This window comes from Nicotiana tabacum, chromosome 5 (genome assembly GCF_000715075.1).
Source record: "Nicotiana tabacum cultivar K326 chromosome 5, ASM71507v2, whole genome shotgun sequence".
NCBI classification, from domain to species: Eukaryota; Viridiplantae; Streptophyta; class Magnoliopsida; order Solanales; family Solanaceae; genus Nicotiana; species Nicotiana tabacum.
The window spans coordinates 113,597,293-113,669,381 of NC_134084.1; the positions used below are offsets into that span (position 1 = coordinate 113,597,293).

A 72,089-nucleotide genomic window follows, 5' to 3' on the forward strand; every position below is an offset into this window, starting at 1 on the left:
GCAAATAGCCGGATAGTCTGGCCGACAGAGAAACCTCTGAAAGAGCTTATGGGAATGCTCTGTAAATTCCATAATCCGATTGATCACCTGGGAGGAGAATGGAATCACTTTACCCCTTACCCGCACTTCGTAAACCGCATCCAAGTTGGCTTCAGGTTGCCAGTTAGCATAAAACTCTTTGACGAGGTTCACATTCACCGCATCACCCGGACAGAACAGACTGTCAAAACCCAAAGCCCGAATGTTGTTGTATATTTCACTATATTTGCGGGCCAACTTCCCATCGTCAATAGCAACCTCAGGGTCCGGGTTCACCGACGAGACAAATGTCTAAACCAGTGTCGAGCATGGGCGGGGACAACCCGTATACCATATTTGCACGCTGGTACCTCATCCGCATTAGGGTCAATGCACTCCTCTTTCTTCTCTACTGGGGCGGGAGGAGGTGCCCGTCTCCCACCACGACGGCTACTAGAAGCAACCTAAGAAGAACTAGTGTTAGAGCGTTTGCTCGGGCGGCAAGACATTATACCTGCACAAGACGAACAGTATTAGCCACAACACCAAAACCAAAACAAGATCAAACGGGGTAACTACCCCACACTTATGTTATTGATATGTTCACAAGTAAAATGTATATCAGGGACTCGGACTACCCCATTGGAAGTGCGCCACAAGCAATCAACAACCCGCCAACCACCAACATAATAGTACAACCACAAAACTATGGACTATACTAGCTTAAGATACAAAATTAAGAAGCTAATCTAGTAACTAAGAAGAGAAAGAAAAGAAGTTATACTAATGCACTGCTAACAAACTTTAGAAAGTACAATACAACACTACACAAGCACATAGCATGAATCGGACATTCCAATTATCCCCTAGCACCGCATTATCTCATAACAATTATCATCTACTAAGCTACAATGTCACCTTTTATGTCATTGAGACATTTAATCAAACACATGGTATTCACTAATGTTACCTCATAATTTCAACTTAATATTTCCAAGATTACTACACAAACATACCAATTAACCATCCTGCCACCACCATAATGTAACAAGGGCACAAAGTGCTCCAAATTTGCACAAATATTCCACATATTTACGGCCATAAAGGCACCTCCACCCAACTTCACCATCAAACTATTCTATAAGCACCAAGACATATAAAAACTCTTCCACAATTAGAAGCACAATGGAAACCCCACAAGTTAAGCACCAAGCATGACCAAAATAAGCAAAGAAATTAACAAAAGAATTTTTTTTAGCACAACTACACTACCTATAGTTTAGTTCAACATAAACGAATACTACTCAACTACACTAAATTACTCAAAGAAAAGAGATGAGAGTACAGGAACTTACCTTGAGGATGAATGGAAGGGATGAGAGGTGTGCGCGGGAAAGGAATTGAAGAAGAAAAAAGATTGGGGGAAGGTCTGTAGCGTTTGGTTTGGGTAAAGAAAGAGAAAAGATAAAAAGGGGTTGGGGTGGGGTTTATCAGAACGGGTTAGTAGTGAAAACTAATTTTTTTTTAAAATTATGTACTGCCGCGTCGCAGGGTACGACGCCCCATACAGTGCGGTAGTGTAAATTATTAGAGTCCATGCATTTTTGTTTCTCAGACCCGTTTGGCCTGGCGCGGCGCATGGCACAGTGCACCATGCGACGCGTTAGGCCATTTTTTACAGAGTTCGCTTTATTTTCGACATTTAGCTTACGGGTTGCACCCCGACTCTATTATGTACTTATTTTATGTCCAATTTATGCTTGTACCTGCCCAATCAAGTCTCACAACTCTTAAATTCTCATAATCCTAAACTACAATTATGGGTTAGTGAGGTTAAAAATTGGGTTGCCTCCCAACAAGCGCCTGATTTAATGTCGCGGCACGATGCAGGTAAGCGCATTTAAGGTGCGCTCAACATCGGAGGCTCGATCAAATGGGTCTCTGACACTCCTTTTGCCTCATCCATGCCCACATAATGTTTCAACTTGTTTCCATTCACTCTGAATGTGCGAGAGTCATTTTCTACAGCAATCTCTACGGCACCCGTGGGGTGAATTTCAACCATACGAAAAGGCCCTGACCATCGTGATTTCAATTTACCCAGAAACAACCTCAGACGTGAGTTGTATAGCAATATCGTATCTCTAGGTTTAAAATTCCGCTCAATAATATTCCTATCATGTATCATCTTCATTCTCTCCTTATATAATCTTGTGCTCTCAAAAGCGTGATATCTGGACTCGTCTAGCTCGTGTAACTTCGTTACTCTACTTGTTCCTGCAGCTTCACTATCAAGATTCAACCATCTAAACGCCTACCAAGCTTTATGCTCCAACTCTACTGGTAAATGACATGCCTTCCCAAACACCAACTTGTATGGCGACATGCCAATTGGAGTTTTGAAAGCGGTTCGATACGCCCAAAGTGCATCATCTAACTTCCTCGCCCAATCTATTCTCGTAGCATTCACAGTCTTAGTTAGCACACTCTTTATTTCTCTATTCGAGACTTCACTTGCCCTGTTTGTGGATGATATGGGGTGGCCACCTTGTGGCGTACATCATACTTCTCCAACAACTTTGCAAAGGCTCGATTACAAAAGTGAGTACCTCCGTCACTGATTATTGCCCTTGGGGTGCCTAATCGGGTGAATATGTTCTTTCTCAAAAACCCAGTTACCCCCTTTGCATCATTTGTAGGGAGTGCTGCAGCTTCCACCCATTGGACACATAGTCTACAACGACGAGTATGTACTTGTTGCCATATGAGCTGACGAACGGCCCCATGAAGTCGATCCCTCATACATCACACACTTCTACCTCCTGAATTGGGTTCATGAGCATCTCATGTCTACGGGAAATGTTCCCAGTTCATTGGCATTCATCACAAACCCTTTATCCACAGATGTGCATCTTTGAACAGTGTTGGTTAGTAGAACGCCGACTCCAAGACTTTCGCAGCTGTCCTCACTCCCCCGAAGTGACCACCATATGGTGAAGCATGACATGCTTGCAAAATAGAAGATTGGTCTATCTTGGGGATACATCTTCGGATCATGTTATCAATACAAATCCTGAATAGATAAGGCTCACCCCAATAGTACATGCGACAATCACGAAAGAACTTTTTCTTTTGAACAGAGGAAAGGTCATAAGGAACAATAATGCTCGCCAGGTGTTATATCCCATTTTAACACGAGTCAAACTAGAGTATAACATATTGGTAAATCTTGAGGTTTAATTAATTAAAAAGAGTCGCCACCTAATTATTTTAAAGGTGAATTAGAACACCTATTTACTAAATAATGGTTAAAGTTAACTCTGTTTTTAAGGTCCGCTTAACCTTATGATTATGGGTAAGGATTCTAGTTATCTCAAAAGGAAGGGGTAAGACACCTTTTAAGATCCATTAAAATGATTAACCGGCCAAACTTAGGTTAATTAAATTAGAAATAAGTATAAAAATATGAGTAGCGTTTTCAACATACAAGTACATGAGAAGCTAGATCATGACTAAGTAATTAGATGAGTAGGAAAACATTTACGAAAATTGTGTTAAGACTTGATTTATATTCAAATCTTTACCTGGAAAGCTTGACAGAAACTACCAAACTTTGGTTCGCTCTTAAGAAAAAATGAGTTTTCAAAACTGAACTTGGTTGGTTTTAAAAGCACTAGATGAGTTAAAAGAGAGATTGAAATATATTCCAAAGGAACGTTCAAGCATTCTCTTTAAAATCTTACACATTGTAAAAATAGAAACAAATCTTATATTAAGACGACCAAATGATGTGTGCTGGACGTTTTTATTGAGCTTATAAGATCGGTGGTTATACTAAATGGATAAAAAAGTTACTGAATATTACTAATTTTAAAGACTTTTAAAGATGCCACATTATATGTGATAAAATAAACTAGAGTAGAAAATTCTAAATGGTTAGGTGAAAAGACTTAATTAAAATCTACGTCAAAGATGGGTCCAAACAGGGATAAAATGCAAATTAATAGATCCGAGAGAGAATCAAATAGACAAATGCTAAAAGGAAAGTCGCGACCCCAAGCGAATTCCGCTTGTTTTTCTGCTATCCAATGCACTCTAAGGACGTGGAAACTCCATGCTCGGGTATGGGCGAGTCTTGCATTAAGACTCCAAATTTGCTCCAAGTGCATATGCAAAGAGAAAGAGAAATAAAGAATTAGATGTGAAGATTTAACTCTGAACCATATAAATAAAACACATAAGATAAGATTGGCTTCTCAGTTCTGCAACTTCTACCAGTAGTTTGCTACATACAACAACTTTAATATAAAGCAATATTTAACCATATAAACCAGTCAAGCAAACCAGACAAGTTTTCTAATTTTTTAAGGTTATCTCAGATTAGTAAATGTAAAATACTTTTACCTACTAGCAACGCCACTTAAACAGAATATGTGACACCTACTAGAATTTCATATAAGAGCTCGTGTTGGCTTCACTAAAGTATTTTAAGTCTGACAAGCATGATGGGGGCAAGAAACTTAACAGTATCTGGCTTCAAATGAGTTCTACAGTCACGATTTATAGATCTAAAACTTATATTTTCTACTACCCCGGATCGCAACCAAATTTCAGTAAAGTAATTCCTTTATACAGCACAAAGTAAGTAAGAACATTAGCTAATTTAAGTGTCGTAAAGTCCTATTATTATCTGAACACATGGTTCATGGAATAGAGAGTTCTTAACATAGTGCTAAAGTAAATTCTTAGTGCTAAATAGTATACTTCAATGTAAAAGAGTCAGACTCCTTATAAGCACGTTCCTGAAAGGAACTTAAAAGCCATATACCAAACATACACTTTGCAACAAAATGAAACTAAGCTTAACATGAAGCTACATAAGTTCCATCAATACATAGCTACGACACATTTATATTCTTTTACTCTTACAGACACACATTTATATTCTTTTAATTAGGATTCTATAGGCATGGTTTCTAAATGACAAAATTACATAAAGAATGTTTCAATCTTATAGACACGATTTCAATGATTTTTAAAAGAAAACTCAAAGGTTACAGCCCTTAAAACTGAAGAATTCTTCCATTTTCACTTACATGGGTTAATGACACACTAAATCTATAATCATATACTTTGAACCGATTTTAATTTCAACGAAATGTCTATTTTGGATATTTCAGGCAGATATTGAATATGACATAGAATTCATTCCTTTAAATATCTATTTAAAGACAGTTGATTCATATAGGCATGCTAGCTAATAAGAACCCTCAGGTCATGATTTTGTCAGGAGAACAATTCCATTTGTTTTAAAATCTAGGCCAAGTAACAGAATCTTTCAAGCAAAATATGTAGATAATTAACCTCAAATTTATTCATGTGAATACTTAACAACCTATGTGCTATTTTGTTTTAAAGTCTATTCCATTTAGCCAAAATACACAACTTCCACAAACAAAGGAGCTATAACTCATAATTCCATATAACATAAGCTCATAACGGGTTGTTTATACTTGAGCCATAATCAACAAGCCAATTGTGGCACATATTTCAAATAGAAACAAAATATACTTCTAATCAGAAAATAGACATAAAGGAAGAGTTTAACAGTTACTGACCTTTTTGCGGGCAGTGAACTAGGGTGCGCCGTTATCGGATTCTAACCTCGAACTTGCTGTACTCAGGTAGTTGTCATATACCGGAACGAACAGAAAACAAAAGCCTCTGTTATGGCTAAATGCCGACAGAATTAAAGAGATTAAAAGAAAGAGAGCTTGAGCTTTTTAAGAGTATTTCTTTTAGGGATAAAATCGAGTAACAACAGCCGGCTTTAAGGAGTTATCTACGGCGGCTAAAAATCTGAGCTTGAGGGTAAAGGGGGCGGCTCAACCTTCTTAAATGACCTGCAGATGCCACAATTTATAGGAGAAGATTCGGTTTCTTAGGGCTAAAGGGGTGGCTAACCACCATTTTTTTGTGAAAGTGGGCGGCTGAACCCCTCAAATTTTGGGGTGAAAGGGGGCGGCTCCGAGCTTTCAACTTTGGGGTGAAAGTGGGCGGCCAAGAGCTTCTTCGAAAATCTCTTCAAAGTTCAGTATTTATAGGCTGATTTATAGGGTTCTTGGTTTGGGCGGGATTTCGAAATTGAATGAAGGCTTTTGAACGTTTGAAATTTGAACGTTGATGTTGTAGAAAATTAATTAAGGTACAGAGCTTCTTGTTAAAAATGGCAATGGCATGTTCTGCCATGGCTGAGCAAGGATGGAATTTTGTGAAGAAGAGAAAATAGAGGAGAAGAAACCTCTCTTTCGGATGTTTAGGAGAGAGAATGGCAACAAAATTAAAACCCTAATTGTTTTAGGTGAAGTCATGAGTTTCAACCGTTAGATTAAGAGTTTAAACGGCTGGGGTTATGTTTGGCTTATTTATCAAAACGCATAGTTTTGATGGGATTCTAGAGTGTTCTACAGTTGGGCTAAAGTTAGAGGGGCTGAGTTTGGAGATGGTTTTCGGCCGAATTGGGCCTTCATTTTGGGGCTCGGTTCAGATGGGGTTGATTAGGCAAATCTTTGGGTTGCTGACTTGAATACTTGGGCTTATGAGTAGGCCAAAACAAAATGACGTTTTCCCATCTTCAAATTTAATTCTTTGAGCTTCTAATTTATTCCAAAATATCCTATTACTTACATTATATAATAAGATGTAAATATGCCTTAATAAAATTATTAGCATTTGTAGAAAAAATAGTAGATTAATTGTTAAGTAAACTTTATAATGTCATTAGAGCAAATATATATAAACGGTAGGACTACGAAAATATTACTATTTGGTTGAATAAAAGAAATGATATGCTTTTCGCAAAAGACAATAAAAGTTATAATTAGAATGTCAAATATAATAATAATAATAATAGTAATAATAATAAGGTCTATTTTGGGATAACAACGCTAAAGTAATTATTCTTAAATTGTTAGTAATATTAGAAGCTCAAAGAAATAGTTTGAAAGAAAAGAGAGACAAAATTGGATGTCAATACCAGGTAGTTTGCAATGTCTGCATACCATGACACTTCCTTGAGACTCGTGGCTAGTAGTTGTTCATTTGGAAAGGTTTCTAGAATCTCTTCTACCTCAACCTTCTTTTAGCTCCTTCTAGCCTGGATAAATGGTTAGCTACTTGGTTCTCCGTTCCCTTTCGGTCACGGATCTCCAAATCAAATTCTTGCAGTAGTAGCACCCATCGAATCAGGCGTGATTTTGACTCCTTCTTTTCATTGAGTACCTAAGAGCAGCATGGTCAGTATAAACAATTACCTTTGAGCCTATCAGGTAAGACCTGAACTTGTCAAATGCGAACACCACTGCCAACATCTCCTTCTCGGTCACAATGTAATTTAGCTGGGCTCCACTCAACGTTCTACTTGCGTAGTATATCGGGTGCATGATTTTATCTTTTCGCTGCCCAAGAACTGCTCCCACAGCATAGTCACTCGCATCACACATCAGTTCAAATGGTTACTCCCAATCGGGCGCAACAATGATAGGTGCTGTGACCAATCTCTTCTTTAATTCCTCAAACGCTACCCTGCAGTCATCAGAAAACACAAAAGGGTGATCTTTTTCAAGCAATTTACACAAGGGGTTAGCAATTTTGGAAAAATCTTTTATAAATCTCCTATGGAAACCGGCATGCTCAAGAAAACTTCTGATTGCATTGACGGAGGTGGGTGGTGGAAGCTTTTCTATCACATCAACCTGTGCACGATCCACCTCAATACCTTTACTTGACACTAGGTGCCCCAAGACTATACCTTCCTGTACCATGAAATGACATTTTTCCCAGTTGAGTACTAGATTAGTCTCGATACACCTTTTCAATACTCGCCTCATGTTCACAAGGCAATTATCGAATGAATTCCCCATCACTGAGAAGTCATCCATGAAAACCTTCATTATCTCCTCTACCATATTTGTGAAGATGACCATCATGCACCTTTGGAATGTGGCGGGTGCATTGCATAGGCCAAACGACATTCGCCAAAAAGCATAGATTCCATAAGGTCAGGTGAACGACGTTTTCTCTCTATCCTTTAGGGCAATGGAAATCTGATTATACCCCGAGTACCCATCCAGGAAGCAAAAGTGAGACCTCCTTGCCAATCTATCTAGCATCTGATCGATGAATGGCAGTGGGAAATTGTCCTCCCTGGTAGCCAAGTTCAACTTCCTATAATCCATACATATTCACCAACCTGTGACTGTTCGTGTAGAGATCAACTCATTCTTCTCATTTTTCACTACCGTCATACCTCCCTTTTTGGGTACACACTACACTGGGCTAACCCAGTTGCTGTCAGAGATGGAGAATATGATCCCAGCATCTAACCATTTAATCACTTCCTTTTTCACCACTTCTTTCATGTTGGGGTTCAGTCTTCTTTGATGTTCTTTAAGAGGTTTGTGCCCATCTTTCAGTAAAATCTTATGCATACAAAAGGCTGGGCTGATCCCCTTAATGTCTACAATGGTCCACCCAATTGCAGTCTTGCACTCAGTTAGTACCTGCAAAAGATGTTCTGCCTGCACATCTAACAAACTGGATGAGATAATAACAGGTAGAGTTGAGTTAGGTCCTAAGAATGCATACTTGAGATGAGAGGGCAGTAACTTCAGTTCCAACTTTGGTGGCTCTTCTATTGACGGCTTAGTTGGAGGAGTTTTTCTTTCCTCCAAGTGCAAAGGCTCAAATTCAAGCTCCCTTTTCCAAAAACCTTGGCCTTCAAGAGCCAGTATCCACTCTGCCAAGTCTTCACCATTAGCTTCGTCTAAGTTCATGAGACAAGCTGCTAAGGGGTCTTTAACGTTCAATGCTTCATCGTCCTCCTCCAACACTACATCTACCTCATCTATTAGAGAGCAATTGGAAAATTCACTGGGTCTGCGCATAGATTTCTGCACGTTGAATGTTATCTCTTCATCGTTTAATCTCATCTTGAGCTCTCAAGTTTCACAATCAATTAAAGCTCTCCAAATGTCCAAGAATGGTCTTCCCAAAATTATGGGAATTTTCTCGTCAACCCAACAGTCAAGGATGACAAAATCTGCTGGGAACACAAACTTCCCAACCTGCACCAATACATCATCTAGAATACCAGAGGGCCTTTTTACTGTTCGGTCAGCCAACTGTAATAGCATAGACGTGGGTCTAGCTCTTCCAATGCCTAGCCTTTTGTAGATAGCTAGGGGCATAAGGTTTATGCTTGCTCCCAGATCACACAGTGCCTTAGCAAAACCAAAGTTGCCTATCGTGCAAGGGATTGTGAAACTCCCTGGATCAAACAGCTTCTCGGCTATGGGTCTCGTCATAACAACACTGCAGGTTTGAGTCAGTGTAACCGTGGCCAAGTCTTAAAAGCCAAAATTTCGGGACATCAAGTCCTTCATCATCTTTGCATACCCAGGAATTTCCTTTAAAACATCAATCAATGGAATGTTTACCTGAATTTGCTTCAACATCTCCAAAAATTTCTTGTACTACTCATTGTTGATACCCAATTTTTTCCTAAGTATTTTTTACACTCAAAATACTTTCAAAATAACATATATGTGCATACATAAGCATGCCCAAGTATTTTGGTATTTTTCCCAAATTTTTTAAGGATTTTTCAAAACCAATTTATTGTCTATTTTAGCAGTGCAAAATCCAATAATTATTCCCAAAATTATATTTTGGTGAATAATTTATTTATTTCTCATATTTACACCAAAATATAATTAAGGTGATTTTTGCATATTTTTACAAATTTATCTGGTATTTTGAAGCTAATTTGCATATAATTGCAATTATAACCCATGTTTCGATTAATAGTATTTTTATAATTGCAAAATCAGTTCCAGTATTTTTGTATTACTAATGGTTTCAGTACTTTTAATTTTCTTTTAAAATCATTTCCATTATTTTTATAAAATTAAGAGGGAGAAATTGGCTATTTAATACCTAGCCTTTTATTATTGCAATTTTAGCCCCAATTGTAACCCACCCCATCAGTTTTTTAATTAACCCAATACCCAATCCAAATCCGCCCAGCCCAATCTCTGAATAACTCGGCCCAGCTTCGATTTAATCTGAGCCGTTGATCAAATGAGATCAACGGCCTAGGTTTCGTTTCCTTAATTAAGTTCTAACTATCCCCCGACCCCTCATTTCATCGAGACCGGTTTCTCTCTCTACTTGGTCTCTTCCTCTCCTTCTTATCTCTAGAACCTTTTGGTTCTTCTCCGATGGCCTTCACCATCTATCCGGCCACCTCCAGCCTCACCTCTTTCGACCACCAGCCGCCGTGAAACCTTATCTCGCTGATTCCCTCTATCCTGGAGACCCTAGGAGCCTCCACCATATGAGATGGTCACTGAAAGCTTTGCCTGGTTTGTCTTCGTCCTTTCTCCGATGAGTTTTGGTCCGATGGTGCTATGAACACCATTATTTCTCCTACTTCTCACTGGTTTCTTATGAAACCCTAATCTCTACCCAGACCTCTTAAATCTCTGTATTTTTAAATGATTTTAACTCACACCTTTATGTTTTACACTACTCTCTACTCGATCTTTACGATTGCTCAAGTTTTAAACGTTTTGTTCCCTTTTTTCAAACTAGGGTTTCTGAACCCCTTTTCGAAATCACTTTATCTTCTGATTTTGAGTACTATATGTTTGTGTTTATATTATTTGCTTGTTTGTGTGATCTTCTGGGTTATTTTCCGAGTTTTATGCTTTAATTTTGTTGTTAGGGTTTCAACCTTCTACAGTTTCTGCGATTTCTTGCTTAGGGTTCTCTGATTTTCGTGCCTATTGTGTTTAATAGGTCTAATTATTCATTGTTTACCAAATATTCTGCTGATTCTGTGCATCTCTTCGAATCCCTGATTTTGTATATGTTTTCCTTAGAAGTTTTTCACTGATTTTGAAATTTGTGAGATGCTTTCCTTACTTAGAACTAATTCCTTGTGATTTTAGTCTCATCCGTGATTCTTTGACTAATTTTATGAGTTAATTTATATTTTTACCATATTTATGCGCATAAACATACTTTCAAATATTCAGTATATATTTTCCTTACTTGAAATATTATGTATTTGGCCCTTATTACATGTTACATGCTTTACTACTCATATTATGGTAGATTTAGTAGTCTAAGTGATTCTTTCCTTATCTGATATAACTTGTACCCATTCGAATCATGACTCTCTAATTAAAAGGAGTTTGGTCCTGTGATTGATTCCAATTGGTATTGCTTCTATAATTGTGTACTTATTACCCTATTCTTTACTTGTTTTCAAATATATAAATACTGTACCCTTTGTTTAGCATAACATACGAACAACCACACTGTTCTGAACTCTCTCTTACACACACAAGCATACTCACTGTTCTCTCTTACTTTTCTACACATTCTCGCTCACTTCTCTTATTAACTACTGGTTACCTAGTCGGCTAAAAGCCAAGACTGAGTAACTTGTCACTCTACTATTTTATTGCTCTATACATTACTTCTTTCTTGGTCTTCACACTACCGCTTTACTTCCCTGCACACTACTGCTCTATTATCCCACTCTTGACTGGTATGTCTGCTATTTGATTTACAGCTTCCAAAACAACATGTTTTTACGTATATTGTACTTTCTCTTATTTTTTTATGCTTATACTTATGGTTTTGCTATTTTCATTGTAATTAGCGTGCCTCTTTGCTAGTTCATTGATGTGATTACCCTTTTCTTAATTCAGCATGCCTACTGCTTCCCTTACTTGTTTAATACAGTTCTTCCTTACCCCTAACCCCAGTACATTATTAGCATGTATTCACGACCCTTCCTAGCTACTAAATAATCATGAACCTCTTCCATGAGCACTTTGGGATGAAATGTGTTGTGACTATTTAAGTTCCGAAATGTTTCTCTGATGTCTACGTATGTGCAACTATGCTCTTACATGTGAACTACTTGTCCCCATTTCCCCTTCCCCCTGTTTGTGTTTGCTTCCCTAAACTATGTGTGATATTCTAGTTCTGAGATTGTCCTACTCACCTTCTTACAAAACTGTCACACTCTTCTATTGTTTTTCTTTCAAGAACTGATTCTATATAGATCATTTTTAAACTAATTTTTTCTCAACTCAATTTCCTTAAAACTATATCACGCACTCTCACTACTCTTAGAGATTAGGTTCTACCCCCTTCGTGTAAGCATTGCTTTGGGTACCTCTGAGTACTCATTGAACTTTGATGCACAAGGCTGGTAATTCCACACTGCACTTGTTCAACATTTTTTGGGTAAATGTTTGGGTGCTGGTATTGGCCAGGGACCCAATGGGGCCTTAGGGAGCTTTGCCGCACCCAGACCATGGCAAAAGTTGTAAAACTCGAAAGGAGTGAGGTTGGAAGATTGGGCCTGGCTGAAGGCTCCCTATAAAATAACTTCTTATTTTTTATTCTTTATTACTATAGTTCGGCTATCCTTGGTTTGTAATAATTTGTAAACGAATGATTGGGGTCGAATAGTGAATATGGGAGGGGTTATGCATGCTTAGTTCAAGTAATGGGTAGAAAACATGCTTATAGAACTTTATTTACCTACTTGTGCAATAGATATCATGTATAGGACATGCATCTCACATATTAGTAATCTTGCTTTAGGCTCTTTACTTTTAGTCTGTTATTATACTCATTTCGTAATCACGATTAGTTAATAACCAACAAGTAACTGTTATAAAATTACTGCTGCATTCTTATTAGCATTTAGAGACCATGTTTTAGGAGCTTCTATGTGCATTAGACATCCTGTTACTTAGGGTTTTTATTTTTTCTGAGTTGTAATTGTTGAACGCCTCACCAGTATGTTTAATCTAATAATACAAGTTTGGTTAACTGCGTCCTTTTAAAACTGGAATTAATATGCATGTTCTCCCCCTTTAAGGTAATTAGGCAACGCATACGACGCCTAGACAAACTTTAGGTCTAATAAGAATCGATTAATCATGTTTTACCGGTTTAAGACCAATCAACCTCTTATAATTTTGAACTCTGCTGCTTACATTCTTGGTGAAGTTCACTTTGTTTTTTTTTTAAAAAACTCCCGCTCTATCTAGAAACAAAATCTTGAAATTGTGCATCTATTTACTCTCATTGATTTTCTGATTCTTGTTCTATTATGTTTTCAAACTACTGGGTTACCATTCTCTGCCCAGAATCGTGCTATTTTGAATACTTGTCCAACACCTCGTTAAGCTACTGTCACTACTTGGTTTTCAAAAACCATGCTTTAACGATTTTTTTTTCTGTCGCTAAACTCAACTGCTGTTATCTATTCATGTTTTCTGAAAACTCCTATCTTTGAGACCTTAAATGTGTTTGAGACGTGCTGATTACATTTTTACTTGTGGAGGGATCTGTGAGCTTTTTATTTGCCATTGTGTTCCCTTTATGTGTAGTCCTACTTGTTATGTATGTCGCTTAACATTTTGTCCTTTAAACCTAAGGGTTCAGCCTAGTCCTTACCTTATAGGAATAGTGGTCCTAAATACCCTCTAGGACTTATAGGATGGGACGGGTAACAGCATGCAATAAGCTTTCGTGACCAAATCACGCGTTTTAAATAACCTTTACGGGATGGGAAGGGTAGAATATGAAGATGATGACCGATGCGCTAATATCTCATGTAGCCCCTCTTCTGAGGAGTGATTACTGGGTATTGCATTGATGTGATCCATATTGTTCACAAACCTAGGACCCCCTCCCCTTTGTTTTTTTTAGAACTTGTCTAAAATCATTTCTTCAAATTTCTGCCTTCTTTATTTTCAAACTTTCAACCTACTTGCAAAGCGTATGTGAGAAGACCTCCTTATTTGAGCCTTGATTGTGACTTGTAAAGTCACAATTGTAACATGGCCGGGACCATTGCATGTTGCTTGTGACTTTACAAGGCATCGACAGCATAGCGACTCTGCTGGGGAACTTCTTTAGGCTTTTACCATTGCATGTTGCTTGTGACTTTACCATCTCATTAATTGCTTTATTTACTTTTTTATTCTTTCACTACGAAACTGACTTGGCTCTTCATGTCTTTTCTTTCCTTTAACTGCTTTCCTTTACTACTTTATTTCAATACTATTGTAATTATTTCAATACTATTGTAATCATTTATCTTATGAACGTGGAAATACATGTCAATTTGTTTCATTCTTGTAAACTGCATCTTCAACATCATATTCCACTCGTGCCAAACAAATACCATAGCAACGCTTATAATGAGTGGTTGCGCTCTTCCAATATTATCACCCTTTAAATTTGGCAAAGGCGTATTTGCGGTAAAACCAGTCGATCATCGGTGCAGTCGACAGTTCCGTGCCTTTTCCTATTGAGTTGTCCGCTCAAGGGTACCTGTCTAATACCTCAATAGAAACCTTACTCTGTTCAATTGTACATGCATCATGGTCAAACCTAGCCGAGTCAGTTATGTTGTCCTCATAATGACTCATTAAGATAGCCTTATCCAAAGTCCATCGGGTTTCCCTGAAACCCAAACGGACACCTACATGTTATATGCATTTATTTGGAGAACTAAATGCTTGCTATGCTAATTATTGGTTTAAATAGTCGAGTCTGGCGGGGTAAGGGTCTAACACTCTGTTTTGCAGAAAATGAGGCACGAAGTCCCCAGATTTGGCATGGTAACCAACATTCATCCAAGGATGCTAAATTGGTGGAAAGACCTCCACTCCAGTGATCAGACACTCATCCGCAAATACTTAGGGAATCTGCCTTCTCTTCTAGAAATCCAGTCTGACAACAAAATCATAGAGGCTGCAACTTTGTTCTGGGATAGTGACAGGTCCGTGTTCCACTTCGGAGACCTTGAAATGACTCCTTTGCTCGAAGAAATATGAGGTTTAGCTGGTATTCCTTGGGAGACTCCGGGTTTGATTATGCCAGAGAATCGCAAGGGTAGGGGTTTCCTTAAGATGATGGGACTGAAGAAGAATCCAGACTTGACTTGTTTGAAAGACTCCTACATCCCATTCGACTATCTGTACGAGAAGTACGACCATAGCAAGTCATACCACACCTACTCAGACGAATTTTCCCTCACCTCACTGGGGCATATTCACAGAAGGGTCTTCGTATTCATGTTTTATTTCCTGGGGATGATAGTGTTCCCTATGAAGAAGGCTAGGATCCACACCAGACTGGCCATGGTAACCAAGACTCTGATGGAAGGAATTGGCGGACAGACTTTCAGTATAGTGCCCATGATCATTGCTGAGATATACCGAGCCCTGGACAACTGTCAGCGAAAGGCCAGTCATTTTGAGGGATGCAATTTATTACTTTAGCTTTGGATCATGGAGCACCTCCAGAAAGGGGAATACCGACAAGAGATCTTACGCAGAGACTGGGATGATCACATTGCCTTCCACCAGCCAATGCGTATGAATTATATGCCTAACATGTTCGCTAAGCTAGAGGACGCTGAAGGATGGGTGAAGTTATTTGAGAATCTAAAAGAAGACCAGGTACAATAGATGGTCGAGTGGTTACCTACGGAAGAATTCATTGTTCGATCCCGAGACGCACCATTTCTCATAATCATTGGTCTAAGAGGAACTTATCCCTACGTTCCCCTCCGGGCCATGAGGCAGGTTGGAAGAAAGCAAATCATACCAAGGGTCGACAAAATGAGTCACTTTAGGGCTGATTTCCAGGACGATGATAGCCCTCACAAATGCCAAGCTCAGTACTTGTGGCATTGCAAGCTCGTTTTGGGGAGAGAATCTATTGAGCCAGACAGGTATCACGCAGGTTGTGTGCCGCACTATTCAGGTTGGTTGGAAGATGATCACAATGGTTTGGGTCAGCCCGGGTTCATCCGGGTCATAAGGTCATCGCCGAGAAAGCTGAAGCGCAGGTTAAGTACAATCAACTGTGCAAGAGAATTCGAGAGTGTGAAAGTGAGCATCGGGAAATACAAGAAGCCCATCAGAAGTTGATCGAGGAATGGAAAGATATGGCTGTTAGCACCAACAAGCGACTAGGGTATTTGGAGCGGGGTCTAGTGGAGCTAGAAGGAAAGTTCATCAAGAGGATTGAAGACTGTCAAAATGCTGAAAGGAACGTAGGCGAACATTTGGCCTGAGCTTATCGTCTGCTAGGACTGCGCGAGCTAGTGAAGCTGTTCGAGGGAGACAAAGATGCCGAATCTGGGGAAGGTCCTTCTGGGACCAAGTAGTTAGGAGTCTTTTATTTTGCTTTAATGATGTAATAAGGCTAATGGCCACTAGTGACATTTTACTTTCCGTTATTTAGTGTCATTTTGGATTCGTCTTATTTTTATCAAAAAAATGAGGCATTTAGCATTATAAGTTCTCCAAATTAATTTGTCGCTAGGCCTACCTCGGGCACAACGAGGCACCCAAATTAGGACGCGATTTATATTCTTGAACAATGTGTTTAAATACTGCAACATTTTTCTTCATGATCCGCACTAACTTGTTACCTTGTTTTTTGTTTTTCTTTTATTTTTTATTCCCCTCCCCAAAGGTTAGTTCGTGCATTCTGGCACCATCATTATACTGTACAAGATCCAAGGGCCCTCCACCTCCTCCTCCTCTGAGTCCTATCCGGAACAAGAACAAAGGCAGGATGGGAGATTCAAGCGCCAGAAAGGAAATTGAAAGAATTGAGATTCCTCAGGATACCCCGGTTACTAAGGAAACTACTGCCCAACTTGAGCAGAAATTATTAAAGTTCCGAGAAGAACTGGATCAAGTTTGGAACTTGGCAAATTTATCATTCTCTCTCACCGCTCCTGATGTCAACTTTCCAAATGCTCAAAATCCCGCACCTCCATAGTACACCCCACAACCACAGATGCAACCCACTCATGTTCAACACTGCAACACATGCCACACTCCAAACAACACTCCACTACTCATTCCTGAACCACTGAACACCACAAACGACCACCTCCACAACACTCCCATCTACGTAGATACCGTACCCCACTACACTCAACCAATCTCAAGTGCACCTGAGTCTGATGACAAGGATTCTCTTATCAGAAACTTGGCTGCAGAACTCAAGAAGTTGACCAGCTGAGTCCAGGGCATGGAAGGAAACAAAGGTATAGAGGGGCTGAATTATGAGGACCTCTGCATTCAGCCAGATGTTGAACTTCCGGAGGGGTACAAACCTCCCAAGTTCGAAATGTTCGATAGCACGGGAGATCCTAGAGTCCATTTGAGGACGTATTGTGATAAGCTGGTCGGAGTCGGAAGGAATGAGAAAATCCATATGAAAATCTTCATGAGAAGTCTGAAGGGGGATGCTTTATCCTGGTACATCAGTCAGGACCACAAGAAATGGATAAGTTGGGTAGGTATGGCATCGGATTTCATGGATAAATTCTGATTCAATACAGAGAATGCACCCGATGTATTCTATACCCAAAATTTGAAGAAGAAGCCTACCGAGATATTCCGCGAGTATGCTACTCGTTGGAGATCAGAGGCTGCTAAGGTTAGGCCAACCTTAGAAGAGGAAAAAATGAACAGATTCTTCGTCCGGGCTCAGGATCCACAATATTACGAGAGGTTGATGCTGATTAAGGGCCAGAAATTCTCCGATATCATCAAGCTGGGAGAAAGAATTGAGGAAGGCATTAAGAATGGTATGGTTACTAATCTTGAAGCATTACAGGCCACCAACAAGGCTTTACAGTCTGGTGGCACATCCAAGAAGAAGGATGTGAGTGCTGTGATGGTCGCACAAGGAGCCAAATCACTGCTAAAATACCACACTTAGCCGTCACCTCCACTTACATATCAGCCTATCCCGAATTACCAAGCACCCGCACCCCTTACCAAAATCCACCACCCGTTTACCAATCATCTCCACCTCCCACATATCAACCCACTTCACCCAGATACTCTCAACCTACACCTGTTTACCAAGCTTATAATGCCCAACCCTCTCACTACCAATCACCTCCCACTCGCCGAAATTTCCCTAGACCCAGACCAAATTTTGACCGCAGACCTCCCAGACAATATACAACCATCGCTGAGCCAATTGACCAGCTGTATGAGAAAATTAAAGCTGCTGGTTACGTCTCCCCTATCCCTGCCATAACTTTAGAAAATCCTTCCCAGTGGGTCAACCCTAATAAGACCTGTGCGTACCACTCCGGCATGAAGGGACATACCATTGACGAGTGCCGCTCGTTGAAGGACAAGATTCAAACTCTGATCGACAATAAGGTTATCGTAGCAAAGGAGCCTGCTCCTAATGTCCGCAACAACCCTCTGCTTGACCACAACGGTGGAGACATTCACATGATCGAGATCGAAGATGACTGGGACCCCAAGGGGTCGATAGGATTGATTGCTGATGATGATGAGCCAACAAAATCGGCAGTCACACTTAACCCGATTGTTTTGCAGAATCAGCCCTCCAGGGGAGATGAAGTAAACATGTCTATACCTCTCGAATTTGAAGCACCTTCTTCTGCGAAGGTGGCCGGGCCAATTGAGGTTGAGTTTGGGGCTCCAAAAGCACCTGTACCCTTTGAAGTTGCTATGTTACCACCGAGGGTACCCATTCCTGTAGCAATGTCAGACATAACACCGTTCCACTCAAATGCCATACCATGGGATTACACAGCTGAAGCTAGGAGGAAAGGGAAGACCAAGACGAGAGAAGCAATTGCTACGCAGGGTATGACCAGAACAGGCAGGGTTTACACTCTAGAGCACCTAGCCGAGTCCAGTAAGCAAGCCTCTGGACGGACTATTGAAACTGGGCCCGATGATCTTTGGAGGAAAATACAAGATAAGGAGTATTCGGTCATTGAGCAGTTGAATAAAACACCAGTGCAGATCTCCATCCTAACTCTTCTACAGAGCTCTGACGCACACAAAAATGCCTTGATGAAGATATTGAGCGAAGCTTATATGCCCAGCAACATAACTGGAGGCGAAATGGCAAATATGGTAGGACCAATACTGGAAATCCACAAAATCACCTTCCACGAAGATGAGCTGCCACCGAAAGGATTGAGTCACAACAAGGCCCTGCACATCACCGTGCAATGCGAGGATTACTTTATCACTAGAGTCCTGATCGACAGAGGATCCAGCCTCAACATCTGTCCGCTGATCACTCTCAGAACATTGGGAAAGAGCCTGCACGAGATCAAAGATAGAGCCATCAATGTCAAAGCCTTCGATGGGTCCCAAAGGTCCATTATCGGAGAGATCAGCCTATGCTTGCAAATTGGGCCAACCTGGTTCGACATTGACTTTCAGGTGATAGATGTCCCAGCATCCTACAATTTGCAGTTGGGATGACCATGGATCCACACCGCTGGAGCTGTAGCATCGACCCTGCATCAGGCAGTGAAGTTCGAATAGAATCACCAAGAGGTGATTATTCATGGCGATGGTAGCAACCCCATATATAGTCGCCAAACCATCCCGATGATTAGAGGCAGAAGGAGAATAGGCGGAGAAGCATACCACCACATTGAAAGAGTCAACGCTGTAGACAAAGATAAATGGTGGGATAACAAGATTGAAAGTATCCTGAATTGGTGTGGATACGAACCTGAAAAGGGACTCGGCAAAAACCTCCAGGGAATCGCCAAACCCATCAAGCTAAAGAAACATGGTACTACATTTGGTTTGGGGTATGAGTACACTTGGGAGGAGTTCAATCACTGGTTTCCACCATGGCGCGGTCCCTACTACCCACTGGAGCATCGATACCTCACCTGGAGCAGACTTTCCAGCCGGCAGATACTATATATGGGTTGGAGGAAGATGAAGCATTGGCAGCCGTGAAGAATCTGTTCCTGGAGGATGATGATATGGACTGCTGTGTTATTTTCAAGGAGGAAGGGGAGGAAGGCCCTTCTATACGAGTTGTGAACCGAGGAGAGCGCCTCAGCAATTGGTCAATCAGAACCACCAGGGCCCGGAAAGTTTCGGGGTAGCAAGGCTAAACAAAAGCACCATGCATCACATTTTTACTTTTTACTAGCTGATTTTATTTCCGCATTGTCTTTAATTTTGAAAAGAGCTCTGATATTCAAAACAATTATGAATTCAATCAAAGCATTTCAATTTATTATATCTCTCTCTCTTATTATTTTTTCTATCATTCACTTTATTTTACACAACATTACTATTACTTGCCTTGACGATGAACCAACGATTATGACTTGCAACGAGACAACGCAACAAACAGGTATGGATTCAGAAGAGGATGATATACCAGAAGAGGTCGTCAGAGAGGTTGAGAATTTTGAGAATAGGCCTAAGTCTAACTTGGACGAAACTGAGGTCGTTAATCTGGGAGATATAGAGAATGTCAAAGAAACGCGCATCAGTGTTCACCTGTCACCATCAGAAAAGAAAGAGTACACGAAATTCCTAAAGGAATATGAAGACATATTCGCCTGGTCGTATGATGATATGACTAGTCTCAGTACATCCATTGTAGCTCACAAACTGCCAACAGATCCAACATGTCCGCCGGTAAAGCAGAAACTCAGGAAATTCAAACCCGACATGAGTTTGAAAATCAAAGAAGAGGCTACCAAGCAAGTCAACGCCAAGGTTCTCAGGGTAGTAGAGTATCCGACATGGTTAGCCAACATCGTGCCAGTGCCAAAAAAGGATGGGAAAGTTAGAGTTTGTGTTGACTATTGGGATCTTAATCGGGCGAGTCCCAAAGACGACTTCCCCTTGCCTAACATACACATTCTTATCGACAATTGCGCCAAGCATGAGTTGCAGTCTTTTGTTGATTGTTTCGCTGGGTATCATCAGATATGGATGGACGAGGAATATGCAGAGAAAACGGATTTCATCACGCCATGGGGAATGTACTGTTACAAAATGATGCCATTCGGTTTGAAGAATGCTGGTGCCACCTACATGAGAGCCATGACTACTATATTTCATGACATGATACACAAGGAGATCGAGGTATATGTGGACGACGTCATCATCAAATCCAAGAAAGCCAGGGATCATATGGAAGACCTAAGAAAGTTCTTCAATAGACTGAAGAGGTACAATCTGAAACTAAATCCCGCCAAGTGTGTATTCGGGGTTCCTGCTGGAAAATTATTGGGTTTCATCGTAAGTCGTCGAGGAATAGAATTGGATCCATCAAAGATCAAAGCTATCCAAGAATTGCCGCTGCCAAAGAACAAGAAGGACGTGATGAGTTTCCTGGGGAGGCTCAACTATATCAGCCGGTTCATAGCTCAGTCCACTATCATTTGTGAACCTATCTTCAAAATATTGAAAAAGGATGCTGCTACCAAGTGGACTGATGATTGTCAGAAAGCCTTCGACAGAATCAAGGAATACCTGTCAACGCCACCAGTCTTGGTTCTGCCTGAGCCTAGAAGACTCCTATTGCTTTACCTTGCGGTATTGGATGGAGCATTCGGTTGTGTTCTGGGACAACATGATGAAACAGGGAGAAAGGAGCAGGCCATCTACTATCTTAGTAAGAAGTTCACACCTACGAGGCCCGGTATTCTCTTTTAGAACGCCCTTGTTGTGCTCTGACTTGGGTCGCGCAGAAGTTGAGGCATTACTTCTGTGCTTACACTACTTATCTCATATCCAGAATGGACCCTCTGAAGTATATCTTCCAGAAACCCATGCCCACTGGCAAGCTCGCCAAGTGGCAAATCCTGCTAAGTGAATTCGACATTGTTTATGTTACCCAGAAAGTAATCAAAGGGCAAGCCTTGGCGGATCATCTCGCCGAGAATCCCGTGGACGGGGAATACGAGCCCCTAAAAACGTATTTTCCCGATGAAGAGGTATCTTTCATAGGAGAAGATTTGCATAATCCTATGATGGTTGGAGGTTGTTTTTCGAAGGAGCTGCAAATTTCAAAGGAGATGGCATAGGAGCAGTCCTAGTATCAGAAACTGGCCAGCACTACCCAATATCCGCCAAGCTCAGGTTTCCTTGCACCAATAATATGACCGAATATGAAGCCTGCATCTTGGGGCTCAAAATGACCATTGACATGCATGTTCAGGAGTTGCTAGTGATCGGGGATTCAGACTTTCTCATACATCAGGTTCGAGAAGAGTGGGCAACCAAGAACTCTAAGATACTTCCCTACTTGCATCACATACAGAAGTTGAGGAAAAGGTTTACAAAGACAGAATTTCAGCACGTCCCCAGAGTCCAGAACGAGTTTGCTGATGCATTAGCTACTTTATTGTCCATGATCCAACATCCAGATATAAATTTCATTAATCCCATACCAGTAAAGATTCATGATCAGCCAGCTTATTGCGCCCACGTTGAGGAAGAATCGGATGGAAAACCATAGTTCCATGACATCAAGTAGTACCTGACAATAGGGGAATATCTATAACTTGCCAGCGCTACTCAGAAGCGCACACTTCGTAGGTTATCCAGCAAATTCTTTCACAGTGGAGGAATCCTGTACAGGAGGACTCCCGATTTGGGTTTACTAAGGTGTGTCGAAGCAAAAGAAGCATCCAGGCTATTGGACGAAATGCATGCAGGGACCTGCGGGCCGCACATGAATGGTTTTGTCTTAGCAAAGAAGATACTCCGAGCAGGGTATTTTTGGATGACTATGGAAACAGACTGTATCTGGTATGTTCGCAAATGCCATCGCTGTCAGATACATGTAGATACGATAAAGGCGCCTCCAAACGAGCTTACTGCAACAAGCTCACCATGGCCATTCGCCGCTTGGGGAATGGATGCTATCGAACCTATCGAGCCTGCCGCATCAAATGGGCGCAGGTTCATCTTAGTGGCAATCGATTATTTTACCAAATGGGTCGAAGCAGCATCATACAAGGCGGTCACTAAGAAGGTTGTGGCAGATTTCGTCTGCGACCGCATTGTTTGTCGGTTCGGAATTCCGGAATCAATCATCACTGATAATGGTTCCAATATCAACAGCGACTTGATGAAAGCAATGTGTGAAACATTCAAGATCAAACACAAGAACTCTACAGCCTACAGGCCTCAAATGAATGGAGCTGTGGAGGCAGCCAACAAGAATATCAAGAAGATACTAAGGAAGATGGTCGAAAGGCACAAACAATGGAAGTTATCATTCGCCTTATTGGGATACCGCACCATAGTCCGCACATCGACCGGAGCAACTCCCTACATGCTGGTTTATGGTACAGAGGCGGTCATCCCCGATGAGCTAGAAATTTCCTCCTTAAGGATCATACAAGAAATAGAGTTGGATGATGCAGAATGGGTAAAAGGTCGCTACGAGCAGTTAGCCCTTATAGATGGGAAAAGGATGAATGCAGTTTGCCACGGTCAGTTGTATCAGAACAGAATGTCCAGAGCCTTCAACAAAAGAATTAAGCCAAGGAAGTTCACACTGGGGCAGCTGGTGTTGAAGAAAATATTCCCACATCAAAATGAAGCCAAGGGGAAGTTCTCTCCCAATTGGCAGGGTCCATACATGGTTCACCGAGGTCTAACTGAAGGAGCCCTTATTCTTGCGGAAATGGACGGAGAAGTCTGGCCGAAGCCAATCAATTCAGATACAGTGAAACGATACTATGTGTAACCACTTATGATTCCCTTTATGATGTAATTTGAAAATTCTATTTCCCCCCGCTATTGGAACTGGGGCAGAATTTTAAGGAGGACCCTCAAAATTCCGAAGATGATTTTTTTAGTCATTCAGCACAGCCGTCAGAAATTTCCGCTCAGCAAACTGGGGCAGAATTTTGAGGAGGACCCTCAAAATTCCGTAGCGAAAGAGGTTGCAATGTCTGGAACCACGTCGCAGTCATTGGTTCATCTAAAGAAAACTATTTTCAATTATATACTTACGTTATATTTACTAAATCATGCATAACTATTATCCGGATTGCTGTTGTTTAGCGACGCTACCCCAATGACACACAACGTCAAGAGCCCGGGGAAGACGAACTAACCTTTTCCCCTTATAGAACTCACAATTTTCTTTGGATGCAGGCACTCAATTTGCAATATCATTAGATATATTTATGCACTCACACTTTCCCAAGAATGCAACTTCTCAGAACCATCACGTGCCCGCAATTGCTATCCGTACACAATCTCCCCAATAGTCATATTGTCATAATAGGCTATCAGCTAAGAGATCTTACTACTAATCGCCCTTTTACATTCTTGCACTGCATAAGGCTACTTTTCTGCCTTCTGAGGTTAAGCTCTACCTCCATCATCATTTGTATAAGGCTACCTTTCTGCCTTCCGAGACTAAGCATTGTCTCCATCTTGCATTTTCTTGCATTGCATAAGGGTACCTTTCTGCCTTCCAAGACTAAGCATTGTCTCCATCTTGCATTTCCTTGCATTGCATAAGGCTACCTTATCTGCCTTTCGGGACTAAGCCCTATCTCCATCTGCATTTCGCATAAGGCTACTTTTCTACCTTCCGAGGTTAAGCTCTACCTCCATCATCATCTGCATAAGGCTACTTTTCTGCCTTTCGAGACTAAGCTCTGTCTCCATCTGCATTTTGCATAAGGCTACCTTTCTGCCTTCCGAGGTTAAGCTCTACCTCCATCTGCATTTCCTGCATTGCATAAGGCTACCTTTCTGCCTTCCGAGACTAAGCTCTGTCTCCATCCTGCATGGCTGAAATATCGCCACTTTATTTTCTTGCATCGGCTGAAAGATCGCCACCTTATCTCTCTCGCATGGCTGAAATATCGCCACCTTTTATTTACGTCTTGCATCGGCTGAAATATTGCCAAATCCTACATTTCATGGGCTGAAAGATCGCCACCTTCTGCATTTCATGGGCTGAAAGATTGCCAAATTGTCCAAAGGCATCATTGTTCGGAGGCACCATTTGCATAGCCCGAGAACGCCATGCCATGGCCTGAGGACCCCATTTTATCTTTTGCATATCATTATTCAAATGCATCATAGTTCGGAGGCATCATCTACATGGCCCGAGAACATCATTTCATGTCCTGCTAATTTTTATTTACGCTCTTCATAGCCTGGGACGTCATGGTCCAAGGACGTCATCCTAACCGTCCAAAGACAGCATTCATGGTCCAATAGGAATTTGCATCACGTTTAAATTTATGCACAATATACGCTCATATTGCTTACTTGCAGGTACACTAGCTGGCAACGGCCGTCTCAGCAGGAGCGATCCCGCTCCGATTCCCGCAGCCTATCAATTTTCAGAAACCTCTCTCAATCTAAACATCGCTTTCGTCTGTTTCAAATCTCCATCGACATATTCCGTCAATGGTTCCTGAACTACATATGGCCTGATTCCTGTAAGACCAGGGATATGTAGGCGAGTCAGAAACCAGAGGTCGGTCAGAACTCCTTTCAAATCACCACTTCCGGTCAAAATTGGCCATCTTATCTTTACCCGACAACTCTTTCTTCCTTTCCGGGTAAAGAGGGGCAACTGTTGATACCCAATTTTTCCCTAAGTATTTTTTACACTCAAAATACTTTCAAAATAATATATATGTGCATACATAAGCATGCCCAAGTATTTTGGTATTTTTCCCAAAATTTTTAAGGATTTTTCAAAATCAATTTATTGTCTATTTTAGCAGTGCAAAATCCAATAATTATTTCCAAAATTATCATTTTGGTGAATAATTTATTTATTTCTCATATTTACACCAAAATATAATTAAGGTGATTTTTGCATATTTTTACAAATTTATTTGGTATTTTTAAAGCCAATTTGCATATAATTGCAATTATAGCCCATGTTTCGATTAATAGTATTTTTATAATTGCAAAATCAGTTCCAGTATTTTTGTATTACTAATGATTTCAGTACTTTTAATTTTCTTTTAAAATCATTTCCATTATTTTTATAAAATTAAGAGTGAGAAATTGGCTATTTAATACCTAGCCTATTATTATTGCAATTTTAGCCCCAATTGTAACCCACCCAATCAGATTTTTAATTAATCCAATACCCAATCCAAATCCGCCCAGCCCAATCTCCGAATAACTCGGCCTAGCTTCGATTTAATCTGAGTCGTTGATCAAATGAGATCAACGACCCAGATTTCGTTTCCTTAATTAAGTTCTAACTACCCCCCGACCCCTCATTTCATCGAGACCGGTCTCTCTCTCTACTTGGTCTCTTCCTCTCTTCCTTCTCTCTAGAACCTTCTAGTTCTTCTCCGATGGCCTTCACCATCTATCCGGCCACCTCCAGCCTCACCTCTTTCGACCACCAACCGCCGTGAAACCTTATCTCGCTGATTCCCTCTATCCTGGAGACCCCAGGAGCCTCCACCATACGAGAGAGTCACTGAAAGCTTTGCCTGGTTTGTCTTCGGCCTTTCTCCGATGAGTTTTTGTCCGATGGTGCTATGAACACCATTATTTCTGAGTTTCACAACCAGGTTTCTCCTACTTCTCACTGGTTTCTTATGAAACCCTAATCTCTACCTAGACCTCTTAAATCTCTGTATTTTTAAACGATTTTAACTCACACCTTTATGTTTTACACTACTCTCCACTCGATCTGTACGATTGCTCAAGTTTTAAACGTTTTGTTCCCTTTTTTTCAAACTAGGGTTTCTGAACCCCTTTTCGAAATCACTTTATCTTCTGATTTTGAGTACTATATGTTTGTGTTTATATTATTTGCTTGTTTGTGTGATCTTCTGGGTTATTCTCCGAGTTCTATGCTTTAATTTTGTTGTTAGGGTTCCAACCTTCTACAGTTTCTGTGATTTCTTGCTTAGGGTTCTCTGATTTTCGTGCTTATTGTGTTTAATAGGTCTAATTATTCATTGTTTACCAAATATTCTGCTAATTCTGTGCATCTCTTCGAATCCCTGATTTTGTATATGTTTTCCTTAGAAGTTTTTCACTGATTTTGAATCACTTCCTTATTTGTGAGATGCTTTCCTTACTTAGAACTAATTCCTTGTGATTTTAGTCTCATCCGTGATTCTTTGACTAATTTTCAGAGTTAATTTATATTTTTACCATATTTATGCGCATAAACATACTTTCAAATATTCAGTATATATTTTCCTTACTTGAAATATTATGTATTTGGCCCTTATTACATGTTACATGCTTTACTACTCCTATTATGGTAGATTCAGTAGTCTAAGTGATTCTTTCCTTATCTGATATAACTTGTACCCATTCGAATCATGACTCCCTAATTAAAAGGAGTTTGGTCCTGTGATTGATTCCAATTGGTATTGCTTCTATAATTGTGTACTTGTTACCCTATTCTTTACTTGTTTTCAAAACTATAAATACTCTACCCTCTATTTAGCATAACCGATGAACAACCACACTGTTCTGAACTCTCTCTTACACACACAAGCATACTCACTGTTCTCTCTTACTTCCTACACATTTTCGCTCGCTTCTCTTATTGACTACTGGTTACCTAGTTGGCTAAAAGCCAAGACTGAGTAACTTGTTACTCTACTGTTTTATTGCTCTATACATTGATTCTCTCTTGGTCTGCACACTATCGCTCTACTTCCCTGCACACTACTGCTCTATTATCCCACTCTTGACTGGTATGTCTGCTATTTGATTTACAGCTTCCAAAACAACATGTTTTTACGCATATTGCACTTTCTCTTATTTCTTTTATGCTTCTACTTATGGTTCTACTGTTTTCATTGCAATTAGCGTGTCTCTTTGATAGTTCATTGATGTGATTACCCTTCCCTTAATTCAGCATGTCTACTTCTTCCCTTACTTGTTTAATACAGTTCTTCCTTACCCCCTAACCCCAGTACATTATTAGCATGTATTCACGACCTTTCCTAGCTACTAAATAATCATGAACCTCTTCCATGAGCACTTTGGGATGAAATGTGTTGTGACTGTTTAAGTTCCGAAATGTTTCTCTGATATCTACGTATGTGCAACTATGCTCTTACATGTGAACTACTTGTCCCCATTTCCCCTTTCCACTGTTTGTGTTTGCTTCCCTGAACTATGTGTGATATTCTAGTTCTGAGATTGTCCTACTCACCTTCTTACAAAACTGTCACACTCTTCTATTGTTTTTCTTTCAAGAACTGGTTCTATATGGATCATTTTTAAACTATTTTTTTCTCAACTCAATTTCCTTAAAACTATATCACGCACTCTCACTACTCTTAGAGATTAGGTTCTACCCCCTTCGTGTAAGCATTGCTTTGGGTACCTCTGAGTACTCACTGAACTTTGATGCACAAGGCTGGTAATTCCACACTACACTTGTTCAACATTTTTTGGGTAAATGTTTGGGTGCTGGTATTGGCCAAGGACCCAATGGGGCCTTAGGAAGCTTTGCCACACCCAGACCATGGCAAAGGCTGTGAAACTCGAAAGGAGTGAGGTTGGAAGATTGGGCCTGGCTGAAGGCTCCCTATAGAATAACTTCTTATTTTTTATTCTTTATTACTGTAATTCGGCTATCCTTGGTTTGTAATAATTTGTAAACGAATGATTGGGGTCGAATAGTGAATATGGGAGGGGTTATGCATGCTTAGTTCAAGTAATGGGTAGAAAACATACTTATAGGACTTTATTTACCTACTTGCGCAATAGATATCATGTATAGGACATGCATCTCACATATTAGTAATCCTGTTTTAGGCTCTTTACTTTCAGTCTGTTATTATACTCATTTCGTAATCACGATTAGTTAATAACCAACAAGTAACTGTTATAAAATTACTGCTGCATTCTCATTAGCATTTAGAGACCATGTTTTAGGAGCTTCTATGTGCATTAGACATCCTGTTACTTAGGGTTTTTATTTTTTCTGAGTTGCAATTGTTGAACGCCTCACCAGTATGTTTAATCTAATAATACAAGTTTGGTTAACTGCGTCCTTTTAAAACTAGAATTAATATGCATGTTCACCCCCTTTAAGGTAATTAGGCAACGCATACGACGCCTAGACAAACTTTAGGCCTAATAAGAATCGATTAATCATGTTTTACCGGTTTAAGACCAATCAGCCTCTTATTATTTTGAACTCTGCTGCTTCCATTCTTGTTGAAGTTCACTTTGTTTTTTTAAAAAAAACTCCTGCTCTATCTGGAAACAAAATCTTGAGATTGTGCTTCTATTTACTCTCACTGATTTTCTGATTCTTGTTTTATTATGTTTTCAAACTACTAGGTTACCATTCTCTGCCCAGAATCGTGCTATTTTGAATACTTGTCCAACACCTCGTTAAGCTACTATCACTACTTGATTTTCAAAAACCATGCTTTAACGATTTTTTTAATCTGTCGCTAAACTCAACTGCTGTTATCTATTCCTCTTTTCTGAAAACTCCTATCTTTGAGACCTTAAATGTGTTTGAGATGTGCTGATTACATGTTTACTTGTGGAGGGATCTGTGAGCTTTTTATTTGCCTTTGTGTTCCCTTTATGTATAGTCCTACTTGTTATGTATGTCGCTTAACATTTTGTCCTTTAAACCTAAGGGTTCAGCCTAGTCCTTACCTTGTAGGAATAATGGTCCTAAATACCCTCTAGGACTTATAGGATGGGACGGGTAATAGCACGCAATAAGTTTTCGTGTCCAAATCACGCGTTTTAAATAACCTTTACAGGACGGGAAGGGTAGAATATGGAGATGATGACCGATGCGCTAATATCTCATGTAGCCCCTCTTCTGAGGAGTGATTACTAAGTATTGCATTGATGTGATCCATATTGTTCACAAACCTAGGACCCCCTCCCTTTTTTTTAGAACTTGTCTAAAATCATTTCTTCAAATTTCTGCCTTCTTTATTTTCAAACTTTCAACCTACTTGCAAAACGTATGTGAGAAGACCTCCTTATTTGAGCCTTGATTGTTTACTTATAAAGTCACAGTTATAACATGGCCGGGACCACACTAGTGGATCTTGAGGGGTTCCTAACACCTTCCCCTCGAGATAATTTCTAGCCCTTACCCTAATCTCTGGTCTCTTCATCTTAAACTCTTCTAAAAAGTGTCCTAATGCACTATAATCATTAGGTGGCGACTCTTCAACTTCTAAACCCAATTCTCGAAAGGGAATAGAGTTGTCCTCCCAATGTCGTATACCCGATTTCGACCCATAGAAAAAGGGGGCGTCGACACTCATCTTTCTGATACTTGGCCAATCTCTGTGGGAATGATGCTGGAGGTCGCTTCTTCCCTGTGATTTGGTTTTTCTCTTGTTCAGTCACTACTTCTACTGTCGGTTCTGGTGCAGCCTCAGTCTCTTTCACAACCTTATCTTCTTTATTGGTGTTCTCTTGCGCATTCTGTACTGTCACCTCAGTTAAACCTGCTGAATTATCTATTTCAATGGGTACTGGCACCAGTGTCTCAGTCAGCCTGCTTTCGCAAGCAATTTCTTGCTCCAGATCTAAGTCCCTACCATTTCGGAGATTCATTGCCATCAGCTGCTTCGGGCCCTACTCTTTTGGATTGATTTGGGTGTCTGCAGGTAACGTCCCATGAGGGCGATATTTAGGTCCATAGAAATCTGTCCTAACTGGATCTCAATATTCTTAATCGTTGACTAATGTGAGTCTAATCTGTCAGCTAGTTTTCTAGTGGACCCAATCACTTGTTGCATTATACCCTCAAGTTTAGCAAACTCATCCTCATGTCTCACAATCTGTTGTTGTGGAGGTTGTTGATAAACCTGCTGCTGATTTTGCTGGTTGTACCCTTGTTGCTTTTGGTAAGGCATCATTTGCCCCTGTGGTCGCATAGCCTCCATGATTATTGTTGTTATTGTACTACTGCTGAGCTGGTCTGTATTGTTGATTATGCTGACCCCAATTCTGACCACCTAGTCTCGGTCCCCCATAGTTGTCCACATAATTCATGTTCTCCTAATATTGTTGATTCTCACCTTCAGCACTCCATGAGCAGACATATGGTTGGTTAATGCATAATGTACATAGACCCCATTGGTTGCATCAACTATATGTACATGCTGCTTCTGGCCTGATTCTTCAACCTTTTTGGTGAGGATGCTCATTTGTGTCATCAGAGTGGCCATATTTTCAGCTATGGAGTTAGCCGGATCTAGAGCCACTTAGTGAACCACATGAGTGATTGGAGCATTTCTTATTGTCCAACCTGAGTTTTGTGCCATCTTATCAAGTATGATCTTGCTCTCTCTGAACATTTTGCTAAAAAATGTTCCACCTGCTGAAACATCAACATTGACTTTCAAACTATCTGCCAAACCCATGTAAAATCTCTTCCCCAACATCTGCTCTGGAATACCATGATGTGGACACGTAACCAGCAGACCTTTGAATCTCTCCCACGTTTCATGTTGCGTCTCAATTGGTCTCTGTTTGAAGCTCAATATCTCATCAATTTGATGAGCAGTCTTGTTGGGTGGATGAAATTTGCTCAAATATTGCTTGACTAATTCCTCCCAAATAGTGATGGAGTTGATAGGGAGTGAATTAAGCCAAGTCTGGGCTGCTTCTGTCACTGAGAATGGAAACAACAACAGACGTATTGCTTCCGGTATGACATTGTACTGTCTCTGCGTGGCACAGATTGAGAGGAAGTTCGTTAGTTGCTGCTGAGGATCTTCAACGTATGACCCAGAGAATAGTCCTTTGTTCTGCAACAGATGTAGCATGTTATTTGTGATCTGGAATGAGTCTGCTTGTATCTGAGGGACTACAATAGCAGTTGCTAAGTTGTCAGTTGTGGGTTGTACCCAGTCATATAGTACTGCTTTTGGCACAAGAGGTGCCACACCCTGATCATTTGGGTCATTCACGTTGTCTCTGTTGTTTAGATTATCGTCTTCCATGTTTGGTTCAATTCTTTCAGTTGAGTTCTGTTGTTGTTTGCCATTCCTGTTTCACGGTTCAATGCCTTGAACACCTTATCAGGATCTGCTAATGCTTCGAACAATTCTCGAGTTCTTGAGGAGTTTCTAGGCATGCACCTGTAACAACCACGACTACAAATGTTAGAATTTCAATGATCAGTTTAAATTGAAGAAAATTGACTACACTAAAAATTTCGGAACTTCTTCTTAACTGCAATCAATAACACTGTTAACTCCCTGACAACGACGCCAAAATTTGATCACACCCAACTATGCCTTATAAAAAAGACAAAGCGGTCACTGCAAATATATTCCAGTTAACAAGTCCGGAGTCAAATCCCACAGAGAATTAACCTATCAGTCACAACTATTGGACTCATAGAAATTCACGTATTCAATCTTCGGAGATATTTAAGTAACAAATTGGATATTTACTAACTAAATATTACGAAATGAAAATGCAGTAATTAAGAACTAACTATGAACGGTTTGTAAACAAGAATTGGAAGGATCTAAGGTTCTGATTTCCCCTATTATCGGAATCCTTTCCGCTATGTTTGCTATAAATTTGCCTTAAGTTTTCTCTATCGATCATGAGCACTCTGACCGTCATAACTCTCTCCCGAGTAATTACAACAATATACTGGACATATTCTCCCGAATTACGCTAGCTAGATTTTAAGTACAACTCACTTAGATCGCACCCAAAGTTTCGTTATCCCTAATCCCACCTTTAAACCTTTCGTATTGATCCCTCATATACGTTAGGAGTGATGATGTTCAACAACTACCTAAATATGAACTCTCTCCCGAGTACTCCACACTAAATAGGAACAGTTAATTGAGGGCCTTCAATCAACATCAATAAGCATGTAGTTGAACAAATAGAGATAATACTATGGCTAATTTATATTAACATAACGAGAAAATCATCCTTCAATAGGTTTCATCAAAACCCTAGATTAGGAATTTAGCTACTTATACTCATAGTAACAATTTCCCAAATAATTTGCATAATTAAATTACAAAGTAAAGATGAAGGAATGAAGAATTCGATGCCAATCTCCTCCGGAAATTGCTCCAAACGTTTTCTCCCTTCTGAAATAGTCTCCCTAGGTCTAAGATGTGTCAAAAGTCTTCAAAATAACATTTTTATATGTATTTATACGAAGTAGGGTCGGGCCTAGACGAAACACCCTTTCCTGCGTGAAATAGGAATTGGCTCTGTAAAATTTGTACCCATGCGCCGCACCATGCGGTACGACAATGGAACTTATCAGCAGCTTCTCACTTTTCTTGTCGGGCAGCCTTTTACACTGCTGCGCCGCACCTTTCGGCGTCCCATGCGGCACGGCAGTGTAATTTCCTCAGAGTGAACTTATTTCGTCCTCTTTTAACATCCAGACTTAGTACACGACCTCCGAACACCATCCCGACTTAATGTATTGGGCTTTTACTCAGACTTCAAAGCTCCGGATTGATCGATTTAGCTCCAAATTAACTTTTGAGCTCAGGATCACTTCCTGCAAGGCATAAAACACGTACTAAGTGTAATTCACTATCATTTGAGCTCAAACACACGTAAAAATACAGTAATTGGAACGTAATACTACAGCTAAAACACGGATTTCTAGCCTAATATCACGTGGGTAACACAACCCTCATGATATGTTAATCTCTTAATTACCACAACATTTTCAAATAATCTATTCTTAAACTTCAGGTTAGATAAAATCTTATTTCCCCAACGTTTGCCAAGATACAATATATACGGCAAAAAAATTCTAAGGTCTTTTGTGCAAAGGGAAATCTAGAAAATCTTATAACCATTGCTTGACGGAAGCTGAAAAAAGGAAGAAGAGAGAGCTCAGATTCGTAGCTAAGGTTAACGAACGAACTACCATTTAATACATTCTTTTAAGAATAAACTTTTCATCTCATATTTAAAAGACATATGAAAAAGTTGTGGTCAGAGTATAATTCATTTGACTTTCAAAATTTTAATACCATCACATAAATTGGGACAGGACGGAAGGAGTAATTAATAATAATAATAATTTTCTCTAAAACAAGATGTAGAACGCATTCAAACAAGTTTTGAACATTATAAACGTTATAAACGAGAATTCTAACACCGTGTTTCTGTGATCATATTTATTCGTCTGTGTCCCAAAACAGTAGTATGAATTCGCATGTCAGTTTATTTTCCAAAATTAACGGAGTGTATAAAAAATAATAAACATATTATTGTAAAAAAATGAAAGTGTAACAGAATGTAATAATTTAACATGAAGAACGCTTCATGAGAAATAGTGTTAAAATTAATCAGATATACTCACATGTTAATTCACCATATTATGGAAGCCACTGTAGGATTAACAGTTTGTTTGGATAGTTGTTACGTGTTGCATCGTATCGTATTGTTACTTAAATACGATATTTATTTTAATTTTTTTATATTGTATTATACGATTGAAGGCATATAAATTTTATTAAAATTAAATTCATAAAATAATTTGAGTTATATTTTAAATTCAAGATATATTAGTCCAAATAAATACTACGGGCTAATACAATTGAATTAATTATATAAGTCCAATATATATGGATTAAATAAATAAGTCTTAATCCATTGGGCAAGCCCATTTAATTGGGCTAAAGTGATGAGCCCACTTCATTAGGCCCAAAATGTCATCTTCCTAGAAGCCCAGTTTGGTGCCACGTGTCAAATGACGTGGCGCGCCAAGTCAAACGGAAGAGTCAATAGGATCATGCCACGTGTTAAAATGACAAGGCATGCCAAGCCACACTAAAAGGCCAATGAAATCGTGCCACGTGTGCAAGTGACATGTTCTGGCCAATCAAATGCGGTCATGTCACACTTCAATTTGATTGGTCGGAAAGAGTTTGTTCTTATCACAACTCTTCCCTTCCACAACTATAAATAGGGGTCTTCATAACTCAAAAAAGACACCAGAAGTTATAACAAGAAGAAAGAGAGAGCTCGTGGATCAAACGCCGCAAATTTCTCTACAAGTTTCAAGTTTCAAGCAATCAAGTTCAAGTTCAAGAAATCAAGTTCAAGCTCAAGAACGAAGAACAAATCAAGTTCAAGCTCAAGAACGAAGAACAATTCAAGTATTCAAGATCAAGAACGAAGTCAAATCAAATACAAGGCGTTCAAGATCAAGGCTACTTGTTTGTGATAAAATTCGTGGCAACAATCAAAGTGTTCGCGACGGATAAATCAAATTACAATTCAAGATCAAGCTCAAAGACCCTTGAATTTATACTAGAAAAGTAGAATCAGAGGAATCATAGAGATTGTAATACTCAAATATTTGAAATAAAATACTACGATTGTTGCGATATTTTTCGGTCTTGATTTTATTTTCTTGAGGCAAATTTATTGTCTACAAATTCTGGCACACCCAGTGGGACAGTATCTACCTCTCATCTCAACTTTTCATTCACCAAATACCAAGAACATTGAAATGGCCTCAAAGAAAATCAACTCCGGTTCAACTTCCACCAAGGCTGCTAACTCCAGGTTCTATGCTGATGTGGAAAACATCCTCAATGTTACCTTTGGAAGCTTCAGACCAGTTACGAAGAGCAAAGCAACCTCATTAGGACAACAAGCACCCCAAGTGCTGTCCGCGTCAACCCCTGTTTTCGGACCTTCATCCTCAAAAGGAGCAAGATCTTCCACAAACGCATCTGAAGGAGGAAGCGATGTTGCTGAAAAGATCAAGAAAACTCTTGCTCTACTTGACCTCTCCGGATCCAAGCACTCTGCTATGAAGGAAGATGATGATGCTTCAAGTGATGGATCCTCCCCACTTACACCACATAGCGTAAACCGATCAAGGATCAATGCTACTCTCCGTCATCCACGACAATCATGCAAGCTATAATGACAAATACTTCATCCATAGAGGAGCAGTTGGCAAAGTTGACGGATGCAATTGTTGGCTTGACCAAATGCATGCAAAATCAAGAGGCTAGAATTGATAAGCTAACAGACAAGGTGGAAATCTTGATGGAAGAAGAATCCACCCATGCACCCGGAAAGCTCCCAGAAGTTCTAGAGAGTGACTCTCCTCCAAGACAAGCAACATCCACTAAGTCTATCCCTGTCTCTTCTGAAGGGATGATTCCAATCGATCAACTGACGGAGTTCATCGAAGGAACCATTAAGAACAAATATGAAGTTGCTTCCAAATCTTCCCTTACATGTGCAAAGCCGTACACTGCAAGGGTCGATATGTTGAAGATGCCTGCTGGCTATCAATCTCCGAAGTTTCAATAGTTTGATGGTAAATGTAACCCAAAGCAACATGTTGCGCACTTCGTGGAGATGTTCAACAATGCTGGGACTTATGGAGATTACCTCATCAAGCAGTTTGTTCACTCGTTAAAAGGAAATGCTTTTGACTGGTACACGGACCTCGAGGATGGATCTATCGACAACTGGGATCAACTAGAGCAAGAGTTACTCAATCGCTTGTATAGTACGAGACATACTGTGAGTATGATAGAACTTACAAATACTCATCAACGAAAGGGGGAACCAGTTATCGACTTTATCAATCGATGGAGGAATTCAAGCCTCAACTGCAAAGACAGGCTTAGTGAAGCTTCGGGCATAGAGATGTGCATCCAAGGCATGCATTGGGATTGTTCTACATCTTGAAAGGTATCAAGCCTGGCACATTTGAAGAACTTGCAACTCGTGCCCATGACATGGAACTGAGCATGGCCTCCGCTAGAAATGAAAGGCTGCCCATCTATGAACCTCGCAAAGCGAATGACAAGCAAGAAGTCAGGAAGTGGGGCAAGTTCGTACCCAAGTCTGAAAGCAAATAGGCTATGAATGTCAATACGTCACCTGTGAAGTTCACGACGAAGGAGAGCAAGAAGCAGAGTATGAAATCCACTTCGTTTCAAGATAAGCCAAGTGGGAAGCTGACTCTAAAAGAAATGCAAGAGAAAGAGTACCCATTCCTGGATTCTGATGTGCCAGCCATTTTTGAAGAACTCCTCGAGTCATCGAGCTTCCGGAGATGAAGCGACCAAATGAAGCTGGGAAAACAAATGACCCAAACTACTACAAATATCACCGACTTGTAAGCCACCCTCTAGAAAAGTGCTTTGTCTTCAAGGATAGAGTAATGGACTTGGCTTGCGAAAAGAAGATCGTGCTTGAAGATGAGAAAGCAAGCGCAAACCAAATCTCTATCACCTTTGGCTCATTCAGTCCGAATGAATTATGTGATTTTAAAGAAAGTAAAAATGAAGAATTACTGGAGAGCAACAAAGCTGAAGTCAACCAACCTGATAATCATGAAGGTTGGACGTTGGTGACTCGTCGTAGGCGCCACAAAAGGAGCCCACAAAAAGAATCAGTGGAACAACCAACAAGGAAGATGATGGTAAAAAGACCAATAAAAAAGAATCCAGTTAGGCATTTGAAGAAAGCAAAAGTGGAGATACACCACCCTCAAAAGCCACGAAATCCAGTGACCTTGGAGGAGTTTTTACCAAGTTGGTTCCGCACGAAGATTTCCCATGAGGGCATTGATGCCTCTTGTTGCCATGCTGACAAAGGGGAAGAAAAGAGTGATGACCTACCATTGGCACCATCTTCGGAAAATCTTATCGAGTCCACTCCTCAAGAAGTTAATGCTTGTGAGGAGAAGGTCACGTTCACAAATGACGATCTTTTGCTAGGTGACACTCCTCATAACTACCCATTGTACCTGGTTGGCTATATACGCGACGAAAGGGTAAATCAAATTTTGGTTGATGGAGGATCCTCAGTGAACCTTTTGCCAATCTATATTATGAAAGAACTTGGTATTCCCATGAACGAACTCTCAGAAAGTCGTGTGATGATCCAAGGATTCAACCAAGGGGGCAAAGAGCCATAGGCGCGATCAGGCTGGGAATCACTATTGAAGATATGCAATCAAGTGCATGGATGCATGTGATCGACGCGAAGACTTCATACAATGTTTTGCTTGGGAGGCCTTGGATACATGAGAATAAAGTTGTTCCATGTACCTACCATCAATGTTTGACATACTACGAGGGGGAAGTCGAGAAGACGGTAGTTGCTAATGATGATCCATTCACCGAGGATGAGTCACACTTCACAGATGCAAAGTTCTACTTGAAGAACTGCATTATGAAGGAGCTGAAAGTTGATGATGGTATGAAAAACAAGAACGATGAACCCATAACTAAAAGAGCTGAGGTGACTATTGGTAAAGCCAAAGCTGTTACTGAGGAGGTACCCACCAACGTGAATAAATCTCATAAAGGGGGTATTGCGTCATATGGAAAGAAAGTAAGTCCCGCGCTCCAATATGTCCCTAAAAGGAAGAAAGATGAGGGCGAATCATATAATCTCCAAACCAAGACGCTAAGGGAGTTTATTCTTCCGGTAAAACGAATTGAGGCAGTAAAGTTACCCTCAAAATCGCTTGCAGGGTTTGTAGCCCAAAATCGTTTGCAGAATGTGGCACTCCCTACAAAGCAAACAGATGAAGGTTTTGATCCTAACGCTTACAAGCTATTTGCAAAAGCTGGATACAATCCCAATGAGCCGTCAAAGTTAGGGAAGCTCCCATCAGAAGCTGCAACGAGGCAACCACGTGAAGGTCTGGGATACAAGCAACCATCACCAGTGCGCATCTCAATAAGAAGGGCGAGTAGCAATTATATCAATGTAGAAGATGAATCTGCCGCTTCTATCAGGCCTTCTGTCTTTGATCGGCTTGGGAAATCAACTGTGAGAACTTCTGTATTTGAGATATTGGGTCCATTAAAGAAGGGGAATAAGTTCCAGAGAAATCATCGAAATACAAGAACACCCGCTTCACCCAAAATTCAGGAGATCTCTAAGGATTTCCAAAGTTTGGTTCCTTCTAGAATGAGACGACAAACAAAACTGGTGGTTTCATGTGAATAAGTACTGAAGGTAAAGCCATATACTGTGGTCTACACTAAGGAACATGACGAAGATGAAGAAAGTGTAGGTTCTTCGTATCATGTCACTGTACAAGGCGAGAATGATGTTTCGTCTTTGATGGAAGATAATGCGGAATTGGAGGATGTTTCGCCGTGTAACATATCCTTCAATGATGGGGACCCTCAAGAAGATGAATATGCGAAAGATGCTCCACCTGAACTTGAAGAAGGAGTGAAGACGACAGTTGATGCCTTAAAAGAAGATAACTTTGGCACCGATGAGGAACCAAGACCCACCTACCTAAGTGCTTTACTAGATGCTGATGAAGAGAGCACTTATATTGAGTTACTCAAAAAATTCAGGGATTTCTTTGCTTGGAGTTACAAAGAGATGCCTGGCTTGGACCCGAAAGTAGCAGTCCATCACCTTGCAGTCAGAAATGGTGCTCGCCCTGTTAAACAAGCTTAAAGGCGTTTTAGGCCGGACTTGGTTCCTCTAATTGAAACTGAAGTTAACAAACTCATTGAAGCTAGATTTGTTCGGGAAGTTAAATACCCAACATGGGTTTCAAGTATTGTCCCTGTAAGGAAGAAGAATGGCCAGATTCGAGTATGTGTTGACTTCAGGTACCTCAATAATGCATGTCCCAAAGATGAATTCCTGCTTCCTATTCCAGAGCTGATGATCGATGCTACTACTGGTTACAAGGCAATGTCTTTCATGGACGGTTCGTCGGGCTATAACCAAATTCGCATGGCACCAAAAGATGAAGAGCTTACTGCGTTTCGCACCCCCAAGGGTATTTATTGCTACAAGGTAATGCCTTTTGGCTTGAAGAATGCTGGTGCAACTTACCAAAGGGCTATGCAGGATATTTTCGATGATCTTCTCCACAAGAATGTCGAATGTTATGTTGACGACTTGGTGGTGAAATCAAGAGAGAAGGGCAACCACATGAAAGACTTGAGGATGGTATTTGAATTGCTCCGGAGGTACCAACTTAGGATGAATCCGTCGAAATGTGCCTTTGGAGTTACTTCTGGAAAGTTCCTTGGTTTCATTGTCCGCCTTAGAGGGATCGAAATTGATCAAGCCAAAGTGGATGCCATTTTGAAAATGCCTGAGCCTCGAGATATCCATGAATTGAAAAGTCTGCAAAGAAAGCTAGCATACCTTAGAAGATTCATATCAAACCTGGTTGGGAGGTGCTAACCATTTAGTCACCTCATGAAGAAAGGCTTTCCTTTCAAGTGGGATCAAGCTTGTAGCAATGCCTTCGAAAGTATCAAAACCTACTTGATGAAGCCTCCAGTTTTAGCAGCTCCTATACCAGGAAAGCCATTGATACTATATATTGCGGCGCAGGAAAGGTCTGTTGGAGCACTGTTGGCCCAATAAAATAGTGAGGGGAAAGAAAACTCTTTTTACTACTTGAGCAAGATGATGAGTTGAACTATTTGCCAATTGAAAAGTTGTGTTTGACACTAGTCTTCTCAATTCAAAAGTTGAAGCACTACTTTCAAGCTCATGTCGTCCGTCTTGTTTCTAAAGCAAATACCATCAAGTTCGTGATGTCAAAACCTATTCTTAGTGATCGACTAGCGAGATGGTACCTCCAATTTCAACAATTCGAGATTTTGTACATCCCTCAAAAGGCTGTAAAAGGACAAGCATTGGTAGACTTCTTGACATATCATCCGATACCTGATGACTGGGAGCTAACTGATGAACTACCTGATAAGGACGCAATGGTCGTTGAAGTTCAACCTCCATGGAAGATGTACTTTGATGGTGCTGCGCATCATGGGGGAGCCGGGGCTGGCGTAGTATTTGTCACTCCTCAAGGTGAAGTCCTGCCCTACTCCTTCACCTTGACACAACTCTGTTCCAACAATGTTGCTGAATATCAAGCATTAATACTTGGGCTTGAAATGGCCATTGACATGAAGCAATTGAAATTGCAAGTCTTTGGTGACTCCCAGTTAGTGGTTAATAAGCTTTTGGGTGGTTACGAGGTCAAGAAGCTTGAACTACGCCCATATCATGGTTAGCAAAAATGTTGATGGGGTGGCTCAGCGATATGACTATTCAGTATGTACCAAGGAAAGAAAATAAGAAGGCTGATGCTTTAGCTGCTCTAGCTTCATCATTAGCCCTGGTTGACCAAGCGCAAGTTACCGTTTGCCAAAAATGGGTAGTACTACCGCCAAATGAGGTCGAAGATGAAGAAAATGAACTCAAGTATGTTGCTGTTTCTGAAGTTGAGAAAGAAGAATGGCGACAACCCATTATCGACTACTTATGCTATGGGATACTTCCAGAAAATCCGAGGAGAAGGACTGAAATCCGTCGTCGTGCACCTCGCTTCCTTTACTATAAGGATACTCTATACAGAAGGTCATTTGAGGGAGTACTCTTGCGATGCCTAGGAGAAGAAGAAGCTCTCCAAGCTTTGCAAGAGGCACATTCTGGGGTATGTGGGTCACACCAGTCCGGACCAAAGCTCCACTTTCATATAAAAAGGATGGGATATTATTGGCCAACGATGGTAAAAGATTGCTTGGACTACGCTCGAAGATGCAAGGCTTGTCAATTCCATGCGAATTTTATTCATCAACCTCCTGAAATATTGCACCCGACTGTTGCATCCTGGCCATTTGACGCTTGGGGATTGGATGTTGTTGGACCACTGCCAAAGTCCTCTGGTGGGCACCTATACATCTTAGTTACAACTGACTACTTCTCAAAATGGGCTGAAGTTGTTGCTCTTAAGGAAGTAAAAAAGGAAAATGTTGCAAGTTCCATCCGAGTAAACATTATTTATCACTTTGGCATTCCTCGTTACATAATAACGGATAATGGAAAGCCATTTGATAATAGGTTGATGAACATGATTTTTTATCTCTTTGGCTTCAAGCAACGTAACTCTTCAATGTACAATGCTGCCGCCAATGGTCTAGCTTAGGCATTTAACAAGACTCTATGCAACTTGTTAAAGAAAGTTGTCTCCAAATCCAAATGAGATTGGAATGACCGTATGGAAGAAGCTCTATGGGCCTATAGAACGACTCATCGCACGCCAACGCAGGCGACTCCTTATTCACTCGTTTATAGAGTCGAAACCGTCTTGCCACTTGAGCGTCAAATACCTTTGTTACGACTGGCCATTCAAAAAGGGATCACTGATGAAGAAAATGCTCGACTTCGATTAGCAGAGTTGGAAGCTCTTGATGAAAAGAGATTGGAAGCTCAACAGAGTCTTGAATGTTATCAAGCTCGATTTCCTCGCGCCTTCAATAAAAGAGTTCGTCCGAGATCCTTTCAAGTAGGAGATCAAGTCCTTGCTGTACGGAGACCCATAATTACTTCCCATAAACCTGTAGGGAAGTTCACTTCAAAATGGGATGGGCCATATGTCGTACAAGAAGCTTATTCAAGTGGGGCTTACAAGCTGGTTGATACAGATGGTATGAGAATCGGCCATATCAACGGCAAGTTTTTGAAGAAGTATTATCCATGAAGTTGCAAGTCATAATGCTCCTCGATGTACGAGCCTAAACTGCAAGTCATGACGCTCTTTGATGCACGAGCCTAAACTGGATGTTGCTACACTCCTGGCCGGCAAGAATATAAACTGTGTACGGCCCAAAAAAAAAAGTCCGCTAGGTTGAAAATCTCGAAAGAGGCGGGCTAGGCAAAATTTAGGACGTAAAAAAAATCTAACCAGTCCGAACTACGGTATGACTTGATCCTCTTCACCGAGGTACGTAGGCAGCTTAGAGTTTCATTCTAAGTTCAGTCGCATAAGTTCAAAAGATACATATTGCCCTAATTTTTGTTCGAGTGAAGTATGGAGGAATGCAAAATCAAGCTGCAATGCCATTCTCCTGTTGAACTTTGATCTCATTTGATTTAAAGGGGGCAACCCTCCTTGGTAAATTGATATCTTCAATGGGCCGATTTTAGAAGGATGTCAAGTATTTACATTGAAGTCCAGGGATTCTCTATGTCTTCAAGTTCGCCAAACCTTCAAGTTTGTTGGTCTCCAAGTCCGCCCTCTGCCTAAAAAAAAAGGGGAAAAAAAGCGAGACGTCAAAAGGAAACAAAAGTATAAGGAAATGATTGATTGGCGCAACGTTTCAAATTCAGTGAGATTTGAACCCCGAGATATTTGTGAGAATATGGCTATTAAATTTCGATTTATGGCAGGTAAGAAGTCTTCCGATCTCGAGGCTTCCATATCAAGATACAAAATATTTGGTGAAGTCGCGCAAATCTGAAATTATCGGTGTATCAGAATTTAGTGTTGAATTTGAAATATTATCTGAATGTATCCGTAAGGCATTAAATCTTGAATTTTGGATATGTTATATATTTGGAAGTTAAGTTTCCAGTAGATCAAACGGTTCATGATTTCGACGTTCCTACTTCAATATACAAAACTTTTGGCGAAGTCGCGCAAATCTGAAATTTTCAATATGGTGAAACCTAAAGTTGATTTCAAAATATTATCTGGGACGATTCTAAAGTTATTTGATTGAGAATTTTTGATCTGTTCCAGATTTTGAAGTTTAGTTTTCATGAAATCAAACGGTTCATAATTTCAATGTTCCTACACCAAGATATGATTTTTTTAGTGAGACTGCGCAAAACTGGAATTGATAGCGTGATGCAATGTAAAGTTGATTTCAAAATATTATCTGGGACGTTTCCGAAGTTGTTTGATTGAGAATTTTAGATATATTCTATATCTTGAAGTCTAGTTTTCTTGAAATCAAACGTGTTTGCAATTTCGATATTTCTACACCGAAATATGAATTTTTTGGTGAGACTGCACAAATCTGGAATTGATAGCGTGATGCAATATAAAGTTGATTTCAAAATATTATCTGGGATGATTCTGAAGTTGTTTGATTGAGAATTTTGGATATATTCTAAATCTTGAAGTCTAGTTTTTTTGAAATCAAACGGTTTGCAATTTCGATATTTTTACACCGAGATATGAATTTTTTGGTGAGACTGCACAAATCTGAAATTTTTAACATGGTGAAATCTAAAGTTGGTTTCAAAATATTATCTGGCGCGATTCTGAAGGTTTTTGATTCTGAGTATTGGATATATTTTAGATATTGAAGTCATCAAACGGTTCATTATTTGGACTCTCCCACGGCAAGATATGAATCATTTGTTACAAGCACGTAAAGCTGAAAATTATGCAACTAAGATAAAAGTCGAACAATGTAAAGCAAAAGAGAAGCTGAAATATTTAAGACCTCGAAGTCTCCAAGTTGAAGTCTTCAAGTATATTCAAGTTGAAGTCCCCAAGTTGAAACCTTCAACCACGTCGGTCTTCAAGTTGAAGTCTTCAAATCCGCTGATCTTCAAGTTAAAATATTTAGGCCCTCCAAGTCTCAAAGTTGAAGTCTTCGAGTTCGTCGGTCTTAAAGTTGAAATATTTACCCCCTCAAGTTGAAGTCTTCAAGTCTTTCGGTCTTCAAGTTTCAGTCTTCAAATTCACCAATCTTAAAGTTGAATTGTTTAAGCCCTCCGAATCTTCGAGTTGAAGTCTGCAAAGTCCGCCAAATCTTCAAGGTTTTCCAAGTGTTCAAGTCGATGTCGTCTTCGAGTTGAAGCTTTATAACTTTCCAATCTTAAGGTAGACATATAAGTCCCTTTGCACCTTAAGTTGGCCTTTTTACGGGTTTGTCCTTAAAAGAAACTATAACTTTCCAATCTTAAGGTGGACATATGAGTCCCTTTGCACCTTAAGTTGGCATCTTCGCGGGTTTGTCCTTAAAAGGAACCATAACATTACAATCTTAAGGTGGACATATGAGTCCCTTTGCACCTTAAATTGGCCTCGCCGATAGTCGAGCCACATTGAGAAGAATCTCTCCGGTAGTCGAGCCACATTGAGAGTAATCTCTCCAAGAATCGGGCCACTTTGAGAGTAATCTCTCCAAGAACCGGGCCATATTGAGAATAATCTCTCCAAGAATCGGGCCATTTTGAGAGTCATCTCTCCAAGAATTAGGCCAGGGCCACATTGAGAGTAATCTCTCCGAGAATCGGGCCATTTTGAGAGTCATCTCTCCAAGAATTGGGCCACATTGAGAGTAATCTCTCCAAGAATCGGGCCATTTTGAGAGTCATCTCTCCAAGAATTGGGCCACATTGAGAGTAATCTCTCCAAGAATCGGGCCATTTTGAGAGTAATCTCTCCGGTAGTTGGGTCATGAAAGTAATCCCTCCGATATTTGGGCAGGGATGAGTACCCATCCCCTCACACCCCAAGATTATCTTCTTCATGCGTGGATCATCTTATTGAAGAAGAACATATCTTTCTCGCTTGACCTACAAAAAAAAAGACAACAAAGAAAAAAGCAAAAAAAGAAGAAGAAATTACATTCGCATCAATGCTTTCGAGCCCTCAAAACTAGGCTCAATGGCTTTGCAAATATTGCAAATTGATACTAAACAAATACGAGCACAGGGGTTTATATAGATGGCAAAAGAGAACATTGGGAAGTCTGTTTGTCGATGTGGGATGTGTGATTATTAGTGTTGGAAAAGAACTAGGTATCCTATTCCCAATTCAATTGGAAAAGCTGAAGCGGTGAAGGTCTCTTACCTAAGTATGGTTGAGATGTGAAAATTCAATACTACTAATTAGTACCTATAATCAGCCCCAGAACATTTATTTGAAAGAAGTTTGAATCGGACACTTTGCTATAATTTAGCGCACATAAACTGAACATCATAATCTTGAAGAAGTTACGTTTAATTAGGATGGCTTACGTGGAAGGCTGAAGAAAATCCAATTAACTTTAACTTTAGCAATTGCTATTAGTTAATGTGACAACTCTGCTACTTCACGTGACTAATATGGAAAATTCTTACTATTTCCTTCCACCCAATTGGAGAGTGAAATCTCATCACTAGAAGGCAAAACTACATCAAGGGAATTAATAGACATGTGTAACTATGGTCCAATGCATTAACATGCAAATAAGTCGCATGGATATTTATTAATTTCATATAGCATTAATTTAATACTTCAAGCCTAGTCTTAAAAAGTTTAGACACCCCAACAAGTCTTGAAGTAGGGGGCATTTGTAGGCAGATAAATTTTATTAAAATTAAATTCATAAAATAATTTGGGTTATATTTTAAATTCAAGATATATTAGTCCAATAAATACTACGGGCTAATACAATTGAATTAATTATATAATTCCAATATATATGGATTAAATAAATAAGTCTTAATCCATTGGGCAAGCCCATTTAATTGGGCTAAAGTGATGAGCCCACTTCATTAGGCCCAAAATGTCATCTTCCTAGAAGCCCAGTTTGGTGCCACGTGTCAAATGACGTGGCACGCCAAGTCAAACGGAAGAGTCAATAGGATCATGCCACGTGTTAAAATGACAAGGCATGCCAAGTCACACTAAAAGGCCAATGAAATCGTGCCATGTGTGCAAGTGACATGTTCTGGCGAATCAAATGCGGTCATGTCACACTTCAATTTGATTGGTCGGAAAGAGTTTGTTCTTATCACAACTCTTCCCTTCCACAACTATAAATAGGGGTCTTCATAACTCAGAAAAGACACTAGAAGTTATAACAGGAAGCAAGAGAGAGCTCGTGGATCAAACGCCGCAAATTTCTCTACAAGTTTCAAGCTTCAAACAATCAAGTTCAAGTTCAAGAAATCAAGTTCAAGCTCAAGAACGAAGAACAAATTAAGTTCAAGCTCAAGAACGAAGAACAATTCAAGTATTCAAGATCAAGAATGAAGTCAAATAAAATACAAGACGTTCAAGATCAAGGCTACTTGTTTGTGATAAAATTCGTGGCAACAATCGAAGTGTTCACGACAGATAAATCAAATTACAATTCAAGATCAAGCTCAAAGGCCCTTGAATTTATACTAGAAAAGTAGAATCAGAGGAATCATAGAGATTGTAACACTCAAATATTTGAAATTAAATACTACGATTGTTGCGATATTTTTCGGTCTTGATTTTATTTTCTCGACTCAAATTTATTGTCTACAACGATAGGACAAGAGGGGTTGCTCTGATGGTAAGCAACCTCCACTTCCAACCAAGAGGTTGTGAGTTCGAGTCTCCCCAAGAGCAAGGTGAGAAGTTCTTGGAGGGAAGGATACCGAGGGTCTATTTGGAAACAACCTCTCTACTCCAGGGTAGGGGTAAGGTCTGCGTACACACTACCCTCCCTAGACCCCACTAAGTGGGATTATACTGGGTTGTTGTTGTTGTTGTTGTTGTTGTTGTTGTACCGTTAAAATCCGTTGTTACCTAATGATGAAAACCCCTTTTTACATAACAACCGATTTTGTGTGGTCGCATTGTTACTTTATTTTTTCATCTTGCCCTTACTATAATTCTATTTTACTCTTCATCCTACCTTTTTAATAAGGCTCATACTTTACTTTTTCTTTTTTTATATTGTATGTCCATTCTTTAAATTATTGGTGTGTGACATATAAAACGACGGAAAACGATAAAATCTATTCAAATATTGTACTAAAATAATACAGTACAATATAACACAATGCGATACATTAAGAAATGAGATGTAACAACCATCCAAACAAAGTCTTTTAAATCTGGTTAGAATCTTGTACGTTAGTTTTATACTTGGTTCTATAAGTGTCCCTTTTCAGAGGCGAATCTAGGATTTAAATTCTATAGGTTCAATTTTTAATGATTTTAGCATTGGACCGGTTATAGGTTCATATATTATTTTTGCAATTTTAATGAATTTTTACATATAAATTTTTACTTCGCATTAAAAGTTATGGGTTCAATTGAATCTGTAGGTAACACGCTACATCCACCCCAGCTTTTTCCCCATTAAGAATTAATCAGTTAAGTAATTAACTAGTAAGTTGGTTTTTATTTTTCTTTTACATTTGCTATGTGTTTCTCCTTAATCAAACAAAAATTGAACAATAGGGATGCACAATGGGAAAAACTAAGACAGGCTTTTCGTCCATTTATATAAATTTGATTTGGCCGATGCCTTAATGATGCGTGAAAGTATCAATTTACATTCTACAGTAAGTTTTATGTGACTTTTGAAACTTGAGTGACCATTTTTCGCCTTTTAGAAAGTCTGAGAGCCTAAGTTTCAATTCTAAACTCGTATGACTTAGCTATTGAATCATTTGTAGAATCCGAAACTGAAATGATGCCTTTTTGGACATAAAATACGTTTATACAGTTAAAAAAAAGTTACATTTCTACATAAAACACAGTATAATACTGCGTTTTACTTTAACGGCATTGTTTTTTTAAGGGAAACGCAGTATAATACTACGTTTAAGGAAAATGCAGTATTATACTTCGTTTCCCTATAAAATTGGGCCCACCAATAATAAGAGTTCTGAAGGACTGCAGAGAATATTTGTATTTTTAGTGTAAAACGTATTATAATACTACGTTTTACACTGAAACGTAGTATTATACTGCATTTTACATTGATTTTTGGACCCACCAATAAGTGTTCTGCGGATAACTGACATAACAATAATTCAAATACATAAAACGTGGTATTATACTGCGTTTTACATAAAAAAATTCTACACCCCAAGCTCAGACTTACCTTATTTAAAGGCGTTTGATTTTTATGAAAATCCATTCAAAACTTTCTTTCAAACTTCCGTTCATACTTCTCTCTTCTTCTTATCAAGCATTTTTTTATAATGTCTGAAGAGCCAAAAATAAGGGTTTCATTATATTGGGGGGGGGGGGGGTGAGGTTGTGTTGGAGAATAACTCTATGAGGTATAGCTCACCTCCACAGTGTCATGTTAAATTGCCACTTACAATGGAGTACGATAAATTAGTATCGTTGTTACGTAAAAAAATAAGTGTGAGGAAATACTCAGTGGACCTTAAAGTAACCGGTAGATTTCCGTATTCAGTGACTCCGCAGGGGTTTTCTTATTATTCTGAGTTTAACATCGAAGATGATGAAACTCTTAGAGATTTTTTGCGGATTCCGGATGAATACAGGGAATTTATTGTAATAAAATTATTGGAAATGTACGTCAAGGTTGAAGACGTTCCCAATAATGAGAGTGTGCATAGTAGGGATAACCCCCAGTCATCGGGTGGTTATTCTGGAGCAGTTCTTGCCGGACAGATTGCTGATGAAAGAGCTTGCCTTGATTTAAACTTGTCACCACCGGTGAATGAGCAACCACAAAATAATTTTTTGACTTTATATAATCCACAAGACGACTGGTAAACTTCAATTTTTCTACGCTTTAGCGATGTTTATTTTATGTTTTAATTGGATTTGTATTAACAATTTTATTTTTCATAGGGGGTAACGTACGGATATAAATTTTACAAGTTATGACCCCACCCCTAATTGGAATATGCGTAGTTCTGGAGTATTGGACCACGGTGGTCCATCCGGGAGTCATCACCAACAAGAAAATATTCATCATGGAACGTCAACACAGTACGACTTGTAAGTAAAGTGATATAGCTATATGTAAAGTATTTATCTAGTTGGGTAGTCTATCATTTTGTTCTTTTTATGCAGTGAAAACGAGCAACTTGATTTTTCTGACCTCACACAGTTGCCCATAGACGACGCTGACTCATGATTTGGCAGATGCACAGAGTCAGGAAGATGATAGTAATTATGACAACAATGCCGATGAGTCTGGAGATGACACACCTTTCCATGATGAGGATGATGACGAGGAGGAAGTGGATGCCGAACCTGAGCTGACGAGGGAGCATGCTCCTCCACCTCCTATTAGACCAAGAGTGTACGAGTCTCACATGCCCTTTCATGAGAGGAATAATCCCTACCTTGATAATTTGCCAAGTATGCCAGTCACGACCCAATTCCCGAACCCAGTCGTGATGGCGCCTCTCGTGAAGATAAGGCCAGTCAGACCAAAATGGAACACCTCTTTAAGTAGTTAATTATCATAAACAATAATAAACATAATATAATATCCATAGATTGCAAAAATTTAATGATAACAACAGTGGAAACCATCCCGACACAGCCCAAACCGGGTTGTCACAAGTCATGAGCAACTAAGAAATCCGGATACAAGTCTACTGAACACTAGTTCCGATACAATAGTTCTAAAAACATGAAAATGATAAGATAAGGGAGGCACGGGCTGCGAACACTAACAACTACCTCGTAGTATCTGAATCACTACATGAACTAGGAGAATCAGCACTCAGGAGCAGACTCTGCGATGCCTGAATCTGCACACATGGTGTAGGGAGTAATGTGAGTACTCCGACTCAGCGAGTAATGATTATAAATAATGGCTGAAAGTGTGAAAACACGTAAAGGCACAAAGCAATTCCATATCAAGTAGTAAAATCACTTAAAGCAATAAATCAGTGAAGAAATCAAATGATATTCCTTTTTAAAACAAGTAAAACAGGTAATTTAACAGGTAAATAACAAGTAGAAATCCACCCCTCAGGCACAATATCAATTGCTCAGAATAGTATCAGCCCCTCGGGCTCACTCTCAGTATAGTATCAGCCCCCCAGGCTCAGTATCAATCACTCAGAACAGTATCAGCCCCTCGGGCTCACTCTCAGATCATAATGGGTACCCGCGCTCACTGTGGGTGTGCAGACTGCGGAGTGGCCCCTTACGACCCAAGCACAATATCAAGCCACCTCGTGGCATCATCGCTCGGCACTCGGCCTCACATCACTCGGCACTCGGCCTCACATCACTCGGCACTCGGCCTCACATCACTTGGCATTTGGCCTCACATCACTCAACATATCCTCATATATGGCCCTCGGCCTCACTCAGTCCGAAAATCATCACAAGCCCCTCGGGCATTAGTAAAACAGTAGTTCTCAGCCCAAAGCATCATTTAGAAATATCATATAAGTTTTCAAATCTGAGTAAAAGTGGTTGAGTTTGTAAAACAGTAGACATCAACAGGACTGAGTTAAAATAATAAGTCAAAGCAGTGAGGAAATGGTGATAAAAATCCCCGAAGGGTTCAAATAGTTGGCACGAAGCCCAAATATGGCAATCAACCCAAATTATGATGATAACAAATGAATTTCAGTCAAATACGCGGTAAAATCATCAATCAGGACGGACCAAGTCACAATCCCCAGTAGTAAAAGACCCCACGCTCATCATCCAGCGCGTATCTTGCCTTAATATAGCACTACGATGTGCAATCCGAGGTTTCAAACCCTCAGGACATCATTTACAATTATTACTCACCTCGAACCGGCTAATTCTCTAGCTCGCAACGCCTTTGCCCCTCAAATTAACCTCCACGCGTGTCGAATCTATCCAAAATCAGAACGAATACGTCACAATATGCTAAGGGAACAAAGCCCAAACGGAAACATTCGAAAAATATCAAAAATCCCGAAATTAGCAAAACCCGAGACCCGGGTCCACGTCTTGGAATCAGGTTAAAATTTATATTTTCAGAATCCTCATACCCTCACGAGTATAACCATACCAAAATTATCCAATTCCGATACCATTTGGTCCTTCAAATCATCATTTTACATTTTTGAAAGGTTTCACAATTTTCTTCCCAAATTCCATCCCAAATCACGAATTAAATGATGAATTCAGTGATAGATTCATGTATTCTAGCCAAATCTGGGTTAAAATCACTTACCCCGATGAATTTCTTGAAAAACCTTCGAAAAATCGCCAAAATCCTAGCTCTCTAGGTCAAAATATTAAATAAAACCCAAAACCTCGTATTTATAGAGTACCCCTCAGATTTGAGCCTCCGCGGTCCGCACAAGCCAGTGCGGTCCGCGCAAAAACAACCGCGGCCGCACAGGCCTTCCTTTGCCGTGACAAGTTTTAGTATTTTGGCCATAACATTTTCTACAAATGTCCAAATTGCAATATCTTTACCTTTCTTGAATCATCTCGAAATTCCTTGTAGATCAAAAGATATGAGCTTCCGAAGTAGGACCAGCGAATCGTTCCCCACCGCGGCCGCACACCATTTTGTGCGGTTCGCATGACACCTACCGCGACCGCACTTCTTTTTGTGCAGTCTGCACAGCACATACTGCGGCCGCACTTCTTTTTGTGCGGACCGCGCGGGTGGTTTCCGAGGCCTGCAACCCTCCTAGACCTGCTACAGCTATGATTTTCGGCCTAAAACATCCCGGAACCTACCCGGGACCCTCGAAACTTCAAACTAATTGTACCAACACATCTCATGACATCGTTCAAACTTGTTCAACACTTCGGAACGCTTACAACAACATCAAATCACCAATTTAACATAGGATTCAAGCCTAAGAACTTCAAGAACTCTTAAATTATGCTTTCGCTCAAAAAGTCTATCAAATCTCGTCCGAATGAGCTGACATTTTGCACACACATCCCAAATGACACAATGAAGCTACTGTAACTCTCGGAATTCCATTCCGACCCTTATATCAAAATCTCGCCTATCAACCCGAAATTGGCAAAATATCAATTTCGCCAATTCAAGCCCAAATCTCCTCTACAACTCCAAACCCATTCCGATCACGCTCCGAAGTCACAAATCACCTCCCAAAGCTAACCGAACCATTGAAACTCACATCTGAGCCCTCTAACTCATAAGTCAACATCCGGTTGACTTTTCCAACTTAAGCCTTCTTAAAAGAGACTAAGTGTCTCATTTCTTACCAAAATCACACCAAACGCAAACCAATCAACTCGACCACATAAAATACGGATAACGAAGCATAAAAAAGCAGAAATGGGGGAAACGGAGCGGTAACTCATATGACGACTGACCGGGTCATCACAATGCCCGACGTGGATGCCCTCACAAGGGATGATGATGAATTTTGGTCAGCGATGTGGGATGAGTCTAGACCAGCGGTGCTTGCAAAGGGCATGTATTTCCCTGATAAAGCTCGCCTAATCAGGGCTGTAAAAATCTACAGCATAAGAGAGTGCCGTGAGATGACGGTTAGGGAGTCAACTACGGAGGTATACAAGGTTGTATGTCGTAGAGACTTTATGGGTTGTCACTGAATGTTGTGTGCCAGCAAGAAGAAATCAAGTTTGTGGAAAGTGGGTAAATTTATTAGCACCCACAGATGTGAAATGTACATATTCAATGAGAATCACTACAATCTGGATGTAGACTTGATTTCTCTTGTCTTGATTCCATATTTGGAAGTGTCCATTAGGTTCAAGATTAAAAAGTGTATTACAGCCGTCCACCAGGAGTATGGTTGTACTATAACTAAAAGAAAGGCATATCTCGATCGCAAACGTGCCTTTGAACTTATTTATGGCGACTAGGATAAGTCTTTTTCATCTCTGCCCAGGTACATGGCTGCACTACAACACTTTAACCCCGAGACTGTTATTGAATGGAGGCATGAGTGGAGTCCGGACAGACCCGAATATATTTTCAACTATGTGTTCTGGTCATTTAAACCAACAATTGATGGTTTTGTGCATTGTCATCCTGTAATTTCCATAGACGGTACTCATGTCTATGGAAATTATGATATTAAGCTTTTGATTGCAGTTGCAGTAGATGCCAACGGACAAATATTTCCACTAGCTTTTGCCATTTGTGCCAACGAAAGCGAAGAGACGTGGACACTTTTTTTGAACCACTTGAAGCAGCACGTTGTCAAACAATGTTCAGGTATTTGTCTAATATCTGATCGACATGGTGGTATTTTAAGTTCTGTACGGCACTTGGCTGAATGGCAAGAACCCTATGCATAACACTGTTACTGTGTGAGGCACCTGAAGGCCAATTTCCAAAAGAAATATCCTGACAAGGCCTTGCATGATTTAATGTGGATGGCTGCAACTGAGCACCAGTAGTGCAAATTCATGAGGCGTATGGAAGCGATCCGGCAGTTAGATCTAGGAGCCTATACTTGGCTGATGGGACATGAGCTTCACATGTGGATATTGCATACTGATGGCGGTAGACGGTGGGGAGCCTTGACTACAAATATGTTAGAGTCATTCAATGGCTTGTTGAAGTCTGCCCGTGGATTGCCTGTCACTGCCATCGTCCGCATGACATTCAAACAGAGTGCAGAGAGGTTTGTTGAAAGGCATGGAGCTGCATCGACATTGATGGACAGGGGTGTTCAATTCATGCCAATACCGATGAGAAGATTTGAAAGGTATAGGAGGCGAGCACATTGGCATTTATTTTTACAGTACGATCACGACCGGGGTGTTTTTGAAGTTAAGGCCGCTATCCGCGGACACCAGGGGAATAATCTACAGATGGTGAATGAAGCCAGCAGGTTGTGTTCATGTGGGAAATGGACCATCTACCACATGCCGTGCGCACATGACTTGAAGTGCTTTCAACAAGTTGGTTTAGGGGAACCAACTATATTGATAGGCAATACAGTGTTGCTGCATACGTAGACACGTATAGTTGGCAGTTGCAGCCATTAGGTACTGAGCATTATTGGCTGCCAGAACCTTTTAATATGGTGTGTATCAAGGACTATGTGTGCAAGCTGCAAGTGCAAAAGAGAACGCGTATACGAAACCAAATTGATGTTGGTGATACCATTTATGCGCATAAATATGGCATATGCTCGCAAACAGGACACGACCGTCGTAAATGTCCTTCGGGTGGTGTGCGTGGTGGTGGTAATCTAGCTCCTGGTGCAAGTTCGTCGAATGTACCCAACTATCAAGGAAACACCTAGTCTTTTGTTTTCGTATTGTTTTTTGTAATACGTGTCTGTACTTGTGTATGTTGCAATATCTATCAAATAAAATTATGTTCCACAATCTCGTTACATCTTATTTTTTAACATGACCTTTTGAATTGGGATGCTGATATGGTTGTTCAAATATTAAACTTATTGGTGTTAGTAAAGAAGACCAATCTAAAAATTAAAAAAAAAACTATAAAATCAAGACATCCTTTATTATCCTTCTTAAAATTAAATATGTAAAGCGTGGTATAATACTACGTTTGTGAGTTGCCTTGTCATTCTAAAATAGCTGAAAACTATGTGAAAAAGCTGTTTTGTTCCAGAAAAATTAAATATGTAAAGCGTGGTATAATACTACGTTTTGTGAGTTGTCTTGTCGTTATGAAAAAGCTGAAAACCATGTGAAAAAGCTGTTTTGTTCCAGAAAAATTAAAAATGTAAAGCGTGGTATAATACTATGTTTTGTAAGTTGTCTTGTCATTCTGAAAAAAGCTGAAACAACTGCGAAAAAGCTGTTTCGTTTCATAAAAAATTAAATATGTAAAGCGTGGTATAATATTACATTTTGTGTGTATGTAAAGCGTGGTATAATACTACGTTTTATGCGAAATCTTGCCTATAAATAACGGGCGTATTCTAGTTATTTTCTACACTTAACAATAACCAATAGTAAATATTTCCATAAAAACAAAGTTTCTCTTTAAGAAATGTCTCAACAACCCCTTTATGTCCCAAGGTGCGAGTGCAGAAAAAAAAATGCATGATGTACGATTGTTGGGAAGAAGCTGGACGCCCCTGCTGGGCGTGTATGAACAAGTTTTATAGGCAACCCGACGAGCCTACATGCAATTTTGAGGTATGGATTGATGAACCTTGTTAGCATGAATACTACAAAGGCCAGTTGTATTTTCTTCATAATTTGTATACATGGTACCGGGAAAGAGAGCGCCAATCCAAGCAAGAAGTTGAGGAGTTGAAGGCGAAACTCAAGGAGGTGGAAGAAGAAAAAAAAAGCTAGAAGATCAACTCAAGTGGTTGGAGCAGAGAATACTAGGCGGTCATGACTAAATAATGGCATGTACGTGTTGAGCGTGGTAGTGTATCTTTATGTTTCCCTTGTCAAGCGTTTTCATTAGTTGTACTATTTGTATTGTGTTAGGTTTGCTATGTTTGTGTTTGTATTGTACTGTTAAAATAAAATTGTTGTTCAAACGCAGTTAAAATAAAATTATTGTTAAAATAGAATTGTTGCCATTATTTACATAATGTAGTATTTACACAAAATACAAACAAAAGTAAATCAATAAGTCCCGCATCCTGTGTGCTTTAGTGCTGCCGCTGGCCTGAGTCGCATCTCCTGTCGCCCGGGTACACTATCAGGATCATCATCATCAAGTCGCCTCTTTATGTGAGGATGCGCAACAGCATCGACAATACAGCTGGCAGGATCGGTAGAAGGGGCCGTCGAGCCGTCAGCAACCTACAAAACAATTACTAAGCTTAGCATGTGAAAATGTATATTAGTATTGTACGTGTTAAATCAAAAACATTTTCTCACCATGGTCTCGTTGGCCTCCTGAGTATACACTTCCGTGGTGTCCTCATCATCGCATACAGTGGCCTCCGTGATGGGCTGCGACGAAGCCTTAATAAGAAATTTAAAAATTAATTTATGGCAAATAATTAAGGAAAAGAAAACCAATTGAAATTTTACAGTAATACAAACATACAGGCGCCTTTGGTAGATCCGCATCAACCGCCGGTGATGAGGCATAACTCAACCTGCGGCCGCTATCCACGTCTCGAGTCGGCTGATCCTTAGCTGTGGTCGATGGGCCTGAAAAGAACTGGTCTACATCTCCGTCGAATGTACCCGTGATCAACAATGTATCTAACGGGGTGACCTGCGATGTTGGTAGAGATAGCTAAAGGCTGTACGACGACATGCTGCTGGAAGGCTCATCTAGATGAGGGAAATAACCTGGATGATCATCTCCAAGATCCTCATCATGTGCCTCAATAGGTGGGTCGACAGGTGCCTCAACGCCCCCTTACTGGGGACCACCTCCTCGCCGTCCCCCGCGACCCCGTGGGGCACCCCTGCCTCGTGGGACAGCCCTACCTCGTGGGGCAACCCTGGCTCGTGCCCTATCCTTGCCTCGTGGGACAGGCCTACCCTGATGGTACTCCTCTGGCGCCGCATACTCAGCCTCGTGATCCAACCTCGCGCCATCTCTGGCTCGCTGCAGGGTCCGCAGAGCCAGCTCTTCCACCCGTCGGCCATACTCAACGACTGCAGCATTGTCGCCATGCTGCTGCATCTCCTGTCCCAACCGGTAGAACATGTGATGCCTAATAGCCTGCGCAACATTTATAATATTGATTAAATAACGCTATATCACAATTATAAGATATTAATAAGCCATAAAAACATACCAATGCCTCGTGCCTCCCGGCTTATGGTCTGTAACGATCGCCAAGTACATGAATGGGGTTCCCGATCATCAGCCGGGTGTGACGGTGGTACCATGACATATACAGCTCAATAGTCGCCTCATGGATCTGTGAAGGTGGTGGCGGAATCAAGTCCTTTCGCTGGTCCCAAATATGGACCTGCGCCTCTAACCATCCTACAAATTCATCGTCCACCCTGGTACGGTCATCCTGCTGATAATGTGTAGGCACCCATGCAGGCTCCCCCGGTATCCCCTAGGGACGGTAAAACTGGCGAAGTACACGCTCTGTGGCATGATGCTCCACCACATCGAAGTACATCATTGGGATGGAAGTGCTCCAAAACAGTCGGTCGACTGAGCAATAATCGGGCAGATGATCTAGCAACTCGTCGCTGTATGGCATCTAGATGAACTATGAAATAATAACATAAAAATGAGTATGCGCAACATAAGTGAATTTATAACAAGTAAGTTTAGGTACATATTTACCTGTCCGGCCACCAGCATATCTAACACATCCCTGACAAGGGGGAGATTATGATGAGCATCAGTTCCTCGGTAGTTCCCACGCTGGAGAACCCACCTCGTAGCTAGAGGGAGAAACGGAGGTGCTACACCCGGCTCTAGTGGTGGTAGAAGTGGCTGCAACGGTAGGATCTGCTGCCAGGCCCAAACCTAAGATAAAAGGTTGACGTAAAATTTAAGAGTCATTTTGACTATATAGAATTCGGAGTAATGAACAGAGTATTCAAAAATGTTGTTACCTGTAGAAGCGGCAGAAAACTACATATGTCCACCTGGGTGCCCATGCTCGTCTGGCACATACTCCTGTACAGGTATGCTAGAACAACAGCACCCCAGTAAACTCATCTAGCTGCTGCAGATGATGTAGAAAGCACATACTCACTAGATTTCCCGAAGTGTTCGGGAACAAGACACCCCCAAAAAGAAGGAACAACGCCAATCTCGTATACCGGTCAATATGGATATCCTCTGTCTCGCCGGTAATATCGGGGTGCAATACCTCCATATGCTCTCTGATAGCTGTCACAGAAATGCGACTGCCCCTTCTAAGTGCAGCCTCACCCTGTGGTCTGAAACCAGTATACTGCCCCAACAAATCTAAATACTGGGGACGCGTCATAGCTCTCATATACTGGTGTAGTGCAACGGCCAGTCCATCTATACGCAGCCCATACAAAACCTGAATATCCTGAAGCGTGATGATGGCCTCTCCAGTGGGCAGGTGAAAAGTGTTCGTCTCCGGTCGCCACCGCTCTATCAACGCCGTGATAAGAGACCAGTCGAGCTGCATCCGCCAAATCTCAAAAATCCTAAGGAAGCCCATAACACGCAGGCGATGGACTACGCATGCATAGAAAACTCTCCACCTCAAAAAGTCCCACAAGTCGTCCGGTCTCCGGGCGCGGAGAGTCTGATCCAATAGATGTCCCTCCCATACATAGGAGGACCTATGCTCGCCCTGTAACACTAATACCTGATCTGCGGCTGGTCCAGGATGCACAGGCGGCAAGTCCATGTCGTCTACTGTAATTCAAACAATATTAATTGTGTGTTTGTGTTATAATAAATTAAATAATTAATTTTATAATTGGACAGAGTAATTATCTATGGGTTCCAAGCTCGATATTTGACGCCCAGTAGCACCAAGCTATCCTTAATTATTATGTGTGTCAATTTTAATAAGTTTAAAATTTTGTTAGTGTAATAAATTAAATAATTAATTTTATAATTGGACAGAGTAATTATCTATGATTTCCAAGCTCAATATTTGAGGCCCATTAGTACCAAGCTATCCTTACTTATTATGTGTGTCAATTTCAAGATTTTTAGAATTTTGTTAGTTTTATAAATAAAATAATTAATTTTATAATTGGACAGAGTAATTATCTATGAGTTCCAGGCTCGATATTTGAGACCCAGTAGCACCAAGCTATCCTTAATTATTATGTGTGTCAATTTTAACATTTTTAGAATTTTATGTGTTATAATAAATTAAATAATTAATTTTATAATTAGACAGAGTAATTATCTATGGGTTCCAGGCTCGATATTTGAGGCCCAGTAGCACCAAGCTATCCTTAATTATTTTGTGTATCAATTTCAATAAGTTTAAAATTTTATTAGTTTAATAAATTAAATAATTAATTTTATAATTGGACAGAGTAATTATCTATGAGTTCCAGACTCGATAGTTGAGGCCCAGTAGCACCAAGCTATCCTTAATTATTATGTGTGTTAGTTTTAATAAGCTTAAAATTTTGTTAGTTTAATAAATTAAATAATTAATTATTTAATTGGACAGTGTAGTTATCTATGGGTCCAGACTCGATATTTGAGTTAATTTGACAACATATATTAATTTGTTAGTTTTGTAAGTTTATTTTATAAATTAAATAATTAATTTTGTAAAATGTAATTGGATATAGTTTGTAGTTAGTACATACTTAAACTACAGAGACTCTACGCTAAAAGGCTCTATATTTTACTATGCTATAAGGCTCTATATTTTACTACGCTAAAAAGCTCTATATTTTACTACGCTAAAAGGCCACTATTCTTTAAGCAAATAAATAATTTAAACTAAATAAAAACAACAAACATATGAACATAACATTCACAAAATTACATATAAAACAGTAAAAGATATTTGTGAACAATTTCATTAACAATAAAAATTATTTATCAAGTTTTAACTATTTTTTATCCCAAGGCTAATAATTCAATCCGGAAAAAAATAACATGCAAATTTAATCGCAAACATAACACAAATCAACATGGAAACACATTCAACAAAACAAATATGCATATGCTCTACGAGTTTCGACATAAACTAAATCGAAATACCTCGATTTAAGTTTTTTGAAATATCGGAAATTCAAAATTTTGACCCCGAAAGAAGGAATCCAAAGCTTGGGTTATATGCGGGACCTACGCTCTTCACTTTTTGGGTGACGGGTGGGGCCCAAGAATTTTTTTTAATTTTAATCGCAGGGGGGGGACCAGCAGTGGTGGGGTGCGTTTTTTTAAAAAATGGAACGAGACAGATCGTGGGGAAGAAGAAGGAGGGGTTATATTTTATTATAGGGAAATACAGTATAATACTGTGTTTTCCTTAAACGCAGTATTATATTGCGTTTCCCTTAAAAAAACAATTTTTTAATAAAACACAGTATAATACTGTGTTTTACTTTAACAGTTAATTTTCTGTTAAAGTAAACGCAGTATTATACTGCGTCTTATGCAAAAATATAACTTTTTTTAACTGTATAAACGTATTTTAAGTACAAAAATACGTCATTTCAGTTTCGGACTCATCATTTGTATGCATTCGTTCAATATTCAATCGATTTATCATAGTTAATCTTTACCCGAACTTAAAACTAATTATGTTTAGTGAATTCATGTTCGATGAGTTTTAAAATACTGCTACATGAAAATGACAATGACACAATTATTAGAAGCATAGATATAAATATCTTATGTTGGTATTAATATTTCCAAGGTATTTTGCAATTTTTTTCTTTAAAACGTAAAACTCTTCAATTGGAGCACTCTAGTATGCTTGATCCTCAATTTCACAACAGGAAAGACAAGGAAAAGATGGAATAGAGATAGTGAAAATTAAATTCACACTATGAAATACGTTCCCTCATATTACTAAACTAAAAAACTTAGTAGAAAATTTTAGGTATTTTTTCCGAATATCTCTCTATATTTTTCTTAAAAGAGAATGTGGAAGGTTAAAAAAGGAGTTAGGTGTGAATTGTTAAATCTTATGTATAGATTGCTGTCACGTCGAAGAAAAGGAATTTGGGAGAAAAGGTGGGAAAAGGGCTTGCATTAATAAGCTTTAACAGATAACTTTATGAAATGATAGTAACTGATAGTGTAAAAAAATTTATTAAATCAATATATATATTCTAAATTTAGAGCTTTTGTTCTATATGCACTTACAACGTAAGAAGAATTTTACATCATCGAATTAAATTGACAAACAAGATTTGTATAACATATTAAAATATTGTAAGAATTTTTTCACTGTCAATATATAAAAATTATGCTCATTTTTAGTTTCTTCAGTAGTTAGTTGATATCTAAAAGGGTGAGGTAGCCGTTATCATTAGACATGACTTGTAAGTCGACATTCTGAATAGCTATAAAGTGTGAAGGGATCAAATATTCAAAGCAAAATATGATGTTAAAAAAGAAAAAAAAGGAACACCCGGCACAAAAAAAGGAATTTTACCTAGCTATACTATAATAGAAACCTATTTACTACTTTTATTTAGATTCCTTATTAATTACTTTATATACCTATATTTATTAGTTTTATATAAAATCTTAAAAAAAGAGGAAATGAGGTTACACAAAATATCCTACATTTAAGATACCCAAAATCAATACTTACCTAAAATCCGTTCACCGTAAGAAACCCACCCCAAAATCACCATGTCACGATCCGGATTTTCCACCCTCGGGAGTCGTGATGACGCCTACTCGTAGAAATTAGGCAAACCACTAAACATAGAAATTTCTAGCTCTTTCATTTTTAACCCTTTTTAACAATCTGAATTAACAGGTATCCAACATTTAGATATTACCGATAAATGAAATCAAGCGGAAGACTTAATCTAATATAATAACCAAGACCAGTACGATAATGACAACACACATCTCTGCCCGAAATTCGGTGTCACAATATCACGGACGGACTAAGATTACTACAACAAATGTCTGAAAGAAATACAATCTGTCTCGAAATCTAATGAAAACAAAGTACATAATAAAGTAGAAGAGAACGCCGGGCCTGCGGACGCCTGCAGGACTACCTCGGGATCTCTGGCTGGATTGAAGGCAAGCTCCCCGAGTGCTACTGTCCAAAAGATGCTTCGGAATAGAGTGTAGCACTAGCACAACCGACCCCATGTGCTGGTAAGTGCCTGGCCTAACCCCGGCGAGGTAGTGACAAGGCTAGGACCAGACTCCAGATAAACATATGCAGTTATATAATATACATTGGAAAATGAACATGAATAAACAATTAACATGGGAGGGGGTACATGCTACGGGGGAAATATCGAATCCAACAGAAACTTAAGAGAAATATGAGAGAACAATTCAAGATTTACAACAAAACTATAATAACACTGTTGCGGCGCGCAACCCAATCCCTATCATTTAACATTGTTGCGGCGTGCAATCCAATCCATTTATATCACTGTTGCGGCGTGCAACCCGATCCAATATAGCATTGTTGCGGCATGCAACCCGATCCAACATAACATTATTGCGGTGTGCAACCCGTTCCATATATAGTATTGTTGCGCCGTGCAACCCAATCCATACATTTATATACCTTTAGCAACAACCATACCAAGAGTCCGGGCAAAGGATTAACAATAAACTACAATATCCCGGCAAGGGATTCGACAGTAAAAGTAAATATGTCCCGGCAAGGGAGAAACAGCTATAACCAATATTAACACAACTTCTACTCATCTCAGCTAATACCAATACTCAATCATAAGTAATTTCCATGAAAACAAACTTAATCCTTGCTCAATATCGAGAATCATCAATTAAAGCATCCGTAGTACTATTTAAGAACACAAAATAAATTGCAATGTAAGACTCACAGTCATGCTTGACATCAACATATAGATACTCGTCACCATGCCTATACGTCGTACTCAACAAGAAGCAAATAGCAAATAGGACACAATTCCTAATCTCTGAAGCTAAGGTTAGACCAAACACTTACCTCGAACTTCCACGGCCAACTCAAGCCTCAAACACCGCATTTCCTCTTGAATTTGACTCCAAATCAATTGTATATAGACATAATCGACTTAATAACATCAATAAACACTAAACAATCCAATTCCAATGCTTAATTATCTTTCCCATCATTCTTCCCAAAAAGTCAAAAATTGACCCCGGGCTCGCTTGGTCAAAATACGAGGTTCGGACCAAAATCCGATCACCCATTCACCCACGAGCCCGAATATATATATTTTGTTTTGAAATTCGACCCCAAAACGAGGTTAAATTTCCAAATAATCAAAAAGCCCTAACTCTACCCAAATCCCTAATTTTCTACCCTTAATCTCATGTTTTAGGCCTAAAAATCTAGTGAACGTTGATAAAAATGGAAGAAAACGAGCTTATGATTACATATCTATGAAGCTATGGTAAAGTTTCTCTTCAAAAATCGCCCAAGAGGTGTGGAAAAGATGAAGTTTATGAAAAATGGTGAAATTCCCGTAATACATTCTGTTTGGAACTTAAATTAACTGGGCGAATTTGCTCTATGCATTCGCGACAGGCTCATCGCGTTCGCGATGAGCTAGGCCTGAGATACCTTCGCGTTTGCAGAAATGGGCTTGCGTTCGCTGAGAACTAACTCCTCGAGCCTTCGCGTTTGCGTCCAGGTGGTCGCGTTCGCGTAGGTATAATACCCCTGCCCCTGCCCAGGCTCATAAGCCTTCGCGTTCGCGATACCAAACCCGCGTTCGCGAAGGGAAAACCCCCCAAGGCTTCGCGTTCGCGACTTGGGTCTCGCGTTTGCGTAGAAGGAAATTTCCTTCAGCAAGAATAACTCATCGTGTTCATGAGGGTCCTCCCGCGAACGCGAAGAAGAAAATACCAGCACACCAGAAACTGAAAAAACGTGCAACTTTTATGAGTTCAAAAATTTTCCGAAGCACACCCGAGCCCTCGGACTCCAAACCAAACATACATACTAACTCAAAAATATCATATGAACTTATCCGTGCGATCAAATCGCCAAATTAACCCCTTAAACAATGAATTAAACCTCAAAATCAATAAAATATTTCAAAACTTCTTAAAGCATCAAATTTTGCATTTAAGGTCCGAATCACGTCAAACGGATTCCGTTTCTTACCAAACTTCACATAATTATCTTAAATCACATATAAGACCTGTACCGGGCGCCGGAACCAAAATACGGGCCCGATACCAATATGTTCTAATCAAAATTCATTTCCAAATCCTTTAAACAATTTCAGAAAACACTTTTTTTTAAAAATTCATTTCTCGAGCTTGGGACCTCGGAATTCAATTCCGGGCATACGCCCAAGTCCCATATTTTCCTACGGACCCTCCGGGACCGTCAAATAATAAGTCTGGGTCAGTTTACCCAAAACGTTGACCGAAGTCAAATTAATTCATTTTATAGTCAAAATTTATCATTTTCACAAATTTTCACATATAAGCTTTCCAGCTACGCGCCCGGACTGCGCATGCAAATCGAAGTGATGCTAAAAGAGGTTTTTAAAGCCTCGGAACACAGAATTTCATTTTAAAACAGGTGATGACCTAAGAGGTCATCACATTCTCCACCTCTAAAACAACCGTTTGTCCTCGAACAGACAGAAGAAGGAAGTACCTGAGTCGGGGAAAAGATGGGGATAACGGCTCCGCATATCAAATTCGGACTCCCAGGTCGATGCCTCAGGAGGCTGACCTCTCCACTGAACATGAACAGAAGGAAAATTCTTTGATCTCAACTGAAGAATTTGCCGGTCTAGAATAGCTACCGGCTCCTCCTCATAAGACAAGTCTTTGTCCAACTGAACAATGCTGAAATCTAACATGTGGGATGGATCGCCATGATATTTCCGAAGCATGGACACATGAAACACTGGATGCACGACTGATAAGCTCGGCGGCAACGCAAGTGTATAAGCCACATCTCCCACTTGATCAAGAATCTCAAGCGGGCCAATGAACCTAGGGCTAAGCTTGCGCTTCTTCCCAATTCTCATCATGCCCTTCATAGGTGACACTCGAAGCAATACCCACTCACCGACCATGAATGCCAAATCACGAACCTTGCGGTCGGCGTAACTCTTTTGCCTGGACTGAGCTGTACAAAGCCTATCCTGAATGATCTTGACCTTGTCCAAGGCATCCTACCGTATAAAGCCTCATAAGGAGCCATCTGAATACTCGACTGGTAGCTGTTGTTGTAGGCAAACTCTGCTAAAGGCAAAAACTGATCCCACGAGCCTCGAAAGTCAGTGACACAAGCTCGGAGCATATCCTCCAAAATCTGAATAGTCCGTTCGGACTGCCCATCCATCTGAGGATGAAATGTTATGCTCAACTCAACCTGCGTGCCCAACTCTAGCTGAACTGCCCTTCAGAAATGTGAGGTAAACTGCGTACCTCGGTCCGAAATAATAGACTCGGGCACACCATGAAGACGAACAATCTCCCGAATATAGATCTCAGCTAACCTCTCGGAAGAATAGGAGACTGCCACAGGAATGAAATGTGCTAACTTGGTCAGCCTATCAACAATAACCCATACTGCATCGAACTTCCTTTGAGTTCGTGGGAGTCCAACAACGAAGTCCATAGTGATCCGCTCCCACTTCCACTCAGGAATCTCAATCTTCTAGAACAAACCACCAGGCATCTGATGCTCATACTTAACCTGCTGACAATTCAAACACCGAGCCACATATGCAACGATATCCTTCTTCATTCGCCGCCACCAAATAATGCTGCCACAAATCCTAATACATCTTCGTGGTGCCCGGATGAATAGAGTACCGAGATTTGTAGGCCTCCTCTAAAATCAGTTCTCGGAGTCCATCCACATTAGGCACACAAACTCGACCCTGCAATCTCAAGACTCCATCATCACCTAAGGTAACCTGCTTGGCACCTCCGTGTTGCACCGTGTCTCTAAGGACACACAAATGGGGATCATCATACTGCCGATCACGGATACGCTCCAATAAAGAAGAACGAGCGACTGCACAAGCTAACACATGGCTGGGCTTAGAAACATCCAACCTCACAAACTAATTGGCCAAAGTCTGAATATCCAAAGCAAGCGGTCTCTCACTGACCAAAATATAAGCAAGTCTGCCCATACTGGATGACTTCCTATTCAAAGCATCGGCCACCACATTGGCCTTTCCCTGATGAGATAAGATGGTGATATCATAGTTTTTCAACAACTACAACCACCTCCTCTGCCTCAAATTCAACTCCTTTTGCTTGAACAAATACTAAAGACTCTTGTGATCCGTGAACACCTCACATGCCACACCATACAGATAATGCCTCCAAATCTTCAATGCGTGAACAATGGCTGCCAACTCCAAATCATGAACCGGGTAATTATTATCATGAATCTTCAACTGCCGCGAAGCATAGGCAATGACCTTGCCATCTTGCATCAACACTGCACCAAGTCCAATATGAGATGCATCACAATAAACTGTATAAGGCCCTGGACCTGTGGGCAAAACCAACACCGGTGCCGTAGTCAGAGTTTTCTTGAGCTTCTAAAAGCTTGCCTTACACTCGTCCAACCATATGAACTGGGCACCCTTCTGGGTCAACCTGGTCATTGGGGCTGCGATAGATGAAAACCCCTCCACGAACCGACGATAGTATCCTACCAACCCTAAGAAACTCCGAATCTCTGTAGCTGATACTGGTCTAGGCCAGTTCTTGACCGCCTCAATCTTCTTCGGATCAACCTGAATACCCTCTACTGATACAACATGACCCAAGAATGCAACTGAACTCAACCAGAACTCACACTTCGAGAACTTAGCGTATGACTGACTATCCCTCAAGGTCTGAAGAACCACTCTAAGATGCTGCTCGTGCTCCTCCCAGCTGCGGGAATATATCAAAATATCATCAATGAAGACTATCACGAACGAATCTAAATAAGGCCTGAACACTCGGTTCATCAAATCCAGAAAACCTGCTGGGGCATTTGTCAACCCGAATGACATCACCAAGAACTCATAATGCCCGTACCGAGTGCGGAAAGTTGTCTTAGGGACATCGGATGTCCTAATCCTCAACTGATGGTAGCCAGATCTCAAGTCAATCTTTGAAAATACCTTGGCACCCTGAAACTGATCAAACAAATCATCAATCCTCGGCAATGGATACTTATTCTTGATTGTAACCTTGTTCAGCTGCCGGTGATTCATACACATCCTCATCGATCTGTACTTCTTCTAAACAAACAACACTGGCGCACCCCAAGGTGAAACACTCGACCTAATGAAACCCTTCTCAAGCAAGTCTTGCAACTGCTCCTTCAACTCTTTCAACTCAGGTGGGGCCATACGATACGGCGAGATAGAAATGGGCTGAGTGCCCGGAGCCAAATCAATGCAAAAATCAATATCCCTGTCGGGTGGCATACCCAGCAGGTCTGAAGGGAAAACCTCAGGAAACTCACGACCAACAGGCACAGAATCAATAGAAGGAACCTCAACACTAGAATCATGAATATATGCCAAATAGGCCAAACACCCCTTTTCGACCATACGCCGAGCCTTCACATAAGAGATAACACTACGGGTAGAATGACCAGGAGTCCCTCTCCACTCTAAATGAGGTACACCCGACAGAGCTAAGATCACAGTCTTGGCATGACAGTCCAAGATAGCGTGGTAAGGTGATAACCAGTCCATCCCCAATATAACATCGAAATCAACCATGTCCAGAAGCAACAAATCTACACGAGTCTCAAGACCCCCAATCACAACTATACAAGAGCGATGGACTCGATCCACCACAATAGAATCACCCACCGGTGTAGACACATAAACATGATCACTCAAAGAATCACTAGGCATAACCAAATATGGTGCAAAATAGGATGACACATACGAGTACGTAGACCCTAGATCAAATAACACTGAAGCATATCTATCACAAACCAGAACCATACCCGTAATAACTACATCTGAAGCCTCATCCTCGGGCCTGGCTGGGAGAGCATAACATCGGGGTTGGGTCCCATCGCCCTAAACTACATCTCTGGGACGGCCTGCTGCTGGCTGGCCTCCACCTCTAGCGGTTTGAGCTCCATCTCTAGCACCTCTACCTCCACCTCTAGCACCTCTACCCCCACCTCTAGTTGGCTGGGCGGCCTGTGGAATACCTGGTGCCTGAACCATAGCACGGGAACCCTGCTGCTGCGACTGAGTACCCACCAACCTCGGACAAGCCCTCCTGTATGACCATACTCACCACACTAAAAATTCTACCTGAGTGCTGCAGCTGAGGAAACTGAGACTGACCCTGGCGACCTGAATGACCACCCCGAAAACTTTGGAATGGTAGTGCATTGATAGAAGCTGGTGGTCAACTGTAGGGCTGCTGATCAGGATACTGCATGTGAAAACCACGACCACCTGAAGCACCATGAGAAACCTGAAACGCTGACTGAAAGGGCCTAGGAGGATGGCCTCTACCATACAAATCCCTGCCTCCAGACGAGGCACCGCTAAATCTGCCTGAATAACGGGGCCTCTTGTCTGATCCATGACCACCTCCCTACGATAAAACCATCTCCACTCTCCTGGCCATATTGGTCGCCTCTTGGAAAGTAATCTCACTCCCAGTCTCTCTAGCCATCTGAAGATGAATTGGCTGAATAAGTCCATCAATAAACCTCCTCACACACTCTCTCTCTCTCGGTGGGGAGTATGACGAGAGCATTGTAAGGCCCCATGAAAACTTGTACTCAAAACCGGGTAGCTCGTGGTGCCAAGTCCCGAATATATGTTAGGAATGTGTAAAATTAAGCGAGCCGTGGTTCAGACCCTTTTGGTGCTGATCTATGTTATAAAAAGTTAAGAAATACTGTTTTCCAGGAAATGCAATTCTGCGGTCTAGAATGCGGTCACATAACAGATATGCGGACTGCATAATTGCCGCAAAGTGAGTCAGTGTGTTGGTCGAATTGGAGGTTAAATATGCGGTCTAATATGCGATCGCATAAAGGATATGCGGACCGCATAGTCGTCGCATATTTCCCTTGGGATTTTGTGAGGGGCAATTCTGCGGTGCACTATGAGACCGCATAATGGGTATGCGGACCGCATTTTTACCACATACCCAGGCAGTGTGTTCAGATTTTGGGAGCACTTTTGCGGTCCATTCTGTGGACCGCATTTCCACTCTGCGATCGCAAAGTGCGATCGCATACCTAACTCGGGCTCTTATTTTTCTAAATTTTAAATCCGACCCATTCTTCAATAAAACACCCCAACCCCTTATTTTAACATATTTTTTGAACAAAATTAGAGAGAGGTGAGAGCATTTTAGAGAGAGAAGAAGGAACCCAACATTTAAATCATCCAAATCTTGCATCAATCCTCAAGAATCAAAGAACTCAATCATAAGTTCTTCATCTAAGATGTAAGGTTCTATACCCTAGACTTTAATTTCGAGTTTGGAGTATAAGATGGGTTATTGAGGTATGATTCTTGGGTGTATTAGTATTATGTATAAATGCATGTACAACTTAGGTTTATGGGAAGATTATTGAACATAAATAAGTAAAAATTGGGTTAGGGAATGAAGGAAATTTTGTAAAAGAGATTAGAAATCAAGATGCTCAACTACTATTTGATAAAATGCTCAAATGAGCTAGAATTATAAATATCTTTCTAATTTGTGTTCAATTTTGTTATGTCTCGAAGTAGATGGGCATGGCTAGAATTTCCGGAACGTTGTAGTAAATTAAGAAAAAGCTCTTTGAGGTATGTATGGATAACTTTAACTCTTGTAGAATCCCCTTATTATGACGAGCATACAATATGTGTACCTTTTATGAAAATATGTGAATTGATTGACTTAGTTGATTTCCATACCACCAAGTTATATGTGATTGTGAGAAGTGATTTGATGTGCCTATATTATTATGTGCAAAGTTTGTAAATGCTTGAGGATGTCGACATAGAAGTATGTGTTAACGGATGAAAGAATCTTAATGTGTCCAAACGTGGGAATGTGTATAGTGGCGTAAATAAATGGCAACAAACCAAATGTGTGTGTGTATGAATATGGTTATGTGGTAAGAGCTATGTAACAAATGATAGAAAAGAAATCGTAATTGATGCAATTGAAACAACGGTGGTAATATCATCTGTGACTTGTTGTGGGCAATTATCGTTGTGACTTGAATTGTATACGGGTTATTGTATATGAGGGAATTGGTATTGATGTTTATGAAAATTCTTGTGAATTGTTGTTGTTGTGAAATGATATTCTGGATGGCCTGAAGCCATGTGATTGAACTGTGAACTACTGTTGTTGTGTGAATTGTAATTGTCTGGTGGGATCAGGTTTCGCGCCGCAACACGAAGTTATAAGGTGTGGGTTGTGGTGATAAGGGTGGCCGAGGTAATAAGGGTGGCCGAGGTAATAAGGGTGGAAAAGTGATCGAAATCACTATTGAAATAAAAATATGTGAAAGTTGTGAAATCATTGATGTGATGAAATAATGTTGAAAGGGGAAAAGGGGAGATTGTGGAGTTTGTTTGGCTTTGGTTGTTCCTTTGATCATGTGCATTTGATTGTTGATTCTATTACTATTTGTTATCTATGTATTTCTTGATTTTACTTGGGGTAAAGTTTGTTCATACATACTAGTACAATTCAAATTACTGACGTTCCTTTTGCCGGGGGCGCTACATTCGTATTATGATTGTAGGTGGTTCTATAACAGGTACTCCAGCCCACCGACAGTAGCACTCCTTCACCTCCTGTCAGTTGAATTGGTGAGCCCCTTTCCTCTCGGGGCCCTGCGTGGCTCATGCCGCTTATCCCCCTCGAAAATTATATTTTGGTATTTGCGTAAGGTATAGTCGGAGCCTTGTTACCGGCAAGTATTGTAACACTCTTCTGTATCTCTAAAAGCTCCGTAGACAGGAAATGTGGGTTATGTACTTATGTATTTTGGGCACTATAACTTGTAAACCACGCTAAGTAACTATGTATGTTATGTAAATCTCGTAAGAATGTGTTTAAAAATATAAATGGCTATTTCACTTGGTTAATGGGTAATGGAAACACAGGGTATCACGTGGAATAGGAAAGGCACCCAGGTCCGCTTGGCTGGGGGCTACCCGGTCGAGTGCCAGTCGCGCCCCTCAGTTTTTGGGGCATGACCTTTCGGCACCACACCATTTCCCTTCCACTCAATAACCGGCTCATTAGGGAACTCATCAAGCCTCATGACTCTCGTTCGGCAGTCAAGTTTAGCAAAGCACGAATAAAGCCAGTCCATTCCCATAATCACATTAAAATCCACCATTTCAAGCTCAATAAGATCGGTCGTGGTAGCACGACCACATACCATGACAACACAATTACTATAAACTCGTGTGGCTGTAATAGAATCACCAACCGGAGTCGATACAAAGAACGACTCATGAAGCTATTCGGGTTCTACCCCAAAACTTGAAGCAATGAATGGGGTGACATAAGACAAAGAGGACCCCAGATCAATAAGAGCATAAAAATCAATGGCCTGAATAGACAAGATACCTGTAGCAACATCTGGGGAGGCCTTTGCACTCTGGCGACCACTCAAGGCGTAAAACCGGCTGGGTACACCTCTACCACGAGCTCCACCCCTAACTACACTGCGCCCTGCTGGGGCTAGAGGACGCACGGATGATGTGGCAGCTGAAGAACCAGATGACTGAGCCAATCCCCTATCCATGCCCTGACTGGGCGCACGACAGTCCCGCTGGATATGACCTCTCACCCTGAATCTATAACACACCGGAATATCCAAATAACAAGTCTCGGAATGGAACCTCCCACACTTGGGGCGTGAAGCCCTCTCCTGCTGCTGTGATCTCCCTCTTGGACGACCGGAATGATGGGGTCTCCTACTGTCTGAACCTAATCTCAAGTGACTGCTCTGCTGATAACTATGCACAGATGGCGGTGCGCTTGCTGAGGACTAGGCATATGATTGGGATGGCCCTGATGGCCCTCTCCCCAAAACTGGTCTCCCTGAGTGACCGCTGATCGGGCCCTGCTGCTACTCTCCCTTTCTGCCTGTATTTTCAACTTCCTAGCCTTTGTGGCCTGAGCGAACCCCACAATCTTCCCATAATTCATATCTGAGTGTAAGGCCGCTGTAGCAGCCTCATTCACCACCAAAGGACTAAGACCC

At 40.4% G+C, this 72,089-nt stretch overlaps 1 non-coding gene across 1 annotated transcript; it reads left to right on the top strand.

Annotated features, from left to right (window-relative positions):
• The first annotated feature begins 31,337 nt into the window (after positions 1-31,337).
• Positions 31,338-31,443, top strand: LOC142181364 (small nucleolar RNA R71). Its single transcript, XR_012710032.1, has one exon. It is a non-coding gene; the product is annotated as a small nucleolar RNA R71 (small nucleolar RNA).
• Positions 31,444-72,089: the final 40,646 nt, after the last annotated feature.